The following is a 71,733-nucleotide window of genomic DNA, read 5'->3' on the forward strand; positions in this document are numbered from 1 at the left end:
GTCGTCGGGCATGTTGCCATGGGTGATCTTATTGCCGTCCAAGCGCAGGGTCTTCAGTTTGGAGTAGTTCACAGGGGAGGTGAACTTACAGATGTTAGGCAGGTCAAATTCTACAATAACAACAACAACAACAATCATACAAGGATGGCCAAATAGATGTATACCACAAGCAATAAAAACACACACACACACACACACACATATAAATATATATATATATATATATATATATATATATATATATATATATATATATATATATAGAGAGAGAGAGAGAGAGAGAGAGAGAGAGAGAGAGAGAGAGAGAGAGAGAGAGAGAGAGAAGGAGAATGGAAGCACTCACTGTCAATTTCATTGACTTGAAGATACAGGTGCTCGAGTGCCTCGTTGATCTCAGGAATGGCCTTCAGTTTGTTGAAGGACAGGTCCAGCTCCAGTAGAGAGGACACGTTGAACACACCCGCGGGAATTCCTGAGTCCACCAGCTTGTTATGGGACACGCGCAGGTACTGCAGCACAGGTAGCTTGGCCAGGTATGCGGCGGGGATGCTTTCAATCTCGTTGTTGTCTGCATAGAGCATCAGTAAGGAGGGAGGAACACCTGCTGGAAGCTTCTTCAACTTGTTCTCGCTCACGTCCACCAGCAACAGAGACTTCAGACCTTTAAAAGCCCCTCCAACACTCTCAGTGGTCAGCTGGTTTTTGGCCAAGTAGACCATAGTGAGGTTCTCCATGCCAGACAGTGTGTTTGGTGGGAACGAGTTGAGCTGGTTGCCATTCAGTCGGATTTCATTCAGGGACTTGGAGAGAGGGCCTGGTGGCTTGGTCAGCTTGTTGTTACTAAAGAACAGCTTCTCCAGGCTGGTCAGCTTGTCGATGGTCCCAGCCTGGATTTTGTCACTGGTGATGTTGTTATTGTCAAGGACCAGCCAGCGCATGTCAGTGACGTTGTCAAACACACCTGCCTTAATCTCCTCGATCAGATTGTTCTGCAGGTAAAGGTATTTGATCCCAGTGGGGATGACGGGCACGTACTTCAGGTTGCGGTTGTCACAGTACATGGCCGATGGGAGGGGACAGTAGCACTCTTGGAGACAGTTGGTCACAGACTCAGATGCATATGGCTCAGGGGCGGGGTAGTCATAGTCATAATACTGACAGACACACAGACCCAGCAGGCTGGTCAGGAGAACAGAGCGTAGAGGCAACATAGCTGCACAGTAAGGGCAAATCCCGTCTGAGGGAACGCGAGTCAGCAAAACAGTAAAAGAGAGAGAGACAGGGGTTACTAAATGAATGTCAACAACCCTAATCCTGACAACACTTGCTCTACTTAGACCTAAACATTACAAGAAGGATTTCATAGTACCTATAAACACAAGATGTTTCTGTTAAGTAACGTAGGTACTGCATATCCTCCGTGGATGATGTATGCAGACACTTTGTAGGGTTTTTGGGACAGATGTCTGCCCTGTCAGCCAGCCAGGCCCTAACTGCTGTTTGTCACTGGTCTGATATTATGACATTGTGTTGATGTCATCCGTGTATGACTCCCACTCTATCTCGCGTTAGGGGCTGTTTACTACAAATACCATCATCCTCTCTGTCTTTGTTCCCCCAGCCTGGACCCTGATGCTTACAGTGCATTCTATTTACATGTGTGTACCCCCTCTCCCATCTGTTACACACTCACACTGGTGTGACACAAACCACAGGGCCAAAGTAGGGAACACAAATGACGTTCCTCAAATGACACTCTCTTGGCTAACAAACAAAGAAATACTTAAAGTGTACTTTAAAGGGGCAGATTTTAGAAATTTGCACCATGCAAATATGAATTCTGCGACATATTTGGACAGACAAAAAACAAGTTTGATGCAACAAAGTATAAACAAACAACAACTCAGTACAGAGGTTTTAAGAACAGAAACGGTAAATAAAAATAGCGGACTGCATCCAGTGCTACACGACTCCTGCAGCACAAGCAGAGAGGAGTAATTTACAGCATCTTACAGTTATGCAGCCGGGACTAGGGTCTCCTCCTTATAATCTTATGCTGTATTAAAACACAACGTGCTATGACGTTAAACTAAAAGCGCCCGTGAAAATGAAGCTGCTTACCTCACTCTTCACATTCACAGTGTAATACATGCAGTTCTTTTAGTTTTAGTTACACCTTATACCGAAACACCTCCAGTTCAGGCGGCAACGCAAAGCAGATTAGACGAGATGCCCAGACAGGCAGACAAGCCCATCTGGGGCTCTCTAAAGCCCAGCAGAAGCCCCTGTGGGGCAGGTAGGAGCTGACTTACCTTCCTGTCTCTCCCTCTGTTTCAGGCAGCAGGATGAGATGTGTGCGGCCCGAGGTCTCTGGAGAGGACGAGAGAGGGAGGGAGAGAGTGAGGGAGGAAAAGAGAGGAGGGAAAGAGAGAGAGAGAGACAGAGAGAGAGGTTCGCTTAGCTAAACCACTGTAGCTCCAGAATAATGGAAAACAGGAGTCAGTGGGACAGCTGGACAGAACAGCAGCAGGAGAGGCTCTGTGGTGCATGGTCTGTGCAGTCTAATGAGATTCAGGTGGAGCAAAAGAAAGTATGGTAGGGTTTGCAAAATATGTGTACCTGTGTGGTTTAACACACACACACACACACACACACACACACACACACACACACACACACACACACACACACACAATCATTATGAACTTTTCCCTGGTTTCCCCTGATAAAACCATTGCCAACACTGCACATTTAGCCAGTAAAAGATAAATGGTTACAAGAATATATCTAATAATGGCTGCAAAATGGTGTGGAAAGTTGAGGAAGGAAAAAAGCTCTTTGGCTGCGTCCGATGCCAACTGCCCACCATTATATTACCCGGTCTGCAGAAGTGCTCCTGCTGTAAATAAGCCTTGGAAAAACTGACAGTAGGCGGAGGCCAGAGTGGGCCAGACCTGACTTATATAAGCCTCTGTTCTGCTCCTGCTCCTGTATGTCTGCAGATCAGGGCATCTGAGAAGACCTCAGCCATCTGCCCACAGATATGGAGGTGTAAATCACCATCAACTCTTCTTTTATCTTCCTGCCCGAGCACGTCTGTTCCAGCATGTGGAGGGCCTGGAGGGCATGTTCTCCAGGGCCCATGGTAGACGTCTAGACATCCAACACTAAGACCTTCTCACCTCCTTGGCCCTTGTATCTTAAACTGTGGCAAGATGGGATTATGCTGCTTAAATCTTAAACTAGTGGGCTTATCTTCAAGTGGGGATTTTTTTCTAATCTTATTGTAATACAAGGACATTTGTGATATTGTGTGGCAGCCATTGAAACCTGTACTGAAACACTTTATATTCATTTATCATTTTGCCATCATACTGTTATTCTCACAGCTGAAATGTGGTGGTAATACTTAGATTCTTGGGCCCTCAGAAGGGCACAGATTGGGCACAGACAGGCACAGCTTGGGACAAATCTGTGATCGATTAACTACGTTTCAACTTATGTAGAAATCTGTGTGGTGTTGAGAATTCTCCCAAAGCTCTCTCTATGACATTCTTTAGGGCAGTGATCACACAGATGACTGGAGCTACAAGAAAGGTATGAAGAATGCTGAAAAAAGGAAGTTTAACTCTTACCAGATGGCATTTAAAAGACGCACTCACATACACACACACACACACACACACACACACACACACACACACACACACACACACACACACACACACACACACATGCATGCATGCACACACACACACATGCACGCACACACACACACACACACACACACAAATAAATACGCCAACATACACTCACACACATATAAACACACAAACAAATGAACACACATGTAATCTGTTGATTTGCAGGATGGCGAATACCACACTATTTTACCACATTTTTAAATTAAGTTTGGTGATGCAATACATTCAGTGCAGTAGACTGAAGAAACAACTAACCTCCCACATTCAAAGCCATCATCAGACTGCCCACAACAAAGGACTTCAGAAGGAGTGTGTCAACAAAGATTTTCTGTGTGTTCATAAGCAGATTGAGTTCCATATGATAATTAGCAGAGAGATCTCTCTTTCTCTATCTCTCTCCCATTCTCTCCTGTTTCTTTCCATCTCTTTCCCTCTAACTGTCTCTTTCTCTCGGCGTGTCTCAGAGTGGAAAATGAGTCTCAACAGAATTCAGGGACTTCGGGGTGGAAAGTTCCTCACATGTGTTCTATTGGCAGGGCCAGGCTCTGTCCACTTGTATACATTTGGCCTTAGACTGACTGGCCTGTTTGACATTTTTGATTAAGTACTCTGTTTTCTGTCTCAGCCTGGTGTTTATAAATGGTGGTGTGATGCTACTGCCCTTACTACTAATAATAAGAACAAATAAGAGATGGAAATAACGAAAGTAATATTACAAACAATAATATATTTATATAAAATAATAAAATAATTTACTAGGTTTTGTATTTAGGTTGTGAGGAACTTTGTTGATATAGCATAACTTAGTCCTGAATGGGTGTAGCTTCTGGGTGGAGAGTCATGGGTGGGACAGGAAAGTGCCTAAAATGCTGTAGGTGTGTTGGAGAACCTTCAACCTTAACACAAGAATTTTAAAAGTGTTTCTGAAGCTACAATGAAGCCAGGGAGACATAGCAGAACTAATTTGTATTTTCTGAACATTCACAGCAAAGATCATTTTCAATGAATGTTAATTGGGGACATAAATGCATACATTTGTCGACTCCCCCACAAATTCACGTTCCCTTTATGAAGTCACATCGTCTGACATGTAAAGAAGCACAAGAAGCACAAATAACCAGACAGATAAACATACAATTTAAGAATGAGGACAAGTACTATCTGCTGTGTTAGTGCTCATTTAAGTACTCAACAAACAGGTGAGTCTTCAATCTACGCTTGAAGATGGAGACTCTGCAGTCCAAGCAGTGAGTGGAAAACCATTCCACTGTCTTGGAGCCAGGACAGAAAATAGTCCTGAGTTTTGTCTTCTGTGAAACTTTAAGCATGGTGTTTCAAGTCGAGACATGCTCGTGGTACGGATCCGGCTTTGACCATGGACATCATGTAGAGAGGAGCTAGTCCATTTTTGGCTTTTTTGGCTGATATCTAATGCGTACAGCTACTGGAAGCCAGTGAAGAGAGTGCAGCAGAGGAGTCACATGTGAGAACTTGGAGAGATTGAAGACCAGTTGTGCTGCTGCATTCTGAATCAGTTCTAGAGATTTGATGACCCATAGAGGAACACCCGCAAGTAGGGAGTTATAGTTCAGCTTTGAGATAACTAGAGACTGTACAAGCACCTGGGTAGCTTCCTGAGAAAGAGAAGGTTGTATTCTCCATATGTTGAAAAGGAGAAATCTGCAGGATCTAGTCATCTTTGAAACATATGTTGAGAAGGACAACTGGTTGCCCAATTTTATACCCAGGCTTCGAGTATGTTAAAAGGGTGTTAAAAGGGTGTTCTCGAAAGAAACTGTGAGGTCATTGTGTGGGTTTGGGGTTCCTGAAAAGTGCAGAAGCTTGGTTTTGCTAGGGTTGAACTTCAAGTGGTGAGCGGTCATCCATGAAACAATATCCGCCAAGCATGCTGAAATACGCTCAGACACCTGGGTGTCAGAATGTGGGAAGGAAAGATTTAGCTGGGTGTCATCAGCATAGCAATGATAGGAGAAATCATGAGAAGAAAAAATGTCACTGTCAGGGCTGGCTCGGATGCCGTGCCATCTACGTCCACTAGGGGCACCCGAGCCAGTCCTAGACTCCAGCAACGCAATCAGCAATGATCCGTCTCACCTGTTGCCATGGTTTCTTAAGGAAGCCCGTGGAGACGGATCATTGCTGATTCGTTGTGGTTATGCCGTTACGCTCTCAGCCTCTTGTCTCTTTCTCTGTTGCAGCGTTTGCCTCTGTTGATGTCTCGTCACCTGTCTCCCGTCTATCTTCTCTGTCTTTTTTCGAGTCCTCTCCTGCGTCGCTTACTGACCTCCCTCAAGTTTTCCTCACCTGTTTACCTTCCTATCCTGTTGCCGTTTGTATGGGAAGGGTTTTTTGTTTTAATAGCCTTTTTGCTATTAGCCAGCTACTTCCCCTGGCGTCCTTGTTTTGCCTTATTTCTTTTGTACGTGTTGAGCAGTCCGCGGTTACTCAGGCGCTCCTTTTAGTTCTGTTATTTATTGTGGCACTTGGTTCCACCTCTCTCTTGCTCTCTCTAACGCGGTGTGTGCGTCCCTACCACCGTCGTTACAGAACGAATCAGCCTGTGACATGGAACCAGCCGCTTCTAACGAAACATGAGTAGCGTGAGGACGCTGGCGCTACTGGCTGCCGCTTCTCGCTGCTCCAACCTGTTCCAACCTGTTCCTTTTTTACCTGACGAACTGCCATCTGCCTTCGCAAATAAATCTACCACCTACCTGGATTACTCGCCGAAAAACATCCGGACGGCCCCACACTTCAACGCCGGTTGGGACCGTTACCCTCGGCATGAGCTGGCTAGGCTAGCCAACCAACGCCGCCTCCACTGGGCTAGCCGGATAGCCGCTACATCGCTCCTCAATTTTCACCCCACACAGGTTTTTCCCCTTGTTCTGATCACCCTTCTTCAGCATCTCGACTTTCACCTGCAGAAATTCACCTCCATACATCTCCAGGATCTGCCATTTTTCTCAGCGCCTGCCATGGTTTTCCGTTACACACCTACCGAACTTCACCGGCTCATTCCCACGCTGCCTCCACCCGCCGAGCTACTGGACAGTCTGCGGCACTTCGCACTTTTACACCGACCCCCCTATGTGCATCGTGGATCTCGGCGGGGGTTCATCTACACGACAAGTGGCGTAAACTCCATTCCAGCACTGTGGACCGACAGCTCACACGCCGGCTCAAGTGCTTCCTCCCTGCGTCATCACAACAGCACGCGTCATCAGAACACGTCCTCTGTGAACTTTTTCAACCTCCTGACTATCCAAACCACTCCCTCAACCGCTTTTAAACAAAAGCACCTGAAAATCGCCCTCTTCAACACACGATCCCTCAACAATAAAAGCCTCATCCTAAATGAATTTATTACTGACAACAAACTCGACCTGCTCTGCCTAAACGAAACATGGCAAAAACCACTGGACTATTATTCACTAAATCAAACCACCCCAGCAGGATACTCCTATTTAGACAACCCACGTACCGAGGGCAGGGGGGGTGGCATTGCTGCCATTTTTAATCAAAACCTAAAACCCCGTGCACTGTCCCTCCCCTCAGCCCCATCATTTGAACATCTGGTTTTTAAACTCCCTGGACCTAAACCTCTTATCACTGCTATTATTTACCGACCCCCTAAACCCAACCCATCCTTTTTATCTGACCTTTCAGATTTCACCACCGCACTTTTCTCTATTTCATCATCTATCTTGCTTCTTGGTGACTTCAACCTGCACATTGACTCCCCAGACTGTAAACATGCAATGGACTTTCTGGATTTCCTAACCTGCTCCAGCTTCACCCAACACACAAATTTCCCAACCCACAATCGTGGACACATCTTGGATCTGGTCTGCTCCACTGGCCTTCACATCCATAACATGTCCAGCGTTGACCTCACCATATCTGACCACTTAGCCATTATATTTGACATTGACATCCCCACCCCTGACCCAAAACAAAACCGCAAAATCACTTTTCGCAACCTTAAATCCATCTGCCCAGTAACTCTTTCCACCTGCATATCTAACAGTCTATCCTGCTCCACTCTCCCTGAAAACCCTACCCCCACTGACCTCGTAAACACTTACAACAATATTCTGTCTACATCCCTCAACACACTGGCCCCTTTGAAAACAAAAACAGTCACCTTTTCCCATTCAGCACCCTGGTTCAACCCGGCACTCCATAAACTCAAGAAACATCTCCGACAGCTAGAACGATTATGCAAGAAAACTGGTCTCGCAGTCCACACCCTCGCTTACAAAGATCACATGCAACATTACAAATTAGCCCTAAATAAAGCCCGCTCAAATTATTATTCTGCCATTATTCACTCAGGTTCCTCAAATCCACGTTCCCTGTTTTCTACCATAAATAAACTCCTAAAACCCCACGACAACACTCCATCATCATTCACCCCTGAGAAATGTGACTTGCTCTTGGCATTTTTCAATTCAAAAACAGAAACCATCCACCACCTGCTTGCATCCTCCACTACCCTACAACCGGAACCCACATTTTCCTTTTCTCCACCTGACACTCAGCTATCTACTTTTTCACCCATAACCTCTGCTGACCTATCCAAAATACTCTCCACTATGAAATCTTCTACTTCTCCCCTGGACCCTATGCCATCTCAACTTGTCAAAGGCTGCTTCACTCCCCTTGCTCCATTAATCACAGATATCATAAACTCCTCCCTCACCTCTGGCACAGTACCTTCACCTCTCAAACTTGCAGCCATCACTCCTCTTCTTAAAAAACCCGGCATTGACCCGGAGGACCTCAATAATTACAGACCCATCTCAAACCTCACCTTTCTGTCAAAACTACTGGAAAGAGCCGTTGCAAACCAACTCAAGATCCACCTTCTCTCAAATAACCTGTACGAAACATTCCAGTCCGGTTTCCGCACCCACCATAGCACCGAAACGGCCCTACTGAAAGTTATAAATGACCTTCTGCTTTCCTCTGACTCTGGCTCTCTCACCATCCTCCTCCTCCTTGACCTCAGTGCTGCTTTTGACACAGTAAAACACTCTATCCTTCTGAATCGACTCGAATCGATCGGCATCACCAACACCGCCCTCGCCTGGTTCAAATCCTACCTGTCTGACAGATTCCAATACATCACCATCAACCAACACAAATCCCACACCATCCCTGTCGTACACGGTGTCCCTCAAGGCTCAGTTCTGGGTCCCATCCTCTTCATTCTCTACATACTTCCTCTCGGACTCATCATACGTCGCCATGGCCTCAAATTTCACTGCTATGCTGATGATACTCAACTCTACATCACCACAAAAACCATCTCTCCTGCCATTCTCACCACCCTCACCTGCTGCCTTACAGACATCAAAAACTGGATGACTCATAACTTTCTCAAACTAAACAGTAATAAAACAGAGATCATTATTTTCGGTCCAAAATCCAGCCTCCCCACCTGCCAAAATCTCACTCTCGATATTGACGGCCACTCTGTCACTCCTTCCCCCCTAGTCAGAAACCTTGGGATTTATATGGACCCCACACTTTCTTTCAAATCTCACATCAACCATGTAGTCAAAACATCCTTCTTCCACTTACGCAACATAGCGCGTCTGCGATCCACTCTTCCCACCTCTGCTGCAGAGACATTAGTTCATGCTTTTATCACCTCCAGACTCGACTACTGTAACAGCATTCTGTATGGTCTCCCCTCCTCTGTTCTTCAAAAACTACAATATGTTCAAAACTCTGCTGCCCGACTCCTCACCGGCTCCCCCCCAGACAACACATCACCCCTGTCCTTCGTCAACTTCACTGGCTTGCCATAAAACAACGCATACACTTCAAGATCCTCCTCTTTACCTACAAGGCCCTCAACAACCTTGCCCCTTCATACCTATCAGATCTCCTGCACCGTCACGCCCCCACCCGCAAACTCCGCTCTGCAGATGCCAACCTCCTCACTCCTACTACTTCTACCAAACACAGGTCCATTAGGGACAGGGCTTTTGCCATTGCTGCCCCCACCCTCTGGAACTCTCTACCCCTGACCATCCGAAACTCTGATTCTCTGCACTCCTTCAAACATAACCTCAAGACCCACCTTTTCCAGTCTGCATATAACACTTAAGTCATTACCCTATCTTTCCGTTTTGTTTTTCTTTCTTTTTTTGTGTGTATGATTGTACGTGAATTTCTGTGTGAAATTACTGTAAAGCGACTTTGAGTACTAAGAAAAGCGCTATATAAAACAGATTTATTATTATTATTATTATTATTAACGAAGCAGCAGAACTAAGGGCGGCCCTCTCCCAGCAGGGTCAATTGTTGGGCAGCCATAACCAGGTCCTCCGCCAGATCATGCTCAACAACATGACCACTGCCATTCGGGCTTTAAGTAACCCGTCTCCCGCTCATCGGGATCCGCCTCCCGCAAGCCCAGCCGAACCCACAGCAGTCCCGCGGCACTTCGAGCCTGCTCTCCCCGCCCCGGCTCGCTATTCAGGGGATCCCGAAGGGTGTAGGGGTTTTCTACTACAGTGTTCGCTTGTATTCGAACAACAACCTCTACGCTTCCCTACCGAGCGTGCAAAAATAGCATACGTAATAGCCTTACTCACAGACAAAGCCCTGGCTTGGGCAACCCCCGTATGGGAAAAACAGAGCGAAGTTTGCGCTACTTATGATAGCTTCTCCCGGGCCATGAAAGGAGCCTTCTACCATCCCTCGTCGGGCGGGGTTGTCGATCAGCGGCTTCTGCGTCTCAAGCAGGGAAAGCGGTCCGTAGCAGAGTACTCCATAGAGTTTTGCACGTTGGCGGCTGAAAGCGGTTGGGGTTCGGACTCCCTCATGTCCGTGTTTCTGGAAGGGCTAACGGAGGAGTTGAAAGACGAACTAGCTCTCCGCGACCCTCCGTCTGATCTAGAAGCGCTGATCAGCCTGACATTTACGGCTCGATAACCACCAACGCGAGCGCAAAAACACCAAGAAACATTACAGTCGCGAAACACCCCGCATGCCTGACGTTGTGCAGTCCGGTGAAACCAATGATCCCAGCAGTGAGCCGCAACCCATGCAGCTCGGTCACACACGCCTGTCACGGCAGGAAAGACAGGCGCGTTTACAGGAGGGGCGGTGTCTGTACTGCGGGGGTGGGGGACACCAACGTACCAAATGCCCCGAGCTGCAGGGAAAAGATACGACCCACCACTAGACGGGAAGGCTCTGGCGGGTCGTAACACAAGTCCTCCCATAACCGTTCTGTCCATCCACGTTTCATTGTCGTGGCATAAATCTCAGGAAAAACGCCTTATCGCTTTTGTTGATTCAGGTGCCGCGGCTAATTTCATCGACGGCTCTTTAGCGCAGGAACTAAAAATCCCTCTGGTTCGTCTTGACAAACCCCTCGCTGTCGCCGCGGTGGACGGCCGCACCCTTACCTCCGGCGGTATCGACCACCAAACCATACCGCTGGAGATGCACGTCGGGGAGCACTTTGAGTTAGTCTCCCTGTATGTCATCAGCGCCCCTTACATGCCGCTCATACTAGGGTTTCCATGGCTACAACGACACAACCCTGACATAGACTGGCTCTCGCGCAGTATCGGGTCTTGGGGTGCTATGTGCAAAAACACATGTCGCAAGAGTCTCCCTGCTTCTTCTGCTGAAAAGCCTGTCGAGATCGTTGACCTATCTCCTGTCCCTGCCGATTACCACGACCTCCAGGCAGTGTTCAGCAAAAAGAAGGCCAGTTTTCTTCCGCCTCACAGGTCTTACAACATCGCCATTGACCTACTTCCTGGGTCTAGTCCTCCTAGGGGTCGTCTCTTCTCTTTGGCCGCCCCCGAGCGAAGAGCCATGGAAACATACATCCAGGAGGCATTAGCCGCCGGGTTCATACGGCCCTCCCCGTCTCCAGCCGGTGCTGGGTTTTTCTTTGTCGGCAAGAAAGATGGTGGGTTGAGGCCGTGCATCGATTACAGGGGTCTCAACAAGATCACGGTCAAGGACCGTCACCCCCTGCCGCTTATGTCAATGGCCTTTGAGGCACTCCAACAAGCCACCATCTTCACTAAACTAGACCTTCGGAGTGCCTACAACCTAGTGAGGGTCAGAGAGGGGGATGAGTGGAAGACAGCCTTCATCACACCATCGGGTCACTACGAATACCTTGTGATGCCATTTGGTCTGATGAACGCCCCGGCTGTCTTCCAGAGGCTTATAAATGAGGTGTTGCGTGAGGCTCTCGACCGGTACGCCTTTGTATATCTTGACAACATCCTCATTTATAGCCGTTCACGGTCTGAGCACGTCAAACACTTCAGGAGGGTTCTCCAACTTCTGTTGGAGAATCACCTGTTCGTTAAGTTAGAAAAATCCCTTTTCCACGTCCAGGAAGTGGCCTTTTTGGGCTACAGGATAGCCCAAAACACTCTTGCCATGGATCCCGCTAAGATCAGAGCAGTCGCCGAATGGCCCACTCCCACGTCGCTTCGTTTGGTTCAACGGTTCTTGGGGTTCGCTAATTTTTACCGTCATTTTATAAAGAACTACAGCACTCTGGCTGGTCCCCTCATCGCGCTTACCAAGAAAACCCCGGGTCCCTTTGTCTGGTCTCCTGCTGCCCAGGAGTCTTTTGATAAGCTCAAGGAGCGGTTTACCTCGGCGCCCGTTCTGTGCATGCCTAACCCCGACCTACCGTTTGTGGTGGAAGTTGATGCGTCTGACTACGGGGTTGGGGCCGTCCTGTCCCAGAGAACATTATTACGATGTGCTTATTACTCACATCGTATGTCTCCTGCCGAGCGTAAATACGATGTGGGTGATAAGGAACTCTTGGCCGTAAAGCTAGCCCTGGAAGAATGGCGGCATTGGTTGGAGGGGGCCAAACACCCGTTTCTTGTATGGACCGACCACAAGAACTTGGCCTACCTCCAGCAAGCCAAAAGGCCAGGTGGTCACTTTTCTTTGGGTGCTTCGAGTTCACCCTCTCCTATCGCCCAGGGACTAAAAATATTAAGCCCGATTATCTCTCTCGTCAATGGGAGACACCCCCCGACTCCACCGAGCCCGGTACGGTCATTCCTGTCTCCAAAATTGTTGCGCCCATTCAATGGGAGGTCGAGACCGCCGTTAAACGGGCGTTAGCGGCCGACCCTGGCCCAGGTGGTGAGCCATCGGGTCGTCTTTTTGTCCACCCTAACCTGCGAAAGGTCATGGAATGGGGTCACAACTCGCCCTTTGCTGCGCATCCAGGGTCTCGTCGTACGGCGGAACTCATCCGTAGACGGTTTTGGTGGCCGGGGATTGACAAGGACGTTAGCGGGTTCGTTTCGACCTGTGTCACATGCGTTCAAAATAAAACGACCCACTCTAAGCCCTCGGGTCTTCTTCGCCCCTTGCCTATTCCATCCAGGCCCTGGACTCACGCCTCTTTGGACTTTGTTACGGGGTTGCCCCCCTCACGTGGCAACACGACCATATTAGTTATCGTGGACAGGTTCTCCAAAACAGCTAGGTTCATAGCCCTCCCCAAGCTCCCGTCTGCCAAAGAGACCGCCTCGCTCTTCCTGCACCACATTGTCAGGCATTTTGGGTTCCCCGTCGATGTGGTTTCCGACCGTGCGCCACAATTCACCAGCCGGTTTTGGGGGGCTTTTCTGGGTCTGCTTAGCGCCAAGACCAGTCTGTCCTCGGGTTTCCATCCTCAAACCAACGGTCAGACTGAGAGGACTAATCAGGACCTGGAGCAGACACTCAGGTGCCTGGCGTCCTCCAACCCAGTTTACTCATTGACCAGTTACTCGTTTACTCGTTGACCAGTTACTCATTGACCGGGCGGGTTACGGGCCCGAGGAATGGTCCAGGGTCCCCGCCTCTCGGGTTGTTGACCGCTCACTCATTCGCGACTTCCGTCGTGACATGGCCGTCGCTCTGGGCCCGCGGGGTCTCGAGCCTAGAGGGGGGGGCTCTGTCAGGGCTGGCTCGGATGCCGTGCCATCTACGTCCACTAGGGGCACCCGAGCCAGTCCTAGACTCCAGCAACGCAATCAGCAATGATCCGTCTCACCTGTTGCCATGGCTTCTTAAGGAAGCCCATGGAGACGGATCATTGCTGATTCGTTGTGGTTATGCCGTTACGCTCTCAGCCTCTTGTCTCTTTCTCTGTTGCAGCGCTTGCCTCTGTTGATGTCTCGTCACCTATCTCCCCTGTCTATCTTCTCTGTCTTTTTTCGAGTCCTCTCCTGCGTCGCTTACTGACCTCCCTCAAGTTTTCCTCACCTGTTTACCTTCCTATCCCGTTGCCGTTTGTATGGGAAGGGTTTTTTGTTTTAATAGCCTTTTTGCTATTAGCCAGCTACTTCCCCTGGCGTCCTTGTTTTGCCTTATTTCTTTTGTACGCGTTGAGCAGTCCGCGGTTACTCAGGCGCTCCTTTTAGTTCTGTTATTTATTGTGGCACTTGGTTCCACCTCTCTCTTGCTCTCTCTAACGCGGTGTGTGCGTCCCTACCACCGTCGTTACAGTCACCAAGGGAACAAGTATACAAAGCGAAAAGAAGAGGGCCTAGGACTGAGCCTTGGAGGACTCCAGTGGAGAGTTTACACAGATTGGATGTAGATCTTCTCTATGTTACCTAATAATGTGGTCTTCCAGATATGACTGGTACCATTTCCAAGCAGAGACAGTAACACTGATGCTAGAAAGAATATGCTTTGCATTACATTTGCGTACCAGGACTGTTGAATATACATATGCAGTGTTGAGTGATGGGTAATGCAATGTGATGTGTGATGTGATATTACAGGGCTTCTGGGCTTCTAAAAGTCTTGAAAATTTCATTAGGATAGACTCTCAAGTTGAAGATTTTCTAGAAAGAAACTGTCTGTCTCTTCCCATAGATAAAACTGCATCATCGCTGCCTCTTCCAGCAGGACAAATAAAAAACGGCACAGTAAGCATGGAAATGGAATTCAAAAGGGGATGGCTTTTCCAGTCCCACTGCCTAAACCGCATTTAAAAATCCATGAACTCAGGAGGAGGATACTTAGACAAAGATACATAAAGACAAAGATGTAAACAAGGACAAAGATACATAAACAAGGACAAAGACAAACAAAAAAAGACAAGTAAACAAAGACAATGATAACAAAGGAAACGTACAACAGTAATTACCTATTTTGTTTGTTTTCACCTTAACAAACATCCGAGAAGAAGAGTCAGGACTGTCTGTAAAGGTAAAAATCTCCAACAAGTGACAGATAATCCCCCTGGCCTCATATTGCAGTACTGTGTACTGCAGTATATTTTATTACAGGACACTGCAGTTACACACCTAAAATTATGTGCAATAAAAGAAACATATAAAGAGATATAAGCCTCATTCTTTTATTGTGAAAGGTTTATGGAACAAAATAAAGGCATCTTTTGATAACACAAATTTTCATAACAGAGGGAGAATGAGAGCAGTCATCTCCTGAATTAGTAGTGGGTTCTGTTTAACAGGCTTGGACACACTGTTGAGGGACCTTGGATTCTTTCAGCCATGCCATTTCTAACTCATTTTGAAAACACAAACGTGTTCCCGTCTAGAGAGGTTGACTGTGAGCCTGTGTTCTGATGTGCACGCCCGGGAAGATCTCAACATGGTCTGCTTTGAGCCTCTGCTTTGACAGAGCCAGTCACATTTCAGCTAAAATCTTTTGCTATTGAGAGAAATTCAGCATACCACTGAACTACTCTCTCTCTCTCTCTCTCTCTCTCTCTCTCTCTCTCTCTCTCTCTCTCTCTCTCTCTCTATAGTATATACAGGTAATGTATCCATTCAGTTTGGTTTTCTTGGCAGTAACAGTGATGCAGTGTAGTCTGTCTGAACAGAGGTCTCACCTTTCTGAATTAGGTCAGTCATGGAGAGGGAACAAGGCTTTTGACCCCACAACGCTGAGCTGTTCATTAAAAGCTTGTCACCTCATGAAATACATGGGGATCTGGATATGGTCAGTGGCCATAATGGAACCGGACGTGGGCGACACATGAACAACTGAGCTTTGGCTTTTACACTGTAACGAAATATCTTGTTTACTGGTTGTTTACAAAGTTTGGTTTACAAAATCCTTTTGAGTGTAAACTAATGTCTTTATGTAAATACCTTGGAATATGTTTTCATGTTTTGACAAATGTATACAACACAAATTACAAATAAGTATAATAAAAAATGACTAAAACGCTCATAATATGAACAACATTTTGAAACAGTAGCAGTAATTTCTGAAATCACATGAAGCTGTTTTGTGTTTGACTCCAGCCAATCACAGGCACCAGTGTTCCACTGAGGACCTGCCCACCCTACTTTCAAGAGCAGGCCGCCTGATAATCGTAGGTTGTCTCAGCAACCAACATAACTTTGCAGCTTGTCTGTGACGCATGCTCAGTACAGCCTTCCCACTGAGACGCATCTGTACGCAACCTGTCAATTCACAGAAGTAAACGTTTAGCCTACCGTGTCTTTCTGCAGAACATGGGCTTTATGTTGTATTGCTTTATCAGCCTTTGGAAAACTGTGTGAGATCGATTATGTACTGCTGGACTGCTGTGGTTTGTTTCAGCATTCAAGGAATAATCCTGAATAGCATGACTCAACCTTAAACTGAACAATGCAAACAACATCTTTCCATCATTCATCAAGAACAGTGAGGACACATGTTCGGTTCTCTGGGAGAACACTCTGGATCTGCAGGATGTTCAGATGAAGATTTGGAGTGATCCTGCTCTGAGCAAACACACATGGAGCAGCAGAGCACACACACACACACACACACACACACACACACACACACACACACACACACACACACACATGCATATGCACATATGACCACATGATTGCCCATGTGTTTCAGGGGTGGTGTGTAAGTCAGCAAACATATGCAGGATATTCCCTTATTATTTCATCTTATTAATGACATCCACGAGTGCTCATGCTTCCTGCAGTGCTCCTTCCTCTAGTCATTCTAATGTCCTGCTTGATCAGGGACAGGATCATCTCAGAATGAACATTTTCTGACTTTGCTCTAGGAAGTGCATGAAGTGTGTTTTGTATGAAGTGTGCAAATTTGTCTGTCTGTATGGATGTTCCTTACCAGGTAGAAAGAGCTGATGCTGCAACTGTTATGTTAGACACACACACTGGTTGAACAAACTCGCCCACACACACACACACACACACACACACACACACACACACACACACATAAATGCTCTTTTTCTACAGGCCTAAATGTAAACCCTTGGGAGTATACAGACTATACATACATACATGGGTACACAATGTAGCTCTTTCTATATATCCTTATTTCATACACACACACACACACACACACACACACACACACACACACACAAGGAGGGACTAAACTATAAGGCCTCATATTGCAATGGTAGAAGAAGAAAAAGAGAGAGGTATTTCTACAGGAGAGTTCATCATCAACCACAAGGGGGCACCAGAGAAGAGAGGGACAGAAAGCGAATGGCTATCTACAGTCAGCATAAAGTCATTCTTCATATTATATATATAGAGTTGGATCAGGACATCTTTTTTCTCCTATTGCACTGGTAGCCCTAAATTATGTATTGTTTCTCTGTGTCATTAACTTATAGGAAATCTAGCTGGTGCAAAATGGCTAGGGTTAGGGCTAGGGTTAGAGCTAGGGGAGTAAATACCATTTGTGTAACACACAAACAGTGAACAGAGGACCAGTCTAAGTCAACTTCACAGTGATAATGACAAAAGATCAAAACATCAGTCTATCACCAGACACCTCAGAGGTTTCCTGTATGTTCGTGATGCAGTCATATCGTCATAGCTACAGTCTGTACCATCCACATCACGTGCGCGTGCACACACACACACACACACACACACACACACACACACACACACATACACACACACACACACACACACACACACACAAACACCCATCTTCTCTTCTGCTCACACAAACCCTGTGTGCCACAGAACATGTGTCAAACAGCTGTGTGTGAGTATGTGTGTGTTAGTCCCCAAAGAGTGTTTGCGATTTGTTTCTTTACCTGGTTTACGACATGAACCTCTATTCCAGACAGAGGCCTCCTTTATTGCTGATATATTAAAGTTTGACTACTACGGTAAGTGCTTGTGCTTAAAGCAAGGAGAGGGAGTGTTTTTTTGTACACAGCATTTATATACAGCTTCTATACATGAGACAATTTCTAACACAAAAGAGGGGGACATGTGGGTCCATGTCTCCCTGCTCCCGCCACTGTAAGACAGTAAAGACACATGATCAGGCACACACGCTTATAACACGGTACGCATTACACACCCTCTGGAGAAAGAACTGTGAAAAAGCATGCTTATAAGTCTTTGGAAATTGCTTCCATTAAAAAGACAATAGATTTTATTCTACATCTTAAAGAGCTATGTTCACCTTGGCTGCATTGTCTATCTTATGTTACATGGAAGTGGGGCTTAGGATGAAAAACAAAATAAAAAAGAGAAAAAGAAAAACATCTGAAGCAAAAGGAAGAAGATATTGCAACAAGACAGCTCATGACGTGGTTACTGCAAAGGAGAGAAGACAGTGCGTGGACATAAAGACTGTGTTGTTGATAATACCCGCTGGACATGGCTACTTCTACACGGGTGATAGTGGGTGAGTTCATGGACTATACGATGCTGTGCTCCTCTTCAGGGCAGGCTGGCACAATGCCCCCCTCACCACCCGCTCAGCGGGCTCTGTCTTGGCATCGAGTCGAGTTTATAGAACGCATAAAGTCCCAAAGACCCAGAGAGGCCAGGAGTGGATCTTTTGTATATATGTCAAAAGCATTGTTTTGTCAATCACATTGCGCTGAGTCAGAGAGCATGGTGTATGTGCATTTGGTTATTCTAAGTGGTAAAAATCATTTAAATTCTTCTCCTCCATTTAACACAAGTTTCCAGTAGCGCTATATGGATGTATAAGACAAACCTGATGTGTTCAGCTTGAGCTTGATTATTATTATTTTTTTGTGTACATGCAAGTTATTTGACATTAATTAAGTTTCACTTGAGATTAGCTCCCAGTATTACCAGTACAATTTGGAAAATTACTGAATGACTTAATGTAGCAGACTTTCTGTATGTATGTCATCTTAAAATACTCAAAACACATTTTGTGTTAGTCTGCTGTTAGGACATTCGAATTGAGTTAGACACTTGAGGTGCTGTTGAAAGGGGGCGGGATGACAACAGTGATCAGGCACTTTGATTGGATGCTCTACTTCTTCCTGTAGTTGCCCAGCTGAATGGCAGAGCGATCAAAGACACAGCGGAAGGTGATTGGTTGAACCTCCCAGTAAGGCACAGGGTTACTGAACAGACTGATGCCAGAATACATGGCCTTCTTCGTGTTGTAGCTAGAGGGGCAGAAGTCTTCTGTTCCCACAGTGGCTATTTTGTTGACATGGAGGTAGATCACCTGAAAGTATTGAAACACAACAATGGTTGATAAATAACACACTATCATAACATCCATCATAACAGCTAATCTGAAGAGAGGTCTGGTCTTCTGGGCTCTGAGCAGGAAGACATTACTCACCTGGATGTACTTGTGCTCAGGCAGGCCAGCAGGTATAGTGGTGAGAGCGTTGTTGTCCAGATGGAGTTCCCTCAGGTGTGGTACATTGGCCAGTGAACCGTTCTCCACAACGCTGATCTCATTGTGGCTCAAACCCAGTCTTCACACACACACACACACACACACACACACACACACACACACACACACACACACACACACACACACACACACACACACACGCACGCACGCACGCACGCACGCACGCACGCACACGCACGCATGCATGCGCGCGCACGCACGCACGCACGCACACAAACAAATAAATAAACATTAGAATATTTTGTTTTTACACTGCTAAGCGGGTCAAAGTCATGTGATTAGGTCCTTCATGTAATGGATCAAAGGAGAACCTCTGCTCTGCCAGAGGACTAATGTGTCAAAGGGCAGAAATGACAAATCTGTTTCTGACTATTCAGTTGTATCACTGAGTTTGAAGCCATGTGTGGGTGGGGCATAAGCATTACATCATGGAGCTGGTTCTTGAAGTTCTTACTTGGCTAGGTTCTTGAGACCTTTCAGGCTCTCAGCGGTAACCTTGGAGATTTTGTTCCCATCGAGGTGAAGTTCTGACAGAGAGCTTGGCAGGCCTGACGGTAGTCAAAGCAAGAAATGTGAAGAACATTTGTGACAGCGGATCATTCAGAACCAAATCAAGCACAGACCATGAATATTTGTACAATCGCTGTCTAAGTAGCCTGGTCAGTGGTTTCTTTGATATGGATATCTGGGGTGTTAGAAGGACACACCCACATGAATCGAGTGATTAATCCAAAAATGGTTGTAAAGCTGAAGAACAGACTAAAGTAAATAAATGCCTATACGCACCTCTCAACAATCTCTAAAACCAGATTAAACACAAACCATCTGCAGGCCCATGGCCACCTTGGAGTGCTCTCTCAGCCCCTCCTCTTTTTCTCTCAGCCCCTCCACTTTCTCTATTTGCCCCTCCTCTTTATATCTCAGTCCCTCCCCTTTCTCTATTTGCCCCTCCCCTTTCTCTATCTGCCCCTCCCCTCTCTTTTTCTTTGCCCCTCTCCTCTATCTCTCTCTGCCCCACCCTTTTCTCTCTCTGCCTCTCACCCCTCTCTCTTTGCCCCTTCCCTCTGTCTCCCTCTCTGCCCCTCCCCTCACTCTCTCTGCTCCTCCCCTCTGTCTCTCTGCCCCTCCTCTCTCTGTGTCTGCCCCTCCCCTCTGTCTCGCCTAGCAAGTGGTCCTCCTCTATTATATGTTAAATCAGGGAAAATAACATTGCAAAGAAGCTACTGCTAAAAAAAGGTGTACTGCTGTATTTGTGATATTTACCTTTAGGGATGCTGGTGATGTTGGTGTCAGCGATACGGATATAGGAGACCCTCTTCAGATCTGCAAAAGCTCCTCCATCCACTGCCGAACCCGCCAATGGATTGGAGCCGAGCTCTGAGGAAGGTGAGCATGTAGTTGATAACTAAACATTCAAGGTTATTAACGTGCTAATAGACACCATGGTTGGCTCATTTTTCTGCATTTTCCACCAGATGGTGTGTGGAATGCCCTGAAAGTTTATCTGATTCTGATTCTGTGATTGGCTGGTTTGTGCATGTGCATTCCATACCGTAGGCCCTGGTGCTTTAACACGAGTGGAAAGAGTGTTTAATACACAACTGAACAACTAGAAAACAAGGTTCTTGTGTTTCAGGGTGTATGAACACAAATGAATTAAGGAAATAAATTTACTGAAGTGGAAAACTGTAATGTATGCAGAATAAGGCATGCACATGCCCACACACATATACATGCTTGCACACACACACACACACACACACACACACACACACACACACACACACACACACACACACACACACACACACACACACACACACACACACACACACACACACCTGGTGCAGATGCAGAGAGAACACCTCTTTAATATATATATGACACAAAGTAATCTAGTGTTCAATGCAAAATAGGTTTATTATTATTCATGTAACGTCTTCATATTTACTTGACATCTTTGGCAGGTAAACATGGTAATTCTGACCAATGACTAAAAAACAGGATTACAAATATCATTTGGTATGAATGTGGGGAGATCAGGTAATATGTGCCCTACAAGAATACAAATGTCTGTTAGATAAGAGCCAACATACATCTGTAGTGCAGAGAACCATTTATATAAGTGCTTTGAAATGTCTTGATCTGGTTAGTATATCGTATCAGTATTGGATCAGCCTATTGGAGGAAATGCATTTGACCCCACAGAACCTCTCACACCCTGCTTACCCATGACGAGAATATTGGGCAGTCCAGTGAACGTGGTCTTCTTAAGCTTGGTGATCTTGTTCTCGTGGATACGTAACTCCTGCAGAGTCTTGGGCATGTTGGAGGGAATGTCCTTCAGCATGTTCTTGGACAGGTAGAGCCTCTCCAGGTTGATCAGAGGAGAAAAGGCTTTGGCGTGAATGGTAGTGATCTTATTATTCACCAAGATCAGGGCCTGGAAGACAAGACCAGCAAAGGAATATGGTGATTCTCAGGAGGAACCATGTGGATTGAGATTTAGAGGTTGTCTGCCAATTTAGAGCAGCACATTGCACTTGTGTAAAATGTTAATTACCAATTAGGACCACAACTACTACTACTACTGGCTACTGTTATGGTTATTGTTATATCATGTTGATATCTTTAATAAACATTTTCCAAAGTTTAGATGAGTAAAAGAAAGTAATTCAAGTGTGAATTCTTTTGGAATATGCACGATGAAAAAGTCCTTTTTCAAAAAGTAACATTGCCGATTCTAATAGCAGTCAAAATTGCAGGTATTACAATACATAGAAAATGAGCATTAACTTTCTTAGAGCTAATAAACCAGTCAGGACCAATGTATCGTCATGAATTATTCTCCTTTTCATTAGTATCACATTCCTAGTTCTGGTGAAAATGGGTGGATCCATGCTCTGTGCGGCTGTTAGCGTGGTGGTTCCATCACAGTGTGAAGGATCTCCGTCTGCCCTCTTCTCTTGACAAGCATCCAGACAGGGAGAAATGTGGAGAATGTGTTGTTTCACACAGGGTAAGTAATGCACCCCGGGAGCAGCGTGGAGCAGGCGGTATTTATTGTGCTTCAGGAGGTACTATTTGCTTACAGACATCTCCCTGTCTCCAGCATCTGGAACGGTCTGGTATAAGGCGTTGGGGGGAGTGAGTGAGTGAGGGGGGAGAAGGTCTGAGTTCTCGAGACAGGGCATATGGAGGGCATGCTCTTTATGATTGCTAGGCCGCAGGATATCGACGCTCACCATGCTAAAGCTTCCCACAGATAGGGAGGTGGTTTTGACAACACGGCTGGCCAGTAACCTTCAAACATCTCCATATTTCAGGATTTAATTGTTTTTGGGAAACACGCCCCCACGCCATGCAAAACAGCAGACACGCCGTCTGGTCTGTTTCCTTCAGTAACAGGCCAGGAAGCAAAGCCTTGTCCTCAATTACTCCAAAGAACTTTTGAACAACAGATTAGTTTGAATTCTTTGCAGATTAAATAAGCCAATTTGCATCCAATTTCCAAACACAGAGAAAAGTTTCAGCTAGTTTTTGGACGATGATGCTTTTCTTTCCCTTGTTTTATAGCGCACATAAAACAGTCCACGTAGCAGTCATTCAGGCGGACCTGAAGCACTGCCAGCTGAGCTCATTCTCTAAGGTTAAATAAAGTTAGCCTCATGAAACACACTCAGATGACTGTGTTAGAGAGGGAGATCGAAAGAGACGCAGAGAAAGATGAATGAGAGAGAGACAGAGAGAGGGAGGGATAGATGGAGAGAGAGAGAGAGAGAGAGAGATCTGGCTTACATGAAGCCCTTTGAGTCCTTTGAAGTCATTCTCTCTGATCTCACTGATCTTATTGTTCTGAAGATCCAACAGAGAAGCATCACTTGGAATATCCTCGGGAACATTCTCCAACCCTGGAGAAGACACAAGAGGCATCAGTGACAACAGTGGGATGTCATCAAACTATGTGTAGATGCTACTGCTGGATTTTAGGTTTAGCTGTTGTTAATAAACTGTTAAATTTCATTGTTAATTATTTCTCATTACAAGAAAATTCACATCAGAAAAATGGAACATGTACTAAAATGTCTTCTTTGCCCAGGACCACACTGAAGCACTTCTCTTTAAAAGTTGTTATCTGAATCTTAACTCTTGTAACAAGTAATTACAATGGAAGACACAGAAAGAAGATGAAACATGTTAGATTGTTTGCCTTGGAATTCACTGGGCACACATAGTGTTTCCTGTTGAGAGCATGGGCTGGTGGGAAACTGAGTTTTTAGACAATGGCAGGGGTAAAGCATTGATTCATTGCAAATCAAGCAGAGTCCTGCTGTTCAGGTGCTGAAGGCAAAGATGCAATGATTTCTGGGTACCTCTGCCATGACAGACCACTCAAGGCCTCCCCTGCAATGGTGGCTCAGTGTTGTCGTGTACATGCTCCATACAACACCTCTGGTTTGGAGCAGTACACTGTAAGTGCTAAGAACACACAGCCAATCACACAACACATACATGTTCTTACATCAGTGAGCTTCTCCCTAAAGAGACTTTTAACGCTCATTTGATATTTCCAAAGGTGTCATTGACCGCCTGATGTAAAGTATATACACAGACAGTATGAATAATGTATTAATAATGTATTGATTATGTATTTCAGAGGCGTGCGATCATTGTGATTAAGGGAAGTGGGAAAGTGGGAAATAAGTGGGAAAGTTTCAGAGTGAACATTAAATCATTGAAAGTGTTTTAGGTCATATCCATTAACCTAAAGGACCCCCACCACCACCACCTCTTTCTCTCATTGTGTGTGTGTGTGTGTGTGTGCGTGTGCGTGTGCGTGTGCGTGTGCATGTGTGTGTGTGTGTGTGTGTGTGTGTGTGTGTGCGTGCATGTGCATGTGTGTGTGTGTGTGTGTGTGTGTGTGTGTGTGTGTCTGCATGCACATGTGTATGTCTGTGTAAAAGAATATAAACAGTTTTAGAGAATGCTTTCGTTTGTATGATACAACAGCAGTTGGGACCCAGTTTGAGGCACTAAAACATTTAACATGCCAGAGCTGGTGAAATATGTTTCCTTTGGTCTGTTTTGTTTAGTCTCCCGAGCTGGAGCCCCTCAGCACACACCACTGTCATTAACACAGGGTTAGCCTGATCACTACCACTGAATTAGCATTTCACCAGGTCATGATGACAGTACAGCTTATATAAACAGGATGATACTAGAGAGAAAGCCTGTTTGGCCATGCAAGATAAACAGTTCTGAAATGTTGATCAAATTCATCAGATCAGATTCATCAAATTCATACTATAATTCAATGAAGATATTCATTGTTTATATCAACAATATAATACCAGATTGCAAGATTTCTTGACCATTGGGGATAAATAATTCTGAAATGTATGCAGAGACATGCATGTTAGAATTCCATAACAAACTGTCCTTTTAGGTTAATGCATCGGTGGGTGCTGCAGTGGTTTGAGGCAGAGGTCAGAGATCAAATGGAGGTCAATAGGCCTGGCAATAGAGGGTTGCTCCTCTGTTTTTGCCCCAAGAACAGCAAAAGAGACTGAATCACATGCACACAAACATGTAAAACCACATTTGCCCACACACAAATTGCATCTGAATTTTAAGTGACTGCAGAAGTCTTTGTAAATGCTTGCCTCTAAAAACAGATTATATACAACTACACAAAATCATTTGCTTAGGGAAGCCAAGAGAAGTCTGGACCTCAACATGCAGTTTCCACACCCTCTGCACTCAACAACTGCATATAGCGTTCAGTAACATCACCAAAGCCCCATGTATTTCTCCAGCAAAAATGGCTATGTCCCAGATGGGGACCGCTGCTCGGGTTTCTGTGTTCTTTGCAGCTCTGCAGCTCTGTGTGTATTGCAGGCAGGGTGAGTTTGGACAGAGCGCAGACACGTTGGCCGCTCCTCTCCTCCCCTCATCCCTCTCTCTTTCTTCTCTTTCACTGCCCCCCTCTCTACGACGTCTGCCAGAGGGGCTGTGGAACAGATGGGGCCTATAGACTAGTGAATCCAAGCTTCTCTTCTCTATCTCTTTATCTCTCATTCCTCTCTCCCACTCTCTCCTCTCATTCTCTCATTCCCTCTCTCATCTCTTTCTTCTCTCTTTCATTCTCATTCTCCTCTCTCTCTCCTCCATTTCTCTCTCTCCCTCTCTCTCTCTCTCTCTCTCTCTCTCTCTCTCTCTCTCTCTCTCTCTCCCCTTTCTCAGTTGTCATCCTTCTTGGTCATATTTAAAGGCCTCAGGACTTGTGAGCTTAAACAGATTCTTTTTAGTGTTGTAATGTTAGATAATTATGATTTTTCCCCCACATCATAGTCTTTTTGTAATGGAATCAACACCGTCTGGAATTTGTGTCCAGTGTATAATTAATACAGCTTCTCTGTAAGCAATCAAGTTAGTTTCTGCAACATATCTATATTAAGGGGGGAAAGCAGTTTACACATAATATAAACTAAAATATTGTAGCCTAGATAGATATCTTCATAAACAGACACCAGACCATCTCTCTTTGAGGGGTTTTGTAACAATAATCAAGACTAACCTTGGAAAACAAAAAACAGCAGATTAAATGTTCCTTTTAAAAGGAGAAGACACAGGATCTTAGGAGCCAATAGTTCTGCTTCAGTAAAATAGAACAAAGAAAACCTCCCAGTGAAAACAAGCAGAAATAGTCCCAGACATGCAGGAATAGTCCCAGACATGCAGGAATAGTCCCAGACATGCAGGAATAGTCCCAGACATGCAGGAATAGTCCCAGACATGCAGGAATAGTCCCAGACATGCAGGAATAGTCCCAGACATGCAGGAATAGTCCCAGACATGCAGGAATAGTCCCAGACATGCAGGAATAGTCCCAGACATGCAGGAATAGTCCCAGACATGCAGAAATAGTCCCAGACATGCAGGAATAGTCCCAGACATGCAGGAATAGTCCCAGACATGCAGGAATAGTCCCAGACATGCAGAAATAGTCCCAGACATGCAGGAATAGTCCCAGACATGCAGAAATAGTCCCAGACATGCAGGAATAGTCCCAGACATGCAGGAATAGTCCCAGACATGCAGAAATAGTCCCAGACATGCAGGAATAGTCCCAGACATGCAGGAATAGTCCCAGACATGCAGAAATAGTCCCAGACATGCAGGAATAGTCCCAGACATGCAGGAATAGTCCCAGACATGCAGGAATAGTCCCAGAGAAGCAAAGTAATCTCACAAAATCTTTCCAATTACATGGAAACAATGCATTGAGCAGTTCATGGTTGATGCCGAGTGAAAGTTTGTTTGACTGTGAAGATAGACCACGTTTGCAGCATGAAAAGCCTCTGAAGATGGGGACACACACACACACACACACACACACACACACACACACACACACACACACACACACACACACACACACACACACACACACACACACACACACACACTGCCTGTGGAAGCGATTAAGAACAGAGGCTGCTGTCCTGTGGCCAGAGCTTGGTTTATAAGCGGAAGTGACCCAGTGCTCACAGCATGTGAGAGCATTTACTGTGTGTGATGAAGCAAGCGTGCTATCAAAGCCAGGCGCCGATGACAGTGGCAGGAGAAGATCTGTACTCACACTCACACTTCTGATGGCTACCACACTCACACTTCTGATGGCTACCACACTCACACTTCTGATGGCTACCACACTCACACTTCTGATGGCTACCACACTAACACTTCTGATGGCTACCACACTCACACTTCTGATGGCTACCACACTCACACTTCTGATGGCTACCACACTCACACTTCTGCCTCAGAAAGTACAAACGTCCTGGCGTTCTCAGCCTTAAAGAGCTACTACAGCAAATCCCATCTCAGCTTGGGGAGAAAAGCCTTAGAAAAGCAAATCTGTACAGCAGCAGAAGTACATGAGCCAAACTGCTGTCTTGATAATTATATATATTTTTCTTTTCCTTCTAGCATGGATCATAGTGGCACAGTGGCTTATCCAGTGAAAATTCAATAGGAACGCAGGTCAAATGGATGTATGAGAAAATGTCTTCATCGTTTGAAAATGTTTTTGAGCTTCTATGCATATTTTTTAAAGGATTTCAAGATCAGGGTGCCTGAACAAAATCTCCTTTAGATCAGGAATTTTATAGAGGTACTCAGAGTTTAGTGTTTTATTACTGTAAACTCTAATCTGAGGAAGACCTTGGTCATTAACTAATGAGGTAAAGCAGTGAAACCACTAAATCTGGGTTCTCATATCCCTTACATTAGATTACTATATTACTAGATTATTATGTAATTATATTATTCCCAGGTTAATGTTGATAGACTATTTAGATCAGTGTAAAATGGTGGAATTGTGTAAAAGAAGAAATAAGAAGGTAATCGTGCTATTGAGAGAGCTTACGTAGATCAGAGCACTGCACCACACGGAGGTGACACTGGCACCTGAAGGGGCACATGGGCCCGACGGGCTGTTCAGGTGGAAACTCCTCTTTGGGCGGGGCCAGATCTGGGAAGATAGCTGATCCAGGCTCGTCCTCCATCATGAAGTCCAGGAATCCAGACTGACGGAAGGGCAAGGCCCAGCACACAGACACCAGGAGCAGGATGAGACAGGCCAGCCTCATGATGTCAGTGACCTGGGAGCCACAGGGGGAAAGGGCAAAGGTCAGAGGTTGAGTGGTTTACCTGTCAATGGGAGAGGAAGAAGGGGCAATGTCAGTGAGTAGACTGTTAAGGAATTTAGAAAACAGGGTCAAAGTTCACAATATTTATTGTTCAATAGTGTATACCACCATACTTTAATGGAGTATGTTTAATACAGATTATGAATATCTGAATTATTATGAATATATAAAATATTGGATTAATATTGTAAATGCTTAAAACCATCAATTTCAGGTAGCAAAACCGAATTACACCCTCTCTGTACTGCACAGCTCATCAGCTCATCAGCAGTGTCATGAAGGGGGGTGTTCTCCTGGGAGGGCCAAATACAACTGATCTGAAATGATCACCAATCACCCACAAGACTCTAGGGATCCACGTTTACCCTTGTGTAAGTGAATCTGGTCAGACTTATTCTACTTTTAGTCTAGCAGAGTAAAACTGCACACATACTGCAGAGATATCAGCTACAGATCTCATCTTTATATACACTCTGATCCACATATGTACACACATACACATGTACACATATATGTACACAAATACACACATGTACACACACACACACATGTACACACATATGTACACACATACACATGTACACACATATGTACACACATACACATGTACACATATACACATGCACACACACATATGTACACACACACACGTACAACCCTGTGCAGGGTAGCTTTTGAATGAAAGGAAAATTGCTGGGTAAGTAAGTTCAGGGTCAAGGCATGTCCAAACAATTTCCCGTCTCTCTTTCTCAGACTATCTCCCTCTGTCTCTTTCTCTGTCTCTTTCCCTCTCACTCTCTCTCTCTCTCTCTCTCTTGCCCTCTTTCATGGCATACGGTATAATTAGAGTAAAGTAACCAAACGCTTGGATGGTGACCTCTGTGAAGTTAGAACTTGAACCTGACCACCTCTGTTTCTCTGTTAGACTCACAGTGAAAGGCCTTATCTCTATAACAGAATGAGAGGACCAATTTTTACAAAATAAATAAAAATGTCATTCTTTTCTCACTCTTCATATGTTTTTGCTCACACTCAGGCCCCCAACCGAAGGCCTGGGAGGTTGAGGGTGTGGTGCAGTATATTTGCTGTTTCTGGGACTACGTTCTTCTGGACTGAGATTGATGGTATTGCTGGGATGTGCTGCAGTCCTCCAGCGTCGGGGTCGTCTGGGTCATGGGGGTCGTGGGGGTCATGGGGCTCACAGGTCTGGGGCGCATCTTCACCACTGGGACAACCCTTGTGTTAATCTAATTCTTCTTTCAGTCCCTGGTATTTTTCCACATTGTCATATTCTCTCCTCTTTGAATGTTTCCGTTATGTGAGATTGCCGTGTCTGTTACCACTGCTGTTTTCTGCATCTTATCTACTATCACCATGTCTGGTTGGTTCATCACTACTTGTTAATCTGTCTAGATCTGGAGGTCCCACAGGATCTTTGCTTGTTCTCCAGCACTCTGTGGTTCTTCATGATAAGGTCCAGGACATTAAAGAGCTCTGTCCTCTGAGAATGGGTGTTAATCAGATTCCCACACATATCAAAGGTTTTAAACCTTTGATGGTTTAAAACACACATAAAACATTAAGGTGAAAAAGTGGACAAGGCCCCAGACAATGTGACACTTTGACCCCTGATTTCTGCATCTCGTCACTGGTGATTTACACCATAGGGATATGTACTAGTAAACACAGTATGAAACCACTGCTTGATGAGCACATCTTCCACATGCTGCTACCAGTCCCTTCAGTTCCGTCCTCACCCTGACCTGTCCTGTGTAGAAGGGGGAAACTTAGCTTCAAAGTTCCTAGGCTAAAGAATCAGAGGGAAGTCTGTTCAGTTATGTCCCTTGAGACGTTACAGTCAAGCAAGTGGACACAGGAGAGGCAGTGTCTGCAGGACTGACCCTCCCTCATTATTACAAGGACTACTGGATTCCTTCCATGACAGTCTGCTATCTGATCACCACCTCCCCACGCACACAGGTCAGTGTGGAAACTCCAGGTGTTGTTTTGCTGTTGTCGAAAAGGAAAATAGGAGTTTTTGCATTTTGTTTGTATATAAAAAGGAATCTCCTGGTGCAGGTGTGATGCAGGCATGCTGTGACATAGCTGGTCTGAACATGTGCGTAATCAGCATAACCTAGATTAGGAGGCTATACCAACACCTGGGCGCCACGTGGCAAGCAGGTGTTCTTGCCTGTTAATGTCTTACCACAGAGACTGAGCCCTGTTTGTCTCTGAGGGTTTATTGTGGTCTGGGAACAACATGCATTCTGATAGGTGACAACATGAAGCAGTAGAGCCTCTGTGTCTCTCACCTCTGTTTTCATCACTACAGTAGGAAAAATGTTTTGCTTGAATATTTAAAAACAAACCTTGAAAATCACACCCTGTCACATCAAAGGTCTTGATATTCTGATTGGGTATTCAGTGTCTACTGTGTGTGTGACTGCTTTGTGTATCAATATTGTATTTTGTATTTTCTTTGTATATTTGCATTGTATTTTCTGTGTGACGATTTTGTCTGATCAATCTATGTTTGGAGTGTTTAGAATCTTTATGTCTGGACATTGAGTGCATGTTGTGAGTATTTTGTCATTATTCTGCATCTGAGTATTTGTATCTGAGTGTCCTGCATCTGAGTATTTGTATCTGAGTGTCCTGCATCTGAGTCTTTTGTCTGGATGTTCTGTTTTCTCTGTTTAATTTTGTCCCTAAATGCTGTCACCATATTATACAGCATCATGCTCATGTTCTATTGTCCTGTCATTACTAATTATATACAAACCATCTAGTGTTGTGTCCACGTTGATGGGCAAAGTAGATATCTGAGTGACTCAATATGCTTGTGATCCGCCGGTCTGGGTTACGGGAAGTGCAGGAAGATGACGTTGGCCAGAGCGTGAAGGCGCACCGCTAGCATTTCACTCTTCTGTGCCCCACTGCGTTAACCATCAAAACCAGACTGATCATCATAGCCCCTCCGCCCCTAATGGGAACCGTCCCTGCGCAAATCAGGACCATGTGTGCTATTCCCAGCAAAGGTCTCCTGGTGCCCATTTCCTGCCTTGTTTTGTACTGGACATTTAACCAAGAACATCACCCTCAGACCTCTGAAGTGGGAGAAGAAGGGATATAAGAGTCTTCAAACAAACAGCTTACCCTCGCAATCATGTTTTCCTTTCTTTCTTTCTTTTCTTAATTTCCTCTCTGTTTCTCCTCTTGAGCTTTCAAGACTCAGAACTCTAGGTTGTGTTAGAGCAGGTTGGAATCAACTCCCCCAGGACACAAGCAGGGGGTAGCTGAGCAGAATGGGGGGGGGGGGGGGGTGTTACTGAGCAGGGGGGGTTGCATCCTGTCCACCTTCCCAACTTTTGTCCACTAAAAACGGCAACCAGCACTGAGTGCCAAAGTATTGCCAGTAAGATTGATGCATGGTGCTCCAGACTGGGAACATATTACCTCAGCCAGTCTGACTCAGCGCTCTGACTCACATATAGGCAGCAGGCCTGTATAGTGTTGGTGTCTTTCACACATTAACCTCTGCATATATCACTAACATATAATGTTAGATAACTGGTATGTTGCTGTGTTGTAGCCAATGTAGTCATTAAGTTTATATTTATGCTTCTTAAAAGAAAGGATGACTAATTTCACCTTCTAGTCCAGTGCTATTTAACCGAGGGTGTAATATCTACAGGTTTAGAGACCGACCCTGCAGAGAAGGATCTTCCCCTGACTGAAGAAGTGATGAATGTCACTCATAATATAAAATGATTAGCAAGACCAGAAGAATGATGTTTGAAGTCCAGTTGTTATTTATTGTACTGTACTGTGCTGATAGAGTCATAATGTCATCATTTTTAGAGCTATTATCAGTACTGCCTTTTTGGAAACTGACCAGCATAATAAAATATAATCTATATATGAAAGTACTGTATAACAAAACAAACCTTTGAACAAAAATCTATCTTTGGTAAACAGAGGGTCTCCAATCAGTAGCACTTCAGTAGGACACACATCAGTGTGAAGGCATGTGACAGTCCATTAGCTCTTCTGCTCACATTTACACTACAATGAGTCACCTGGTTAGAACGGTCTACGGTCAACTTAACAGCCTTCAGAAATGTTTTGTGGCTTAGTATTGCCAACATGCATCCTTAAGGTTCTGATAATGAGGCTCACTTTCGTGAGTGCATGGTGTGTGCTCAGATTTGTTATAATGACCAATATCTCTGCTCACACCCACTTTTCCACTGGACTCTTCAGAGGTCACGCTCCACAGGGGATGGCAGCCATGAAGCTGTGTAAGGTATTTATAAGGCTGTAGGACATTTTGGACACCATTACCAGCTTAATGACCGCTTCTAAAACAAAGAACAGCTGTAGAATGACCCCTCCAGCAGTTCTACAGTAATCTCTCCCTCCATCCGTTCTAGAAAAACAGCAATATTCAGCTATACTTCTCCAATATTCCTCCAAGAGTTCTATAATGACGTGTCCAGCTTTTCTTGAATAACTATAAAAAATATTTCACTTTAAATATTCATCTGTGACTGCCATTGACAACTAGAAGCCAGTAGAGACCATTTAGCATTTATGTTTTAAAACTCTACTGGTAAATGTTAGCATAGTCAAGGTTCAGTCATACAGTCTTTCGGTCCATAAATGGAGGGAAACTATCGTAAATATCACCTCAAAACGGAAATATAATCAGCTAAATAAACAGCACTCTTGAACCATGCTAACATGGATTATACTGTATTTAAGTCCTGAAAGCATTTCAGACCACTAACCCAATGTTTATGCTACTGCCAATATACAATTAAGACTTTCTCACAAAGCTTTGGGTAATTCTCATGTCTCTTGGGATCCACACCAAAAAGACCACAGAATGGTGTTTGAGCAGTGAAAGCAAGCAGGGTGTATAAGGTCCGTTTGCGAGGTGGGACATGACTGGTTCAGACACATGGGAATTACTCCAGCGAGGTCAGTGCCATTTACCACTGTAACAGTATTTATGGTGTAAAATAGGCCGATTTAACTTTCACCACACCATGCCTCTCCTCACACCTCTATTCCCTTTCTGTTAAGGATTTGTTTTTTTTATTTTTCTGTGTCCCCATTACATTACGTGGACTGTTTCTGTCTGGGTCCAGTAGTGAATTCTAGTTATTCTAGAAGTCTTCAGCAATTCTGGTTACTCTAGATCAGAAGGGCGGGACTCATGGGAGGGGCCGGTGGGCGGGGCTAGTGGAAGTGGAAAACCCTGTCCTCGGAAGCACCTTCGTGGCTCAGGCCAGTCACATGATTTTCCACTGGAGAGGACTGACAGGGCACTGGAACAACCTGCTGAGACACAAAGCGTTCCCAGTGCTGTAGCTTCTAGAGCCTCATCTGTTTCACTCTCACTGACCCTTAGACTTCACCTGGAGCTCCTCTCCCTGTTTGGGGCCTGGAGCTCCTCTCCCTGTTTGGGGCCTGGAGCCCCTCTACTGTTTGGGGTCTGGAGCCCCTCTACTGTTTGGGGTCTGGAGCCCCTCTACTGTTTGGGGCCTGGAGGCCTTCTACTGTTTGGGGTCTGGAGCCCCTCTACTGTTTGGGGCCTGGAGCCCCTCTACTGTTTGGGGCCTGGAGGCCTTCTACTGTTTGGGGCCTGGAGCCCCTCTCCCTGTTTGGGGCCTGGAGCCCCTCTACTGTTTGGGGCCTGGAGGCCCTCTACTGTTTGGGGCCTAGAGCTCCTCTCCCTGTTTGGGGCCTGGAGCCCCTCTACTGTTTGGGGCCTGGAGGCCCTCTACTGTTTGGGGTCTGGAGCCCCTCTACTGTTTGGGGCCTGGAGCCCCTCTACTGTTTGGGGCCTAGAGCTCCTCTCCCTGTTTGGGGTCTGGAGCCCCTCTACTGTTTGGGGTCTGGAGGCCCTCTACTGTTTGGGGCCTGGAGCCCCTCTACTGTTTGGGGCCTGGAGGCCCTCTACTGTTTGGGGTCTGGAGGCCCTCTACTGTTTGGGGTCTGGAGGCCCTCTACTGTTTGGGGCCTGGAGCCCCTCTACTGTTTGGGGCCTGGAGGCCCTCTACTGTTTGGGGTCTGGAGCCCCTCTACTGTTTGGGGTCTGGAGGCCCTCTACTGTTTGGGGCCTGGAGCCCCTCTACTGTTTGGGGCCTGGAGCCCCTCTACTGTTTGGGGTCTGGAGCCCTTCTCCCTGTTTGGGGCCTTCCCACTCTCCACTTGTGTTTTGAGTTAGTTGGGAATTTTGTGGTGGGCTGATAGGAAGTGCTCTGTCAGATCTGCCCATGGTCGGAAGGAAGCGTAATCATTACAGGATTAATGGGATGTGGGTGTCAAATACACATCTCTCTCTCTTTCTCTCTTTCTCTCTCTCTCATTGTCTGTCTATCTCTCTATTCCCTGTCTCTCTCTTTCTCTCTCCACCAATCAGCATCAGACCAGCAACAGGCTCCATCAGTACGTGTAGCTTGAGGCGAGCAGACGGTAGAGGCATCACTGTGGGGCCAGACTCAGGTAATGAGAAGCAGAGACACTGAGACCACACGAGCAGCACACGGTGCTCACGAGGCACAGTGAGATCACATGAGCAGCACACAGAGCTCACGAGACACAGTGAGACCACAGGAGCAGTACCCAGAGCTCCAGACCAGACCTCTCTGGCCTCCACCAGTTCTCCTTCATTCTGCATAGCATCCACAGAGAGAAAATAGAACAAGGACAAGAAAAAGGAAAAAAGTATTTCTTTTCAATTCCCCATCCACACACACACACTTACACACACCAGGAGATTATTAAAGACCAAGTTAAAGCCACTAAAATAATCTTTGTGTTAAAAGAAACAAGTGAACTCAGTCAAAAGTTCCTCCCAGGCTGGTGGTGATGAGGAAGAGGCGAAGAAGAGAGAAGCTGAAGCCGTTTTTCAACTTCAGGGACTCTGTCGTCTCTCAGATGTCCTACCTCCCTCTAGCACAGACAGGCATGTGAGGCATGGTGACTGGTCCTGGGTGGACAAATCGCCTGGTCCACCAGTGAAACTCACGACACATACTGAGCCCAGGGAGGAGGAAGAGTGGAGGAGGAGGAGGGGGAGCAAGGAGGAGGAAGGAGGAGGAAGGAGGAGGAAGGAGGAGGAAGAAGCAAGTCTGAATTCTCAGAATCATTCTCACGTTCAAACCATGAGTTGTGCATGAAGGGCTGGAAGAGGAAGACAGTAGAAAAAAATGCATCACACACACACACACACACACACACACACACACACACACACACACACACACACACACACACACACATGCAAGAGTAGCATCACCTGGTCCCTATTGCACCACACCCCCTAATAAAATGACACGCAGATACACACACGCACGCATGCATGCACACACACACACACACACCCACACACACACACTATGGTTTCTCTCATCAGAATGCTAACAGCAGTCACATGGCAGGCAAGATACCTGTGGCTTTGAACTGAGAACATGCACAAACATCACTGAATCTATAATATTCACTTGTTATTTTTTGTAAGCTCTGCCATTTCAGTCATATCATGCACCTTACTGTCGGAGAACAAACATTATCTCTCACAGCAGGGAAGGTGCACAGACCAAGCAGACCGAACACAGCGCTTCAAAAATGCTCTTAAGGCAAGAAGCACAATCTCAGATGAAACCTTAAAAGTGCAGTCCCAGTTTTTCAACTGTCATGCAACATGCAGACGCCCCATGTCTTGAAGCAGGACTTAGCAGGACGGCAAGACAAGGTTTCGGGGATGTGTGGCGTGAGTGGAAAGGCGCCTACCTGTGCTGTGTTGGCAGAAAGTGGCAAGAGTTGCACACGAATGCCCCCAAATCCAGAAAGTGATGTGTGCAGCTGTGTAGCAGGCCAAACGCTGATCACTGTGTGAACGCACACAGCCAAGAGCAGGTGTGTTCTAGTATGGGAGGAAGGAGAGAGAGAGGGAGAGAGAGAGAGAGAGGAGAGAGAGAGAGAGAGAGAGAGAGAGAGAGAGAGAGAGAGAGAGAGGGAGGTGGAGGGAGAGAGAGCTGAAAAAGAGGGAGGGGTCGGTTTCTTGGAGGAGTCCCTCTTGAATTAGATAATTGGTGGAGAACTTCCCCCCACATGCAACATTCTGAAAAGCAGTTGGAAGACAAGAAAAAAGGAACACAGTTGGATAGAGTGAAAAAGAGAAAAAAAGGGTAGAATGAGGAAGAAATGGGGTTAGATTTAGTGCAGAGAGAGAGAGAGAGAGAGAGAGAGAGAGAAAGACAGAGAGAGAGTCAAAGGAAAATACTGAAGACTGTAGTCAATGAATAGTGTCTCCACTGGCTATCTTTCACACTGTGACATCTTGTAATGACAGCTCTCTCTATCTCTCTCTCTCTCTCTCTCTCTCTCTCACTCTCTCTCTATATATCTCCCTCCCTTTTTTGTGTAGTGGAAACATTCCCCCTTTCTCCTCACCATGCCTTTGTTTCTTAGACAGTCATTCAGAGAACCACAGGCTGTAAATGTAAATGACCATAGACTACCGCAACACACACACACACACACACACACACACACACACTACTGCAACACGTACACATATGTAAACACACACACACACACACACACACACACACACACACACACACACACACACACACACACACACACACACACACACACTTGTAAGCTTTAAGGAACAGACTCAGAGACCTATTCAGTGTGAGGATGGAGTAGCAGGAGATGAAGAGGAAGGATCTACTGCCTTTCACTCCAGGTGGTTAACCCAGTGGTTCTCTTTGAGAAGCGCCCCACACTTTGAGAAGCGCTGGGTTAACCAAAGCCTCCATCCAAACCACCATCCAAAGCCTCCACCCAAAGCCTCCATCCAAAGCCTCCACCCAAAGCCTCCACCCAAAGCCTCCATCCAAAGCCTCCACCCAAAGCCATGGTTCACTAAGCTGCTTTACCTTTTCTCCTCTTGTCTTTTCTTTGTCACTCTCCATTTTTTCTCTCCAATTTGCTTTTTGTATCCACTTAGTAAGATTAAGTTAACAGATTAAACTTAATCGCTTTGAAATATCAGGTCAAGCAGTGATGAGTGTTACCCATTAGAGCAGAAAGTTGAGCAGCGTTGGGTCATTCTGGCATTACACACTCTCATTACGTCTGTGTATTTTTCCTGAGTTTTAAAATGTGAATCCATCCTAATTTGTGACTTTACATGACCTAACAATGGTTAGCTAATACCTGGGGATCTACTCTGCCTACAGTAAAATGAGCATATACTTATTTGATTACTGCTATCAATCCCATGTTAGCATCACCATTAGTGAAGTCAATAACACATGCTAATGCTAGCTTTAGTTCAACTTTAGTAATGTTAGTTTTGTGAGGAAAGTTACAGTCTACAGGTAACAGCTCGGGGAAGCTGAAGGCTGTTTGCGTTAGCTCAAGGGAGGTTACAGATGGTCACCTGCTTATTCGCTGCTATACCCCCCCCCCCCCTTCCCCAGGCTTTCTGTATTCCCTACAGAGTTCTGCTATGCTATGGATCTTGCACAGAACATGTGGAACTCCGTTCAGAAAGATGTCCTCTCTGTGCAACAGTCTGGGTCAATTCCACCTCTACATTTCAAACTATTAGCTTGCATCTTTCTAATGTCCTTTACAGGAATTGAATTTACAATTCAACATCATTAATTCAGCTCCAGCATAGCTTTGGAAACAGATGCGGAGAACATTAATTTATCTCAAAGGCTGATTTTCCTGCATCCTGGCCAAACTGTATGAACCATAAATGATGACCAAATATTCATGAAAAAGGACAACAAAGAGCACACAAACAAACAGAGTTTTAACAGACCTTCTTGGTAACATCATACTCTGCTGAGAAGAACCAGCTGTTCATCAATAACTCATCTGATATGCATCAGGATGGAGAACGCATTGACATGCACTAAAGTAGATTATAGTACTCCATGGCTGTGTTCGAAATAGCCTACTACATACTACTGGCGTACTGATCGAGCCCCAAATCAGTATGCCGTATGCAGTATGTGACCAAAATGAAAATTTCCAGTACGCAAAACATACCCGGATGACCTACTACTTCCGCAAAATATTCCAGTACGCGAACAGAGCTATCTTCGTGGTGTACTGCATCCCATCATGCAACGCTACGTTCACGTGACCCCGTAGTGTGCTTTGCTTTTGTCGCATACTGGAAACTGTACTGCATACTACTACAAGGACCAGTATGCAGTATCCAGTATATACTGAGTCCAGTATGCAGTATCCAGTATGTAGTAGTTTTTTGGGCTGGACAATCTCGGGGTCAAATCCAGGCAGAGGGTCACAAATTACAACAGGTAGAACAAACCAAAACAGAGATCCATATGGCTAAAATCAAGGAGACGACAGGAAGCTCCTCTTCAGAACACCCCTGGGTCTCCAAGGTGTTACTGGGATTCCGATGCTGTGAAATAAAAGATGACAACACTAAAACCAGTTATTTTACTTTTTTGTCCAAATGTCCATTGGTTAAGGGTATTCAATGAACTAAATAATTATTTGTTTTAAATAAAAAGTTACAAAGATCATATTGACAGGGGCGGTTTATTTTCTTTTGAGTTGAGCTGAGTAACTAAACAGATTACTAACAGAGAATTACCTATGCAGCAGTTTCTATGCTTACATTTCTGCAATTCACAAGTCAAAATATGCTAAAAGTAAGTTTACACAGTTGTTTAGCAATGGAACATGTGTGTGCATTATCCACCATCAGTAACCCTCTAAAGTGGTTACTCTGTTAGCAATCCATGACTCACTGAGCTGAACCTAACAGTGGCATAACACTTTCAACATGTTTGGGTTGATCTCAGATTGTGTTCGTAGCCTTGCTTTGGACAGAATTGAGCTGCTGTTAGATTTGCCTTTCAGCAGCAGTTCGGGTTAAATGTGTGAAACCATTTACAGTCTACGGGTTTGTCTCTGTTTTCATAAGTAGTTTTTCTGTGTTTGTAAACATCCACAAACGTTTGTAAGGAGACTCTAAGCTTTGCTTAAATTCACTGTACCAGTCCAGATTGGTGGTGATGAGAATTTAGGAGCAGCGTCAGATCAAACAGACCACATGACGATGGAGACTCAGAACCAATCCAAGCCCTGCACCCATTACGGTAAACAAAGACTCATCTCCAAAGAGCCTTTCAAAGCTCTCTTCTATAAACCGTATAAATGCAGAAATGCACTCTGCCAACAGATCAAACACAATTCACCTAAATCAAACACATTCACCATTCACAGGGTTGTATTTATACACAGTACACACGAACACAGGAACTTAGGCAGGTAGGTTCTTGTCACTGCTAACATGTGAACCAGCCCCTCAAACAGCCCCTCCGTGCTCCCACAAGTTCAGTCCAACACCTTTTTTTGTTATTCTGCGCTCATCTGGGAGCCCATGATTCTGATCTGGAAACTTAGTTAAAATAGGACAATAAAAAACTTAGTTAAAATAGGACAATAAAATTAATGACTTTTGATTGTAACATTTATACTTGTAAATCTGTTTTCATTAAGTGATCAGGGATACTCTACAACAAACAGAACAGAGGAGTGAACAACATGATTTGATTGAATTTTATTTTTTTTGTTTCCCACACACACAAACACTGAAAAATTCTGCATTGGAATCATTTAAATAGACTCTTATGGTTGAACTACACTCAAAATTATTTTGTAGTATGTGATATTTCTTAAGAAACCGAATGGTTCAGAATAAGGTCCTTCATTCTCAGGGCAAGCAATGTGCTTTGCTCTCTCTCTCTCTCTCTCTCTCTCTCTCTCCTCTCTCATTATACTGTAAATATCCTTGAATAACTGAACAGCACATCCTTAATAAGCAGTGATATATGTGTTATAGTGTAGTACAACATGCCTTGAATTAGCTCATATAGTACTAGTGAGTAATTTCCTGGAAACAATGTGGAGTAGGGGCTCCTGTCTGGAGAAGCATGAACAAAGCCATGAACGTGTGTGTGTGTGTGTGTGTGTGTGTGTGTGTGTGTGTGTGTGTGTGTGTGTGTGTGTGTGTGTGTGTGTGTGTGTGTGTGTGTGTGTGTAAACAAAGCTATGAACTCAGGTCAAAGACCAACAAAGGTTACAAAAGAGACAGAGACAAAGTAATACAACCAAAAAAGCACCTCTGCAATTAAGTTTATTTTTATGTGTTAATTTACTAGAATAATCTGACTTTAAATATAAAATGTGTCCATTTATAACATGCTAGTTAATAACATGCTTCCTGTGAAATATCAGGAGAAAGAAATCTGACAAAGCATTATGCCCAGGAAAGCCTGAATTGCTGATAATGCCTGCAAACAATCTGGATTTAATCTGGATTTAATGAGAATAAATGTAAACGAAGTCCAAGCATGCACTCAGTGAGCAGGTCTTGCCAACACAGATCCTGCTGGATCTATCAGGACCTTGCTGATGAATTGCCTGCCATTTTATTCTCTGGGGACAAAGGATCTGACATCTGATTTTTTACCTTAATAAGTACAAAAGAAGTGGGAGAATTAAAGAAATACTCAAAAAAGACTGAGAAATGTGAGCACATAGCTAGCATTCAAATGAAACGTAAGAGCTTGAAAAGTATGACTGGAGTGACGAGCACGGTGGGAAGAGCATTGTGGGAAATAAGGGATCCATTGCTGTCTCTGTTTCTTTCATTATTTGCAGATTCTGGCAGATTCCTGGTCTGTTCAGTGGTCTCTTCCCGCTCTCCCAGAACCACACAGCGGCCTGATAAAACCTCGTGGCAACGACGGCATTAGCGGCACATTGAAACCAGACTTCTTTTGAAAGGCTGTTGTGGTCACACGGAAAAAATTCAGTCTGTGCTTATACTTATAAAAGAGTGGTGGTGTTAGCTGAGTCAGAAACCCCAACTTTGAACCGAGTCCCGGTGGTGCAGCCATCATCTGACGTGGGGCTGTGGGAGCAGAGCTGACACTGCTGTCTTGGTGGGAGGGACTTGCATTAATATATCCCCTGTCAATCACAGCAACATTAGCCAATCACGTGATCACGCTTGCTGATGGGTGTTTAGTGCTGTGCAGCAGCATGGAGATGTGGTGCTCAGCTTCATATGTCTCCATGGAAACACGTCCCAACCCCATCAGTCACGGTTGGTGGCTGTTGTACAGTGTGGGGATCTGACCGACTAAAGCTGGAAAATATGATAAACACAACATTGCTCTGTTACTTTATACTTTAATAAAAATCATTTAAAATAACCAGACCAGTTACTGTAGTGCAGTAGGCTATTTACTGTAGTGCTGTACTGTAGAGCATACACACAGTTAGGATTTGGCCTGATCATGGACCACATTGAAATGGTTGCTTTTTTCATACTGTTTTGAAATACACACATTCTTATGCCTGACCACACAAACAAAACCTGTAGAGTTGTGGCCACGTGTCTCATGAGCACCATCAGGAACCATCAGGAACTCTGGCTCACGGATTGTTCCACAAGCACAGCACCCTTCTTCAGTTAGACCAGTGAATATCATCAAGAGTGGTGTGTGTGTGTGTGTGTGTGTGTGTGTGTGTGTGTGTGTGTGTGTGTGTGTGTGTGTGTGTGTGTGTGTGTGTGTGTGTGTGTGTGTGTGTGTGTGTGTATGTGTTTGATCTTCAAATTCTTCCACAGAAGGACAGGTTATGTGACCACACCGTTCAGCCCGAGAGCCATGCTCAGGTCATGTGACCACACCGTTCAGCCCCTGACCCATGCTCAGGTCATGTGACCACACCTTTCAGCCCCTGACCTATTCTCATGTCATGTGACCACACCTTTCAGCCCTGACCCATGCTCAGGTCATATGACCACACCATTCAGCCCGAGACCCATGCTCATGTCATGTGACCACACCGTTCAGCCCCTGACCCATGCTCAGGTCATGTGACCACACCGCTCAGCCCCTGACCCATGCTCAGGTCATGTGACCACACCATTAGGTAGCACCACAGCCATTCGCTCCACTGGCTGATTCACAAGCAGCTTGCAAGGCTCAAGGAATTTCCAAACTGTATAAACAAGTGGGTTTAATGGTGGGGAGTTCCTCCTGCCCTGAGCATGTGAGTCTTAAAAGCACTCAGGTCTGCAAACTGCCTGCCAGGTTTCTGTTATTGTCAGTCCAGGATTCTGAACACCTTGTGTTCATGTGCGTGAGTCACTTAGCCAAACGAGGACCTCAGCTGTAACAAACAGACAACTCATTTTGTTGTCCTGACTGCTACACCCGTTTTGTTGTCCTGACTGTTGCACTCATTTGGTTGTCCTGACTACTACACTCGTTTGGTTGTCCTGACTGCTACACCCATTTGGTTTGTCATTGGGTCAACCCTAGTCTCCATTTAGTAAATCTTCACCTTTTAAATTCACTAATTCATTAAATTTTATGCTGTCCATAAATAGTTACTGCACATTCGTTTTATACTGTCAAGTTTGGTCCATTTGGAGTTATGGATAAACCAGCCTAGCATGTTTGGTGGTTATGTTTGAGACAAATGTATTTTTTTATTGACTGATGATTGGATCAAGTCTTTGGTTCACCCTGGGTTGGATTCACTGCCCTCGTCACACACAGGCAGCTCTCCACGTTCCAGCTCCTCACTTGAGCTCTGCTAGAGGGACTTACATCACCAACCTTTCCAGACCCTAGCAAACGAAACTAGCGATTCAGATCTCAAAGATTCATATATAATGCAAGCTTTTCAAAATGCTTGAAGTGTGATCCTCAGGAGCGTTTGGACACAGGAGACAGTCCATACTCACATCACACACACGTCATAATCTTCATCTGTTCATGAGCACAAAACACAGAACAAAAGAATGAACACCAACACCCAGCACATGTTTAACAGATATCTGTGCAATATCAAGGCAGTATTTGTGTGTGTGTGTGTGTGTGTGTGTGTGTGTGTGTGTGTGTGTGTGTGTGTGTGAGAGAGAGAGAGAGAGAGAGAGAGAGAAAGAGTTTACTGTCAAATTTTTCCAGTGAAAACTGAAATGAACCAAATGTAACACGGAGTGAACTAAGTCAAGAGGCAAGTGTGATAGTGAGCAGCACCTATCTGAAGGAACTCCAAAAGAGCAGACCAGAGACAACGAGACCAGAATCACCAAGACCAGAGACAACGAGACCAGAATCAACAAGACCAGAGACAACGAGACCAGCGACAAGTCCCACAGCAGCCCAAGAAGAATAGAAATCAATACACAACAATGAAAACAGGAGCATGCAGGGGACAGGTAAATACACAGGTAAATTATGGGAAAAAGAGACACAGGTGAAAACAAGAGGCGGAGTTGACAAAAGCAAAAACACGTGATGCTGTCGCCATGGGAACTGTGAAGCCAGTGCTGACAAACACCCAATACATATTTCTTAGACAGCAAGCTAAGTGTCCACAATAAAACAGTGATAACACAGAGCAGATCAGACTTCATGTCATCAAAAGGTGCTGCTTTCATTTATGAGAAACAGCATGTTGCTCTTGTGTCTGTATGTTAAACTCAGTGCCAGTGCATAAGCGAGTCCAGCTGAGGTTCCTCAGACATCACCCTCTCAACTAAACACACTCTTGGGGAATTTGTTATGAAGGTCGACAAAGTTTGCGGATGGTTTCCTTAAGGCGGGTTTAAGGCTGTTTTATTCTTTGATTCTGGCGGTTAGTACAGACTCTTTTCGCGGGGTCTGCGGGACACATTTTGCAGGAGTGCATGTGCAGTTGAGCTGGTTCTTCTGACTCTGGGCCTGTCATGCATACGTAGCTGTTTGTGTTGGACTCGGTCCCTCTGCCACTGCCAGCTTTGCAAGATCATGTCTCGAGTGCCCTTGAGAGGTTCTTACATTAGTTTCTATTCAAACTCCAGATTCTGTATGAAGTTAAGTCTTGCCTGTTTCTACGTGGGATTCACCAGAGGACATATAGCAGCTCACTGCCTAAGTGTGTTGTGTTGTCTCTGAATTTTCTTCTGTAATCCATTCTAAACATAGTTCTCTAAGTAATTACCTTATTTTTCAAAGTATCTCTAATAGTATTTGCTGGCACAAATACTATGACAATGTTTCTGTATTTCTGTATGTATTCTTCATCCTAATGATAACTTCACCTAAAGAGTCTATCATCCCACTCTTCTGTCTCCCTTCATGAAGCCAGACTTTGGTGTAGCCCGGCTACAGTAGCACCCCCAGCTACAGTACTACCCCAGCTATAGTAGCACCTCCAGCTACAGTAGCACCCCCAGCCACAGTAGTAGCCTCAGCCACAGTACACCCCAGCCACAGTAGCACCCCCCAGCCACAGTAGCACCCCCAGACACAGTAGCACCCCCAGCCACAGTAGTACCCCCCCAGCTACAGTAGCCCCCCAAGCCACAGTAGTACCCTCAGCCACAGTACCCCCCAGCCACAGTAGCACCCCAGCCACAGTAGCACCCCCAGACACAGTAGCACCCCCAGCCACAGTAGTACCCCCCAGCCACAGTAGCCCCCTCAGCTACAGTAGCACCCTCAGCCACAGTAGCCCCCCCAGTTACAGTAGCACCCTCAGCTACAGTAGCACCCCCAGCTACAGTAGTACCCCCAGCCACAGTAGTACCCCCAGCCACAGTAGCACCCCCCAGCCACAGTAGCACCCCAAGCCACAGTAGCACCCCCAGCCACAGTAGTACCCCCAGCCACAGTAGCCCCCTCAGCTACAGTAGCACCCTCAGCCACAGTATTACCCTCAGCCACAGTAGTACCCCCAGCCACAGTAGCACCCCCAGCCACAGTACTACCCCCAGCCACAGTAGTACCCCAGCTACAGTAGCACCCCCAGCCACAGTAGTACCCCCAGCCACAGTAGCACCCTCAGCCACAGTACTACCCCCAGCTACAGTAGCACCCTCAGCCTCAGTAGTACCCCCCAGCCACAGTAGTACCCCCAGCCACAGTAGTACCCTCAGCCACAGTGCCCCCAGCCACAGTAGTACCCTCAGCCACAGTAGTACCCCCCCAGCCACAGTAGCACCCCCAGACACAGTAGCACCCCCAGCCATAGTAGTACCCCCCCAGCCACAGTAGCCCCCTCAGCTACAGTAGCACACTCAGCCACAGTAGTACCCTCAGCCACAGTAGTACCCCCCAGCCACAGTAGTACCCCCAGCCACAGTAGCACCCCCAGCCACAGTACTATCCTCAGCCACAGTAGTACCCCCAGCCACAGTAGCACCCTCAGCCACAGTACTACCCCCAGCTACAGTAGCACCCCCAGCCACAGTAGCACCCTCAGCCACAGTACTACCCCCAGCTACAGTAGCACCCCCAGCCACAGTAGTACCCCCCAGCCACAGTAGTACCCCCAGCCACAGTAGTACCCTCAGCCACAGTGCCCCCAGCCACAGTAGTACCCTCAGCCACAGTAGTACCCCCCCCAGCCACAGTAGCACCCCCAGACACGGTAGCACCCCCAGCCATAGTAGTACCCCCCCAGCCACAGTAGCCCCCTCAGCTACAGTAGCACACTCAGCCACAGTAGTACCCTCAGCCACAGTAGTACCCCCCCAGCCACAGTAGCCCCCTCAGCTACAGTAGCACACTCAGCCACAGTAGTACCCTCAGCCACAGTAGTACCCCCCAGCCACAGTAGTACCCCCGGCCACAGTAGTACCCCCAGCCACAGTAGCACCCCCAGCCACAGTACTATCCTCAGCCACAGTAGTACCCCCAGCCACAGTAGTACCTCTCCCACCAGGTAATCACACCCAGCTGTGTCAACACCACAGTGCCGCTACACTACAGCTCCAGCACGGCTGCAGTGTGCGACCCAACAAACGAGTGACAGAAAGTGTGTAGCTCATCGTGCAGTAATGTGTGTGCCCACCAGGACACAGCGTAGGTGGTAGAGATGCATGGGATATGATTCCAAAGAAAATGACCAAATTCTCCATGATTTCAAGCATTTTCAGTAATTGGGCAGAAAAAAAGAAAGTTCCAATCTGACGGATCTGACGAGAAAATTTGGGAAATTGTGGAAACTTTGTATGTGTGGGTGCATGAGAGAGAGTGAGAGAGAATGAGAGAGTTTTCTTTTGAAAGTACCTGTCAGGCTGTGAAATATTTATTTCTACTAGTCTCCAGGCTCACAAGTATAGTATGGTATGTCTGGAGCTGTATGTGTGTGTATGTAAAACTCATCAATAGTACACCTATGCCAGGAGGTGGAGCCTCGGCAGATAAAGGTACCAAACACATAAGAAGTGCCTGATTCCTTAGGGGGCTGAGTGGTTAAGCCATATCACCCCCCTCCCCCCAAGTGCTGGTAACGTAACACACGTGCATGTGTAGGACGACCCAGGCCTGCTCTCTGAGAAGATACACTTGGCCTTGTGGGGATGCATCAGGGAGACTTCTCAGCTGTCTCTGTGCTGTCCTGCAGGACTCATCAGACATCAGCCAAACAAACGAATCCCCCACAGTTTCTGGCATTGTCCTGTGAGAGCTTCTCTGGAAAAACAGTGATGACAATGTTAGTGCATCGTCCCACACCCACACATCTGATTGTGTAACATACATACATCTACTCACTGTTTTACTCTTTCTCTCTCTCTCTCACACACACACACACACACACACACACACACCAGTTAGACAGTGTCCGTCCCTCAAACCTGAGTCTCATGTCCAGCCATGTCCCTCACTTTAGTCCTGACACACAGCCCTCAAACACAGCATATGTTTCTGTTCGTTCTCTCTCTCTCTCTCTCTCTCTCTCTCTCTCTCTCTCTCTCTCTCTCTCTCTCTCTCTCTCTCTCTCTCTCTCTCTCTCTCTCTCTGACATAACCCTAAAGCGCCTCACCTGTTCCCAGTATCTTGGATTAACTTGCGAGTGTTACGTATGACCAGTCTGGGACACTGCTGTGAAAGTGAGCTCATGATTCCATTTGAAACCTAAAACAAACATTAAATTCAACACCTTCTGAATGGTGTGGTCTTCTGTCTCTTCACTTTTACAGACCTCCTCCTTCATGTTGTGATCTCTATACTTCTTCTTTCTCTGAATCATCCCCATTGCTGTAAATGAGCATTCCTGCCATTTCATTGTTAGCAGACCTTGTCAAAGCCCTTCCCATGTTTATACAACTCCTAAGTCCACAGCCTGGCCCTGCTATGGAGGAGCTGACCCTTTCCCCTCTGAAATGCCCAGTCTAGTCCTGCATCTGCAGGACCCATAACTCTGCGTTTTCTCCATGACTGAGGCCCAGACACTGCATGCTGCCAAGCTCGGGCGGACCGGTGGAACGCAGTGGCGTCTGCGAGATGGTCCCGTCATGGCTGGGCTCATGCTCTGCTGACGAAAGATCCATTTGAAAGCTCATTTCACCCCAAAAATGCAAAAATGCAGCAGGACTCTGTAAACAGGAGACGGCGGGACATCCTGCTCTCTGATTCCCGTCAGCTGTGAGTCACTGCACTGCTATGAACTGCACGATGCCGTCGATATGGAAGCTGTTCTCCCGAATACTGACAGCCTCAACCTACACACCTCACCACCAATGTTACTAGCCCACTTGGGAAGATTTATGTGTGGAGCAATAAATTGGCAACCACTTCATCCTGCTGAAATAACCTCCACTCACACCAGGCTGACACTAGTCCTGAACAAACTATAGAACTTGGGAGGGTAGCTGAACAGCAAAGAAATAAATATATAAAATAAATAAATCTACATCTCAAATGTCTTTCATTTGAAACAACAACAAAGGTGGCACCTTTCAAAAGAGGCAGTTGGGGGGATAATTTATCAAGTTTATTATTGCAAAGACACAAAGCTTGACAGCATCTGGGTAGCTAATGTCTGTGTGTGTTTTGAAACTCCACCCAGTGAAAGTATGGTTCTGCCTCTCCATCTCCACCCAGTGAAAGTATGGTTCTCCTTCTCCATCTCCACCCAGTGAAAGTGTGGTTCTCCTTCTCCATCTCCACCCAGCGTGTGCAGGTGCAGAGTCCCAGCGCTGAACCAAAGGTCATGTGCTCCACCCGCTCCATGTGTTTCACTGTAATGGCTGCTCAGCCAAAGCACAGACGACAAAGCACTTCCTGTGTACGTGTGAAACTGGGGAATTCTGCCATCATTCTACTTTAAAAGTGTGTGTGTGTGTGTGTGTGTGTGTGTGTGTGTGTGTGTGTGTGTGTGTGTGTGTGTGTGTGTGTGTGTGTGTGTTGTTGCTGCCTGAAATCCACAGCTGACAAACTTTAGTTTGACAGAAGCGGGATATGTCCAGGACTGTTGACTGTCTGATTGCCGGGGTATGTCCAGTGGTATGTCCAGTGGTATGTCCAGGGGTATGTCCAGTGGTATGTCCAGGGGTATGTCCAGTGGTATGTCCAGGGGTATGTCCAGTGGTATGTCCAGTGGTATGTCCAGGGGTATGTCCAGTGGTATGTCCAGGGGTATGTCCAGGGGTATGTCCAGTGGTATGTCCAGGGGTATGTCCAGGGGTATGTCCAGGGGTATGTCCAGGGGTATGTCGGAGGTGTGTTGGCAGAACACAGAACACGCAGAGCTAATATCTTATCTCCTCTCCAACATTTGTTTCATGTCTCAAAAGCAAAATGGAGACAGAGTCGGACTGCTTGTTGCATTGGATCCAAGTGTATAGGACAACGTTCCAATCTTATCATTTTCACCAACACACATTTTTTCTGACATCTGGTCTAACCCACCTGACAATACAGTAATTCCACAGTGTTGCATGACATAACTCCCCCCCACGCACACATACACCCCCCTTCAGGGGGTTCTAGCACTTTCCTGGAATGTAAGAGGCCCGTGGGGGCTGAGGTAGGACAGGAAAGGGGCTTGATTAATACCCCAGAAGCAGCACTGGACGTTCTGCTCTACACAAACCTCCCTTCACAAAGAGCTGAAAGTCCATGTAGAGCTGCTAACTGTGCAAAGGGCAGAATGCAGCCAGACCTGCCCACATGCGACTCTTTAGTGTTATGGATTGATTCAGGATTTACAGGAACACTGACAATTCAGGGAACCTAAGAAACTCAATGTGTGTGTACTGTATGAATGGCAAGAAACACTTTAAATTCAATAAAAAATGACTTCAAGTTGTACAATGCAGCCAACTATCTATTTATAATAAGAATGCTCTCCTAGCAAACAACCAAAATGTTTCTTTTATTTATACTGTAAAGCACTTTGAGTTACATGTATGTATGAAAGGTGCTATACAAATAAAGATTATTATTATTATTATTATAAAACTCCAACAACAATGACTAGACCAGGCAAGAATTGTTTCTCCAACTGTCTTCTCTTTATATAACCACTTGAAGAACAGGGGGGAAAGTCTCCTTGTTTAATTAGCACTGAGCTCAGTTAGCAATGAGTTTAATTAGTACTGAGTTCAATTAGTGCTAAGTTCAATTAACATTGAGTTAAATTAGTATTGGGTCACTCTGGCACCTCCCTTACGCCTTGTCGAGAGGGCTTGAAACAAATAGGGCGTGGTTGCCAAGAAACCCGCTCTGTTGCCATTGAACATCCTGCTGTTTATTCTGCAGACTGTTCCCATTCTTGCCTAGATTTATCTCACACTGTCCAGGGAGGGGAGGCGTGTGTGCTGGAAACACACCAGCAAAGTGGAGAACACACTCTCAGTCTCGTAGCGCTCTCAAACCTGCACGTCTTACAAAGGACAAAATGACACGTTTCTGAGAAGAGACAGGCAGAGAATGATAGAGAACCACTCTGAGATCATAATTAGATCCATTCTGTCTGTGTGAAATACAGACATACAACACAGACCATGACACAGCATGGAAGTGACCCATTCCTCCTCTTCCCCAAACATGCTCACAGAAACACACTGAAACTATCACTTGGCAATGAAAGCGAAGCACAGGGTGTGTTTTATTGAACACTGCCTGCAATAAACCATAATTCCCTGCATTTCATCTGTCATGGTTTCCAACTGTACGTTTTGTGTGTGTGTGTGTGTGTGTGTGTGTGTGTGTGTGTGTGTGTGTGTGTGTGTGTGTGTGTGTGTGTGTGTGACTCTGCTTCTCAACCCAGTTTGGCATTTCCATCTGTTATGTTACATGAATGTGCTGACTGAATTATTCTTGTTTCCATTCAGACCCCCAGATCATTGGGTCTGCACAGGTAATAGAGCTGTGTACACTGTAGCTTTACACAGGTACACATGGACATACTCACTGTAGTTAATGATGGGGTTTACACAGGTAGATGTGGACATACTCACTGTAGTTAATGATGGGGTTTACACAGGTACACGTGGACATACTGGGATTTACACAGGTACATGTGGACATACTCACTGTAGTTAATGATAGGGTTTACACAGGTACACGTGGACATACTCACTGTAGTTAATGATGGGGTTTACACAGGTAGATGTGGACATACTCACTGTAGTTAATGATGGGGTTTACACAGGTACACGTGGACATACTCACTGTAGTTAATGATGGGGTTTACACAGGTACACGTGGACATACTCACTGTAGTTAATGATGGGGTTTACACAGGTACACGTGGACATACTCACTGTAGTTAATGATGGGGTTTACACAGGTAGATGTGGACATACTCACTGTAGTTAATGATGGGGTTTACACAGGTACACGTGCACATACTCACTGTAGTTAATGATGGGGTTTACACAGGTACACGTGGACATACTCACTGTAGTTAATGATGGGGTTTACACAGGTAGATGTGGACATACTCACTGTAGTTAATGATGGGGTTTACACAGGTAGATGTGGACATACTCACTGTAGTTAATGATGGGGTTTACACAGGTAGATGTGGACATACTCACTGTAGTTAATGATGGGGTTTACACAGGTACAAGTGGACATACTCACTGTAGTTAATGATGGGGTTTACACAGGTACACGTGGACATACTCACTGTAGTTAATGATGGGGTTTACACAGGTACACGTGGACATACTCACTGTAGTTAATGATGGGGTTTACACAGGTAGATGTGGACATACTCACTGTAGTTAATGATGGGGTTTACACAGGTAGATGTGGACATACTCACTGTAGTTAATGATGGGGTTTACACAGGTAGATGTGGACATACTCACTGTAGTTAATGATGGTGTTTACACAGGTACACGTGGACATACTCACTGTAGTTAATGATGGGGTTTACACAGGTACACGTGGACATACTCACTGTAGTTAATGATGGGGTTTACACAGGTACACGTGGACATACTCACTGTAGTTAATGATGGGGTTTACACAGGTACACGTGCACATACTCACTGTAGTTAATGATGGGGTTTACACAGGTACATGTGGACATACTCACTGTAGTTAATGATGGAGTTTACACAGGTACATGTGGACATACTCACTGTAGTTAATGATGGGGTTTACACAGGTACACGTGGACATACTCACTGTAGCTAACGATGGGGTTTACACAGGTACACGTGGACATACTCACTATAGTTAATGATAGGGTTTACATAGGTACACATGGACATACTCACTGGGGTTTACACAGGTACATGTGGACATACTGTAGTTAATGATGGGGTTTACACAGGCACATGTGGACATACTGGGATTTACACAGGTACACAGGTACATATGGACATACTCACTGTAGTTAATGATAGGGTTTACACAGGTAGATGTGGACATACTCAGTGTAGTAAATGATGGGGTTTACACAGGTAGATGTAGACATACTGTAGTTAATGATGGGGTTTACACAGGTACACGTGGACATACTCACTGTAGTTAATGATGGAGTTTACACAGGTAGATGTGGACATACTCACTGTAGTTAATGATGGGGTTTACACAGGTACACGTGCACATACTCACTGTAGTTAATGATGGGGTTTACACAGGTACACGTGGACATACTCACTGTAGTTAATGATGGGGTTTACACAGGTAGATGTGGACATACTCACTGTAGTTAATGATGGGGTTTACACAGGTAGATGTGGACATACTCACTGTAGTTAATGATGGGGTTTACACAGGTAGATGTGGACATACTCACTGTATTTAATGATGGGGTTTACACAGGTACAAGTGGACATACTCACTGTAGTTAATGATGGGGTTTACACAGGTACACGTGGACATACTCACTGTAGTTAATGATGGGGTTTACACAGGTACACGTGGACATACTCACTGTAGTTAATGATGGGGTTTACACAGGTAGATGTGGACATACTCACTGTAGTTAATGATGGGGTTTACACAGGTAGATGTGGACATACTCACTGTAGTTAATGATGGGGTTTACACAGGTAGATGTGGACATACTCACTGTAGTTAATGATGGTGTTTACACAGGTACACGTGGACATACTCACTGTAGTTAATGATGGGGTTTACACAGGTACACGTGGACATACTCACTGTAGTTAATGATGGGGTTTACACAGGTACATGTGGACATACTCACTGTAGTTAATGATGGAGTTTACACAGGTACATGTGGACATACTCACTGTAGTTAATGATGGGGTTTACACAGGTACACGTGGACATACTCACTGTAGCTAACGATGGGGTTTACACAGGTACACGTGGACATACTCACTATAGTTAATGATAGGGTTTACATAGGTACACATGGACATACTCACTGGGGTTTACACAGGTACATGTGGACATACTGTAGTTAATGATGGGGTTTACACAGGCACATGTGGACATACTGGGATTTACACAGGTACACAGGTACATATGGACATACTCACTGTAGTTAATGATAGGGTTTACACAGGTAGATGTGGACATACTCAGTGTAGTAAATGATGGGGTTTACACAGGTAGATGTAGACATACTCACTGTAGTTAATGATGGGGTTTACACAGGTACACGTGGACATACTCACTGTAGTTAATGATGGAGTTTACACAGGTACACGTGGACATATTCACTGTAGTTAATGATGGGGTTTACACAGGTACACGTGCGCATACTCACTGTAGTTAATGATGGGGTTTACACAGGTACACGTGGACATACTCACTGTAGTTAATGATGGAGTTTACACAGGTACACGTGGACATATTCACTGTAGTTAATGATGGGGTTTATACAGGTACACGTGGACATACTCACTGTAGTTAATGATGGGGTTTATACAGGTACACGTGGACATACTCACTGTAGTTAATGATGGAGTTTACACAGGTATACGTGGACATACTCAATGTAGTTAATGATGGGGTTTATACAGGTACACGTGGACATACTCACTGTAGTTAATGATGGAGTTTACACAGGTACACGTGGACATACTCACTGTAGTTAATGATGGAGTTTACACAGGTATACGTGGACATACTCAATGTAGTTCATTCTTAGGGTTCTCCTATATTCACATATCTTTCTCTTTGTAGCTCTGCACTGCTGGTCAGACTCAGGCGAGACTACCGTGATGTTCTAAGGATGATAAAGCCTCAGTGATTGACTGCAACCTTTCCCCCTGTTGGCAGCTGATCTACACACATTCTGGAATGTACTGGTGTGGTTTCAGCACACCAGCTAAAAGAGAGGGGAGTGCTGGAATATTCTGTTCAAACGCATTAATGAAATAGTAACGTCAGAGAGAGAGAGAGAGACAGACAGACAGACAGACAAGAAAGAGAGAGGAAGACACAGAGAGAAAGACATGGCAGTATGGCAGGAGGATATGTAGGCCAACAACATAATCACATGTCTGTATGCCAGAATCACCATCAAAGACCAGACATAGCAAAACACCTACACCAGAGAGATGCATGTGCCCATCCACACACACACACACACACACACACACGGAAATCTCTCTGGAGTCTTTGGCTTACTTTAAAAGGATAATTATATCAGAACTAGTCCTAGCTTCTCTTCAAAAGAACAAAAGAACAAGAACACACACACACTCTCTCTCTCCCACTTTATCTCGCACACTCAAAAAGACAGGCAAACACATCTTCATGTTATATATCATAACATGTAGTGAGACGACCAATCTTCTTTCTTCATGTTCTCCAGTTATACAGGTGACGTGGGCAGTGTGTGTGCTACACACTGTGTGTGTGCAATGCTAGAAAGAGTGGTGATTGGCACCTGGGTTGACCACTCAGCTAGTGAAGTTAGGTCCTCATCCCACCCCCCAAACCCAATTAAATTAAACCTTGACTGACAATAAGGCTCAGGGTGCCTTATTGAATAAAATTAAATTAAACCTTGACAAGAGGCCGTCTCAGGGTGCTTAGGTAACGTCTGCTCCAGAGGAAACGCTGTATCCAGGAGAATATTTCCCCCAACACGCAAAGAAAAGAAAATGGGCATAAGAGACAGAGCAGTTTCCTAATGGCAACACCAGCACCTCCTGGCAGGGCCTAAAACCAAACCAAACCAAAGGGGACCATGGTAACAGGAAGTCAAGCAGTGAATACTTCCTGGGGAGAGGAGAGCACAGATAGAGAGATGGAGAGAGAGAAAGAGAGAGCAGAAGATAGAGAGAGAGAGACAGGTGAGATAGAAAGAGAGGAGAGGGAGATCAGAAATTACCCCTACTTTCATTTGGTGAACACTTTCTTTTTAATGCCAGTTTTTTTTTATTTGATCAACTTTTCCATGAGAGAGAGAGAGAGAGAGAGAGACGGAGAGAAAGAGAGAGACAGAGATATTTTTCCATTGGCTTTTATTCTGTGAGATGATTATAATAAATAAATGTCATGATTCCCCAGTTAACTGTGGACCTCACACCCTTGTATTGTGTGGAATGTGCCTGGCGCTAACCTTTAAGAGAGCACACCTGAACGCTCAGGGCTGTTCAGTCCTGCACCCAAGATATTTGGAGATAAAACCTGTCAGTTAAGCGTAAGAGCAAGATCACCTTTGACCTCTCAGTTTTAACAGCTTTAGCTTTACCCAAACCATATGAGCCCAAATAGCAGAGTGACTCCTGCTCATCATGTTGTCACGCTGTTTAGAGCTGATGAAACACTTTTGAAACGAGGGCTTAGATTAACAGCGCATGGGACTAACAGTGCAAGAGGACTTCAACTTAGCCATGACAGGAAAATGTTATAAAGAGACAAAAAGGTGCAACTGAGAGAAAATATTTCTACATACAGGAGGGTGGAGGACTCAGAGACGGTTCCTGGACAAGGGAAGTATTGTTACAGAAACATATGAAGCTGAAATGATGTAATCTGGGTAGTAGCTGTTTAAAACAGCAACTCACAGGCAGAGGAGGAGATCAATGAAGGCTGAATAGCACAATGTGTGTGATTTCACTGAGACAAATCTGCACTGTATTTGCACTGATGGACATATGAGGTAAACAGTGACTGTGGTGAACTGTGTGTCTGCAGGGTGGAGAGATCCCCTCCTCTGCTGAAAAGCAACCTCAGTGGCCCCCTTGTGGAGCCCCTGACTGTGTGTGTCTGTGTGTGTGTGTGTGTGTGTTCGGAGTAAACATGCAAGAGGGAGCAAATCACACACATTTATACATGTGCTTTCACGGCGTGCATTCACGCACGATGGCGATGCCGTGTGTCTTAACCCCAAAAGAAAGACAGACAGAGGCAGGGAGTGTGTGTGCATGTGTGTGTGGCAGAGTGTGCATATGCATGTGTACCTATGCAAATGTGTGTGTCCAGAAGAGAGAGTGTGTGAACACAGAGGTCCGTCGGGCTCCCATGGTTCTATGTCGAACTCCCTCCACTGCTCTGTCTCCTCCCCTTGCCTCTTTCTCCGTGTGTGTGTGTGTGTGTGTGTGTGTGTGTGTATGTGTGTGTCTCATCTTATCTGCCTCAGGCGCCCTCTAACTCTTGCTGCTGGGATTGCACCACCTCACACTGCTTTGGCCGTCTCTAGATCTCACATTTGATTTTCTGCTCATCGTTCTTCTGCCCTGATGTTTATGCTGCAGAACGTTGCCCCAGAACCTCGACCAAGCAAAGCATCTTACAGTGGCCCCTGATCCTAATATAGATCCTAATATAGTGGCCCTGATCTTAATATAGACAGAAACATTACTTTCATAAATACTCTCTCTGAGTATAGGAGCTACAGTATTAGACTGGGTTTTAATGCTTTGCTGTAATTCTGTTAGTGTGTCTGTGTCCTTTTCTAGGGTGTGGTTTAATTTCCTCATTTTTCCCCTCAGACATTCTTTATTCATGACAAGCATGTTTAGCCACGGTGCTACCTCTCACAGCTGCTACACAGTCTTCAAAATCATGAGACAGCAGACCACAATAGGAGAGCATGGATCAATCACAGTTGTCTTAAGATCAAGACCTGTGGAAGCAGCCTGCAGATGGAGGTCCAGGAGCAGGACCTGCAGGTTGAAGGGTTGAAGCCCCATGTGCTGATCTGATCTTCCTCCCACTTCTTAATCATCTTAGTCTATGGATCCATTGCTCACATGTGGCTGTTAACTGCACACACTCAGCCACATACACACACACACACACACACACACACACACACACACACACACACACTGGAATGCCATCAATAGACTCCATTTTTGCAGAAAAAAAAATTCTCCGGTTAGAATAAAAGGAGAAAGAAAGAGAGACATAGACAGAGAGAGAAACAGAGAAAGGGGGGAGAGAAGGAGAGCAAGGCAGAGGGAGAGAGAGCAGGAAGAGAGGGAGAGAGAGGGAGAGAGGGAGAGAGGGAGAGAGAGGGAGCGAGAGAGCAGGGGTCAGGGTCCTGCTGGACTAGAGGGAGGTAATGGAGGCTGGAAGACCTGTGCACCTTCTACCCACATTTCTTCCCCCATCTCTTCTTTCCCTCTGTCTGTTTCCCCCCATCTCCTCTTTCCCTCCGTCTCCTCTTCTCCTCCTGTATTTCACTCCCATCCCCCTCCTTACGCTGTGTAGCTGTCTCGCAATGCCACGTAGCTCTGTAGTGTTATTAGACACATGGAATTCACCAGCCCCACAAGTGGACCTGTTGTTTGCACACTCTCTCTCTCTCTCCTCTCCTCCACCCTTGTCTAACCTCCTATTCCCCAATAATTTCCTGCTGCCCCTCTCTTTCTTGTGATATGTAGTTTAATAAGACAAATTTGGATGGTCCTTTAACACAGTTTAATAAGAGAATCTCATTTGGATGGTCCTTTAACACAGTTTAATAAGAGAATCTCATTTGGATGGTCCTTTAACACAGTTTAATAAGAGAATCTCATTTGGATGGTCCTTTAACACAGTTTAATAAGAGAATCTCATTTGGATGGTCCTTTAACACAGTTTAATAAGAGAATCTCATTTGGATGGTCCTTTAACACAGTTTTGGCTCTCTGAGTATGTTTGCTCAAGTTCTGTAGTCTGGCTGAAGTACACTGTGGGTAAATTAAATTAGAGGATAATTTGACAAGTTTGTTCTGCAAACTCTCTACCTCTATTTATTTACAAATGTATCCATCTTTACATGTGCTGCACACAAGACGTCAGTAGTCATTAACATATATATTACACAGCTAACAAAATTTTGTTTTCAATAAAGATGTTGCCATCTAGTGGTGCATTTGTGTAATTGCAACATCACGTTACTTCTGTTGTTAGTGCTGTCTACAATAAAAAATGGCCAAGATTTTCCAGTCAGAATGCTTTGTTGTCTACGCAGGAAGAGTGTTGTCTTGTGAAGGGTTTGTAAAGGTCAGTTCTCTCTCTCCGTCATTGTTGAGCTGCCTGCTGTTCAGTACAAGCTGTCATTCTGTCACTTAGCAAACTAAAGGCTTATCCCTCACATATGTGGCAGTCTGCTTGCCATAGATGCTTCATCCAACCCTCTCCTCCTCTTCCTGAAACAGAGGCACCATTATTTATTTACACCGGTCCAAATGATCAACAGCTCCATGCTCTGGAGGTCAAGCACCTCAGAAGATTTAGTGCAGTTTGCCCTCAAAAAACTTGAACTACAGTAACTCAAACAAGCACTGGCCATGTGTGTTTCAGACCCTCTCCGAATGTGTATTCTCTTCATTTCAATCCTGACGCCCAGACATCTGTATCACAACAGTGTGTTACATAAAAAAACCCAACAACCAATCAGTGTCCAGGGACTGAGCAATGGTTCCTACCCTACACCCCCGGACTCTGCCAGATTCTCGCTAATGTGCGTTTCTTCACTTTTATAGACTGCAACGATGATCAGAAGCCAAGCACAGACTTATGCCAAGAAAAAACAAACTATGTGATTTTGGGGAGAAGACATTTCCAATATTGATGATGAGGAACAGATTCACAGTGTTTAAGTTTCATCACATGATGAACCTTTTATAGATCCTGGCACAAAAAAGCACTTTCCTGAAACCATAATGACCGTGTACTGATTGACAGCAAGCCTAACTTCATACTCACACTGCTGTTTAAGAACACAAAATAAAAATAGAAAGTTTGCATTTATTTTAATACCTGATGCACTTTAAAAAGGAAGTTAATCAACAAGATCAACAGAAACAAACATGAATATGGATTAGTAACATGTTACTTCCACACAGGAAACTTTAGGCCACATGTGTCACTGCAGCAAAACATCTTGGATCACAGAATAGTTTCAAAAGCCATTATTTTCCCAGTTTCTATATGGCATGTGTCCATGGAAGAGAGGGACTGAGTGTGCTACAGTAGAGTGAGCACACTCCTATAAAGTGAGTGCACTCCAGTGGTCTGAGTTTGTTCTAGTGGTCTGAATGCACAACATTCATTTGAGTGCACTACAGTGATCTGAGTGTGTACCATTTGTCTGAGTGCACTACAGTGATTAGTGTGTACCAGTTGTCTGAGTGCACTACAGTGATTAGTGTGTACCAGAGGTCTGAGTGCACTACAGTGATCTGAGTGTGTACCATTTGTCTGAGTGCACTACAGTGATTAGTGTGTACCAGTTGTCTGAGTGCACTACAGTGATTAGTGTGTATCAGAGGTCTGAGTGCACTACAGTGACTAGTGTGTACCAGTGGTCTGAGTGCACTACAGTAACTAGTGTGTACCAGGGGTCTGAGTGCACTACAGTGACTAGTGTATATCAGTGGTCTGAGTGCACTACAGTGACTAGTGTATATCAGTGGTCTGAGTGCACTACAGTGACTAGTGTATATCAGTGGTCTGAGTGCACTACAGTGACTAGTGTATATCAGTGGTCTGAGTGCACTACAGTGACTAGTGTGTATCAGAGGTCTGAGTGCACTACAGTGACTAGTGTATATCAGTGGTCTGAGTGCACTACAGTGACTAGTGTATATCAGTGGTCTGAGTGCACTACAGTGACTAGTGTATATCAGTGGTCTGAGTGCACTACAGTGACTAGTGTATATCAGTAATCTGAGTGCACTACAGTGACTAGTGTATATCAGTGGTCTGAGTGCACTACAGTGACTAGTGTATATCAGTGGTCTGAGTGCACTACAGTGACTAGTGTATATCAGTGGTCTGAGTGCACTACAGTGACTAGTGTATACCAGTGGTCTGAGTTCACTACAGTGACTAGTGTGTACCTGTGGTCTGAGTGCACTACAGTAACTAGTTTGTACCAGTGGTCTGAGTGCACTACTGTGACTAGTGTATATCAGTGGTCTGAGTGCACTACAGTGATTAGTGTGTACCAGTGGTCTGAGTGCACTTCAAGCACACAGCTTTGGAGTGTGTGAACATTCCCACACAGCACCTCACACGATCTTCCCACCCTAGCTGACCTTTCTACCCCCCCCCCCCCCCCCCAGTCCATTAGTCTATTCAGCTAAAACACAACATGCCTGCAGCGTGTCTGTAAATTCAACGTGTGTGTTTCAACCATGTGACTGACGTTCATCTGATCCCCCACCCCCCAAAATCACAGGATGACCACACTGCTGCAGGCACAGGCTGCTCAGTGGAAGTGCACCACCTGGGGACCCCTCAGGCAGCTGAAGGCCTCACTGTCCAGGTGCCCCATGTCCACCAGGTTGTTCTCCAGCTGAACCCTCACCAGCCGACTGCGGGGAGCGTCGGCGCGGCCGATCGAGCAGAACGCGTCGCGCGGGACCTTCCGGATCTTGTTGTGGGTGAGCGTGACGGACACGAGCCAGTGCGGGAGGTGGCGCGGGACGTGCTTCAGTGCATTGTGGTCCAGGTCCAGGTGATGCAACAATGGGAGCGTCCGGAAGGTTCCGGGAGAAATCCTGACCAGCTTGTTGTGGGCAAGACCCAGGTGCTCCAGGCGGGGCATGGAGAGGAGGGCCATCTTACTGATGATGGAGATGGAGTTCCCCTCCAGGTTCAGGGTCTTCAGGGAGCGCGGGAGGTGTGGAGGGATCTGTTTCAAGAAGTTCCCCTCCAGGTTGAGGCTCTCGAGGTGAGTGGCATTGACAAATGCATTCTTACCCAGGCCCTTGTTGGTCAGCCTGTTGACGCTGAGGTCCAAAACCTGGAGCTCAGCTTCCCCCTGGAAAACCCCACCTTGGAAGCGCTGAATGCGGTTTCCACGAAGATACAGCTCCTGCAGGCTGAGGGGGAGGTGCAGGGGCACCGAGGTCAACCAATTGTGGGACAGGCTGAGGACACGCAGGCTGCCCAGCGGGGACAGCACCCCACCGGGGAGAGGGGACGACCCGTTACCCAGGCTGTTGTTGCTCAGACTGAGGATCAGCAGGCCGGGGCAGCGGGCCCAGGCCGCCTCCGTCATCACCGTCACCCCGTTTCCGTCGAGGCGGAGTTCTTCCAGTGAGGCAGGAAGGTCTGTGGGGATGCTCTGCAAGAGATTCTGCTCAAGGTAGAGCCTCTTCAGGGCCTGGATGCCCCCGAAGGCCCCCTCTATGGAACTGTCTCTCAGACGGTTGTGGTTGAGCACCAGGAACTCCAGGGAGAGGTACTCTGAGAGTAGGCCCATGGAGACAGCATCAATCTGGTTGTTCATGAGGAGGATATAGCGGGAATTGTAGGGAATGCCGTAAGGAATCTTGTCCAGCTCTTTATCCGAACATTGGACCACCCTGCCAAAACAGAGCAACACACAGACTCATTAAGCGCATATCCAGCTTTACATATTGTACACTAACATATTGCTTAAATGCTTTCATTGGGTTTATGAGAAGTATAACCATGAGGTAAGTCATGCAACGATAGCAATCAGCTGTTTCCAGAAGGGTATGTTAGATTCGCACCTTCCATAGCAGGCACAGTCTGGTGGACAGTAGTCATCTTTAAAATATGGAAAATATGGAGCCGTGGTTGTTGTCATGCCATCTTTTTCCTGTTTTAACTTGTTCACTTCCTTCCTTTTCTTCATAAGCTTGTTCGTTGTCTTTTTGGCCGTATGTTGGTGTTTAATCTTTGCCTCAGTAACTCTGCTCTGTGACTTGGTTCTAACAGAACTGGGCATGCTCGTGACAGTAGGACCCGCCTTTGCTGCCATCGCTGTGACACTGGCATGACCTTTGACCTTGGAGCTGGACTTGGCACTGCCACTCTCGGTCCGAGTCATATTTTCACTACCACCATTGGTCAGTAAAGTGGTCGCATTTGTTACAGGTGAAGGGTGACTTGCCTGGAGACCGGAGAGGGGTGTGGGCTTCTCCCCAGTACCAGTGGTAAGCTGGAGGATCTCTGGGGGGCTCCGCGCTGTGGTGGACGCAAGTGAAATAACGGGTGGGCCGTACTGTGGAGGTGAAGGAGTGGTATGTTGGCTGACAGTCTGGTGGACTGTTGTTGGAAGCACAGACTGATCTAGATTCTCACTTTGTACAAGTGCAGGTACCTTGCTCTCATTAGCATATTTCTCAGGATCATTAAAGGTTTCCTGACCACCTTCTGCATCTCCTGCCTTGTCCTCCTCTCTCTCTCCGAGTTCTCCAGGAGTTTCCTCATCTGCTCCATCCTGTTGGTCCTTATTTTCTACATGACTTCCTCCTTTATCAGTTATAAGCCTCCAATCTTCTTCTGTCTGACCTTCCTCCAACATTCGCTCACCATGTAGACCGTTGGTGTCCGTCACGCTGACCGGAGTCCGAGGTTCTGACTCCTCTCCCTGTTCCTCTTTTGCAGGATGCTGTTGGAGGGGAACTGACCCCTGCGTAACCCAGGACTCGCCCACCACAGACACATTCTGCAGCGCCCACACATTCTGACCTGCTGAAGACAATACACTCAACAAAATGTCTACGCATGAACAAATAAAAAATTATACTTGAATCTTACAGCTGACTGTTAAGTGCTATGAATATGATTAGACAGCACAAAACAAAATGCACAGTGCAGAACCCAGATGTCTTGTAGAAAGTAGGGTCCTTAGTCAGGGTGGTAGTATGGTATATAATTCAGTCCTTAGCCATAACCACATTCAACTTAAGAATATTTTCAAGTCTATATAGGAACAAACCAGGATTAGTTAAGTGTCACATAGGTAAGTCAAACATACTTCAGCACAGCATCATAGTCCATTGTTCTGGTATGACTCTTGCTGAGCTGTTCTCAGTACTCACTTGGCTGAAGTGATGCTCTCTCGGCAGTTCCAGCAAGAACCCAGAAAATTACGATCAGCACTCTCATTTTTCACTGGCAGCGCTAAAAAGACAACACTCCATAAATAAACCAGACAGACAGGCCAAACAGCTACGGAGCCACGAGAACCATGCAGAAGTTGAAACCATCTTAACCTCGAAGTGGCAGAAATAAAGCGTTGGCACACTCCACCCATGAATCGATGCTCAGATTAAAAGATCAAGACTGGTCCAGCATCGGAGAGTGTGGGTAATCATTTTCAGAGTCATAGACATCTTAACACAAGGGCTTACCTCATTTATGTGAGTTGTCCTTTAAATACTACGGCCTGAGCCCGATCTCTGATCTCTTGGTTTTATGGACATGCTGAGCTCTCTAACTACACACACTGTCCTATAACACTGTTTATCATGACACAAAGGGATTCAAAGAGTAACTCAGGAGCAGATATAGCCTCTCTTACTCACTCACAGGCTCTTTGGCCAGTGGCAGCTTGGTTAAAACTCCACAGACAGGATTCTGCCCTTTGTAATAGTTCTTTATCATTACAGGAATTTTCTCACACACACAACAAACTCTGGAGAATCTATAGGATCAATAGAGGGAAAAGAAAACTGTAAAGAAAGAAGTCAAAGGTCATTTATTGAGGTCACTGCTGTTTGCCATTTCTCAGTAATGTCTGGTGTCTGTCCAGTGACACGGGAGTGTTAAGAAGTTTCCAGACCACAAGATTTTCCATGACCTCTGACCTTATAGTAGGATCCGTCTCAGAGTGAGCAGTTAACTCAAAATTCCAAAGCCATTGTGTCATGGAGCTGAAGGAACAATCCAACCCTGCCATGACCCCCCAGCATCCCCGATAAACTCTCTGATGGACAGATCTAATTCTACTGTTCCTCCCACACAACACACTGAGGAGCATTCCAGTGCCTGACCATTCTCAGAACCAACAGTGTGTGCTTAAGAGAGTCCAGCTGCAGAAAGTTGACATTTTACTCTGAGCAATGGAATAAAAACACAGGCATTGGCATGGATGGTCTCACACAGCTGCCCGAGCGGCCCTGAGGGGAGCCAGAACCAAGACACGTGGACACACCAACGTGCCTTCCCACTGCTCACAAATACGTGAGGACATGTCCATCACTTACTGCTTCCTTTCACGATTATTAGAGCACGTATTGCAGCATGGCACACAAGAGAGATGGCATGTTACACACATGGAACTTGCCACTTGGAGCACTTGCCACTTGAGAATCTCAGGGTTAAAGTCCATAATGGTGGGCTGCTGGGTAGATGAAGAACGTGAGATGTAACAAGAAGGCTCAGATCTGATAGATGAAAATGGAGAACTGAAACTCCCAAACACTGTGAATGGGCACAGCGTGGCTATTCATTTGATGCTGCTTCACCTAAATAGTGAACTGTCTATATTGATGTAGCCACCTAGTGGTGTTTCTGAGTACTACATAGATTCCACTTGTAAAAATGAAGACCAAGGGTTTCATGAAAATTACATACAAAGTAGCCTAATTTATATAAACCATTCTTTGTACTATACTGTATTTATGCTTTAAAGAACTCAAGCAGTTATTTTGCATCAAGAATCTTGTAGTCAAGTCTTTTGCAGCTACATGGGAACTACTGTACATTTAAAAAATATCTAGTAAGGCATGAATTATCTGAATTCAGTGTAGAGATTCATATTTATACAGAGAAATATAGAATAATGTGATCGCAATGTTTCTTCTTTTAATAGTGCTTTCATGGTTTTACAGAAAATCTCCAGTCCTACTACTTTCATGTTTGTATTTGATCTTTCCAAACACGTTTTCTTTCAATCTTAACCATGACAAACTGCAACCTAGACAAATGTCTGCCTGTTTCTGAATTCCGGGAGATTATATGTGACTCGCGGATATCAGGGAGACACTACCGAAATGCAGGAGATGGGATGGGATGTCTGTTACTACAAAGTGTTCTGTATAAAATTGTAGGCACAATTGGGACACATCTCTTTATTCACCAGTTTATTGTTGTGTGCTACCAGTACTAGCTAATAAGCTAAAATCTCTTGTAAAACTAAGAATACTGATCAGCATAAGAGAAACAAACAAAAATCACATCAAATATATCAACACATTTATTTATTTATATATATATATATATATTATATATATATATATATATTGTACAGTTCTTCCAACTTCAAGTATCCCCGAAAAGAGGAATTTCACATGGTCAAGGTTTTCAGAAACATAACCACTTAAGTTCCATATATGATAGAAAAGCTATATTTTAACAAATGTTATTCAAAAAGCACATTCATCTCTGAATGAGTTTTCTCCTCATACTGACGCGTGTCCATAGACTTCGGGCACTTTTGGCTATTGTACTAGTTGGGAGTCGAAGACTTCTCAGTGGCTCTCTAATACAGGTCAACATTCCTGAACTGGAGTCCTGCAAGTGCTCTTGGGAAATGTAGTTAATCCGGCTTAACTGTTTATTGTAGTAACTCCGAAGGTCAGAGAGCTCTTCGAGGGCTGCTGCAGAAATGACAGAGGCCTCTGATGGAGAGCTGACCAGAGCCGATTTTGGATTCTGCCTGGGTTTGCAAATACAGTCCGAACTGGGATGTGAAAAGCGTTGCCGTCTTTGAGACTTCCGCTTCCTGTTGAATTCAAGTCCTCCATCACACTGTGATTGTCCATCACATCCAGTGATGCAGGTCTTTTCCTGAACACGGACCTCCACGTCAACCTCAATTACAGAAGGCTGTCCACACTCAGATGAGCTTAAAGACACATTCTCTTCCAGCTTCTGGACAAGCTTCCTCTCCAGGTTCTGCTGGTCTTTGTCCATTTTAATTAATTTGGTATTTCCGTGCAAGTCAGTGTTGAGAACATTCAGGTGAGCATCTACCGTCTCTACAGCATTGACCTGCACCTCCTGAAAGAGAAGAACCCAGACATCTTCAGTCTGGTAAAGGATTAGAAGGGCATCTGCTCTCTACTGCTGCGAAATGTAGTTAGTGAACCATGCAAAGGATTAAATGTTAGAAACACCCCTGTGTGAGTGAAACCACAATCTACAATAACATGAAGAGCCATGGCAAAATAAAAACCCCAAAGATCTTGAAGCACTTATAGCCATGTTAAAAAATATGCAGTATGATATACGGTACAGGAAGCAGACATGGATCAAGCAAAGGAGACAACAAGGGTTGGGGAATGTTTTCTGAACACACATGTGCTTGTGCGTCAACATTCAAACAATGTCCACATGCTGACTGGAAAACACAGAGGAGGGGAACAGTACTTTGGGGGGCTCTTTTCCTCATGGCCTAGGCAACAGTCTTGACTTTCTTGGCCACAGGGATTTTCCCAGAACTCTCAGCGGGTCTTTTTCCGTCTTTGGGTTTTACTTTGGCACTAGTCCTATCACCACTGCCTCCTCTCTCAGTAACCTGTGGGCAGCACAAAAGCTTTTTACCCCATGAGAGTTTGGGGCAAGGGGCACCAGGAGTTGCACCCATGTACTGCAGAGACACATGGGATATAAACGGAATTACAGTACACGAAAGCCCAGCTTGGACCCTTAACAATGGACAACACAGATGTGGAGACTTAGATGTGTGAACATAGTTACCTCAGCATCATTAGGGACTAGTTTACCCGTTACAGAAACAGCCCAGGAAATCTTTTGATTCAATTTAACAGTACAAGAAGGGTCCATTACGCACCACTGGTCTACAAACCCACTCCACTGAAGTAGTCATGGTGTCATGACCATTAAAGTTTCACTCTAGATGAAGCAACACAGCAATAACAGTCCATGGGGTCTCCATGTGCATCAAAGGAAGAGAGAATACTGCCTGCAGCCACACCTACACACTTCTCTGAGCAGCGTCCTAAACATCGTTAGCACTCCGGCTTTTCTCAAAGATCAGCTGAGCCATATACACATGTGAGAGGAAACAGGACATCCTGTTTATCCTACTGAGGACTGTTAAAGGGTTCTAAAAACGCTCTAAATTTGTATCTTAATTGCAGCTTTCTCCAAGAATGACCTATTGACATTCTGGCTTTTGATGACTAAACCAGACTAAGGCTGTGATTAGTGTGATTAGACACTGATGAGTGCTGCTAGCTACAACGAACTTGAGAAAGAAATTAGTTAGATATTCTATTAGTAATTAACATCAATTTCCAGACACTTTTCAAAGATTTTAACAATAATAACAGCACTGAGGTAATGAGTAGTTTACTCAAGACTGTCAGAAGGTTTTGTGTGTTCCACAACCAGTCACCCTCACCGGGCCGTTCAACAGACCCAACGGCGAGTGTTTACTTGAAATCTTGATTGGATTATAGCACGTTTGGTCAAATGTGAAATACCTAGAAAACTTACTCTACAAAAGAATAGTCAAATACAAGTTAAGACAGTTGAAGCAGCGTTGAGTCCAATAAAGACTTCACTGTTGAGCAAAGTATTTAATAGACCTAACAAGTCATCAGCTGTAGTCGGTCCAGGGCTAGACTGGCCTTCTGGCTGCTGGGAAAGTTCACGGTCTCAGTGAGTCCACCACAGCCAGATCTGTGGTAGCCACGAAAAGATGTGATGGGGTCTCCGATTAAACAACGTGGAACACCGGTGCACCAATAAAAGAGAAAGAGTGTAAGAAACAACTAAGCAGAAAACGAAGTGAAACGTGATGAAGAGTGCGGTATTTACACTGGCAGCTGCAGGGGGACTCGTTGGGCCACACACCCTCCTCCTCATCTTCACCGTCACGCTGTGGCTTTCGGTCTTAAGCAGGGCTGCTTTGCGTCCCGCCTTCAGGTAGAAGTAGGTAGTGTACGGCGTGAAACTGAAGTCTTCGCTTTGGAAGGAAATGCAGAGAAAGTTTTAAAAAAAAAAAACACGCTTCATCAGAAGACAAAGTTCAAAGACTGAATTACACAAACACACTTCAAAATGCTTCTCATCGTATCCAGTGTGTGTGTTCTCAGGACCGTCAGAGGTACCTCAAGTAGCCATGCAGTAGGAGATGTACAACGATGGCCTCCACCTCCAGGCGGGACAGGTCCGTCACCGTGATCATTTTGCGGAGCTTGGCGTTCCCTTTGCCCATCCAGGTGTCACACACCTTCAGAGGAGTCATCTTCTCGCCCAGAGCCGCCGCCTGCTCCACCAGGCCCACCACGTCACGCGCATGCTTGCTGACATCCATGGTGATGTAGTCTGGCAGGGACGGGTGGACCAGTCACTCAGGTGCTCAGCGGATTATTTTTTACGGATGATTTAATGCTTGTTGTATCCAAGCTGCTTCACTGTCCTTAAGGTTGGAACATACTTGCTGTTTGCCCATGCGTTCGCGTACACAACCGGCTGCGTTGTGAACGTTACTGAGAACATACTAGCCTATGTGCAACGCGTGAAACTGGAGGCATCCACTAGAGGGCAGAACGTAGAAAGGGCTTCGGTATTTTAACGATGCAAACATGGCAACACTCGAGGAGATTAGCCTTTGGGTAATTTTACGGTCACGGCAGAAAAAACGACGACAGCGATCCCTTCGTAGGTGGTATGTAAGGCCGTTAAATCAAAGACGTGGTGAGAATGGCGAATTTGTGTCGTTGGATATCGTTGTGTCCATTTTGATGCTGGTTAGCGGCTACACTGCCCCTAGCGGTTTTGTGTGTATTGCACCTCGCGTACGCGTCGCGTTAACTTTTGGAGGACGTGCAAGACCTACGCGCCAAATCGACGCAGGATACGCGAAGCAGCCATGATGCGTACGCGTAGTTAACAGCAAGTATGTTTTAGCCTTTAGTGGTGCCTGTTCAACTCACCGTTGCCATGTCGACAGACGTCACACATTTGGTTGCACTCTTCATCATCCCAAACTTCGTCGAAATGAACCGCCATCATGGCACGACGACACCTGTGTGCAAACCACAGAGCCCAGCGTGAGTCTGTAATGTTAACAGCAGCAACACAGGATGGAGCCCTGAAACCAGACGGTGTACAACGCACAGTACACGCCAGTGAGGGGAAATGGATCCAGTGGGCGAGGAGATCAGGATCAGGCCAGCTCATTCAGAGAGGGGCGGAGTCTCGGCCCAGTCGAGAGCATGCTCACACTCTACCTGTCCACGTTCTGACAGTACGCCACCATGTTCTGAAGCTTCTGCTGGCCAGTGTTCTCCATTACAACCATGGTACTGATCCGGAAGATGTCTGCAAATCCATAGAACACAATGCAGTCTGCTGGACTGTCGTCCCTCCCTGAAACACACACACACACACACACACACACACACACACACACACACACACACACACACACGAGTCACCGCTACGTACGATTCTTTCATCTTGAGTTTCTTCTGTTGTGAACCAAATCAAGAGAAACTGCACGCCAGGGGCGGTACTGAAAGACAGACCACATGTCACGAGGCAGGTGCGAGTCCCTACGTTAACGAGCCCTGCAGGGTGAGCGCTACCCTACCTGCACGCCCGCTCTCCTGATAGTAGTTCTCAATGGACTTGCTGATGGTGTGGTGGATCACAAACCGCACGTCTGCTTTGTCAATGCCCATCCCAAACGCCACAGTTGCAACAACCACCTGCAAAGACAGCACACATTCAGATGCATGACCTCAGGATGTAAACATGCATGACCTCAGGATGTACCGTAAACAGGCATGACCTCAGGATATAAACATGCGTGACCTCCTGATGACCGAGAAAAGCTAAAGCATTTCAGGGTTCATGAACTGTGGTCAGTCCCACAATTCTCAGGCCTATGCAACATTCCACACTCCCTTTCAGGTTTTAGAGGATATTTACACAAATTAACATTCCTCTTTATTATTAACATTATTTTGCAGAACTAAGCCAATTTTCCCCACTCACAGATGTCCTCCAAAACGCTCAAGCAGAAAGCGGTTCTGTAAATGGCTACCTCCACAAAAACATCGGAATCAAAATGACTCGGACATTATAATGTTCATAAACCATCACCAAAAAACAAGTACCATTCAATCCTAGTTTTGTTTCAGCAACGTTGTTTTTTAAGGCATAAACCATGTACGCCCTTGTACTCTCCTCCTCCTCCACACCGTACGTGTTGATCTACTGCTCCTCCAGAGCTCTGGGCAGGTCAGCAGCAGCTGGCTGGAGGTGTTCAGGGAGCTGGTGTACCTGGATCTCCCTGCAGGACCAGCGCTGATGAACCAGGCTCTTCTCTCCGGGCTCCATGTTGGCATGGTACGGCCGTGCCAGGATGCCCCTGTGCTGCAGGTCTGTGGCCACAGCGTCGGCGTCCTTCTGAGAGAAGACGTACACGATGCCTGCACGGAGAAAAACGCCGTCTCACCAGCACGTCTCACCACACAACACGCATTTAAGAACTAGTGCGTTTCTTAGTGATGTGGAGAAGAGATTCCAGGTGGTTTGTAAGCATCATTCTTCAGTACCTGACTGGTCCTTGTATCGTCCTTTTATCAGTGCTGCTATTTCTTTGGTCGAGCGGTCATTATCTTTAAATCGAACCTGCAGAAGTAAATAAGATCATTAATAGCAATGGAAAACAAACAAACTAAATAAAAGGAAGGGAAGATAGGACTATTCTTGATCTTTTATGCTACACTTTTGAATGCATTCTTGATCTTACAGGCAGGCTGCATGTTTGTAATGTTCTTGTAGCATGCGTCATGTAGTAGAGGTTGGGTGTGTTGAACGGCGTGTGAGAGAGAGCGTACCTCGTAGTAGAGGTTGGGTGTGTTGAACGGCGTGTGAGAGAGAGCGTACCTCGTAGTAGAGGTTGAGTGTGTTGAACGGCATGTGAGAGAGAGCGTACCTCGTAGTAGAGGTTGGGTGTGTTGAACGGCGTGTGAGAGAGAGCGTACCTCATAGTAGAGGTTGGGTGTGTTGAACGGCGTACGAGAGAGAGCGTACCTCATAGTAGAGGTTGGGTGTGTTGAACGGCGTGTGAGAGAGCGTACCTCATAGTAGAGATGGGGGTTTTGAAGGGCGTGTGAGAGAGCGTACCTCGTAGTAGAGGTTGGGTGTGTTGAACGGCGTGTGAGAGAGCGTACCTCGTAGTAGAGGTTGGGTGTGTTGAACGGCGTGTGAGAGAGCGTACCTCGTAGTAGAGGTTGGGTGTGTTGAACGGCGTGCGAGAGAGAGCGTACCTCGTAGTAGAGGTTGGGTGTGTTGAACGGCGTGCGAGAGAGAGCGTACCTCGTAGTAGAGGTTGGGTGTGTTGAACGGCGTGTGAGAGAGCGTACCTCGTAGTAGAGGTTGGGTGTGTTGAACGGCGTGTGAGAGAGCGTACCTCGTAGTAGAGGTTGGGTGTGTTGAACGGCGTGTGAGAGAGAGCGTACCTCATAGTAGAGGTTGGGTGTGTTGAACGCCGTACGAGAGAGAGCGTAGCTCGTAGTAGAGGTTGGGTGTGTTGAACGCCGTACGAGAGAGAGCGTAGCTCGTAGTAGAGGTTGGGTGTGTTGAACGGCGTGTGAGAGAGCATACCTCGTAGTAGAGGTTGGGTGTGTTGAACGGCGTGTGAGAGAGAGCGTACCTCGTAGTAGAGGTTGGGTGTGTTGAACGGCGTGTGAGAGAGCGTACCTCGTAGTAGAGGTTGGGTGTGTTGAACGGCGTGTGAGAGAGAGCGTACCTCGTAGTAGAGGTTGGGTGTGTTGAACGGCGTGTGAGAGAGCGTACCTCGTAGTAGAGGTTGGGTGTGTTGAACGGTGTGTGTGAGAGAGCGTACCTCGTAGTAGAGGTTGGGTGTGTTGAATGCCGTACGAGAGAGAGCGTACCTCGTAGTAGAGGTTGGGTGTGTTGAATGCCGTACGAGAGAGAGCGTACCTCGTAGTAGAGGTTGGGTCTGTTGAATGGCGCGGTGAGGGTGACTGGTTGTGGAACACACAGAATCTTCTGACAGTCTTTCAGGATGTTGCTGGTTGCCGTGGCAGTCAGACCCACCAGGGGCACCGTGGGGAACTGACGCTTAAGAATACCCAG

At 45.7% G+C, this 71,733-nt stretch overlaps 5 protein-coding genes across 9 annotated transcripts in view; 1 reads left to right on the top strand and 4 right to left on the bottom strand.

Moving 5' to 3' along the window:
- The window catches only part of lum (lumican), a 3,892-nt gene extending 1,340 nt beyond the window's left edge, over window positions 1-2,552 (bottom strand). The window contains exons 1-3 of one of the 2 annotated variants that reach the window (XM_077005368.1): window positions 2,313-2,552; window positions 344-1,237; window positions 1-110 (exon numbers count right to left, since the gene is read on the bottom strand). The exon at window positions 1-110 is cut by the window's left edge and continues 1,340 nt beyond it. In XM_077005368.1, coding sequence (XP_076861483.1) covers window positions 1-110; window positions 344-1,211 — 978 coding nt within the window. In that variant the 5' untranslated portion in view covers window positions 1,212-1,237; window positions 2,313-2,552. Of the gene's footprint in view, window positions 111-343; window positions 1,238-2,121; window positions 2,261-2,312 lie in introns of those variants that run through there. The other variant, XM_077005370.1, reaches the window with a different exon arrangement.
- Window positions 2,553-6,316: 3,764 nt separating this feature from the next.
- On the top strand, window positions 6,317-9,982 carry LOC143513767 (uncharacterized). Its single transcript, XM_077004498.1, is given in 2 exon segments — window positions 6,317-9,485; window positions 9,488-9,982. Coding segments are annotated over 2 exon segments (3,528 nt in total). The 3' UTR covers window positions 9,847-9,982.
- Window positions 9,983-18,125: 8,143 nt separating this feature from the next.
- On the bottom strand, window positions 18,126-36,094 carry dcn (decorin). 2 transcript variants are annotated; one of them, XM_077005371.1, is made up of 8 exons: window positions 35,936-36,094; window positions 27,847-28,081; window positions 23,214-23,326; window positions 21,645-21,858; window positions 20,679-20,792; window positions 19,870-19,963; window positions 19,335-19,473; window positions 18,126-19,214 (listed from the first exon to the last, which is right to left on the bottom strand). In XM_077005371.1, the coding sequence occupies exons 2-8, from the start codon at window positions 28,067-28,069 to the stop codon at window positions 19,014-19,016; spliced, it is 1,098 nt and encodes a 365-aa protein (XP_076861486.1). In that variant the 5' UTR covers window positions 28,070-28,081; window positions 35,936-36,094; the 3' UTR covers window positions 18,126-19,013. The 2 variants fall into 2 exon arrangements, with proteins under 2 accessions (XP_076861486.1, XP_076861487.1); XM_077005372.1 differs by having other exon boundaries at window positions 27,847-28,130; window positions 35,936-36,081.
- Window positions 36,095-59,971: 23,877 nt separating this feature from the next.
- LOC143513800 (podocan) lies at window positions 59,972-62,799 on the bottom strand. The gene is made up of 3 exons (XM_077004516.1): window positions 62,685-62,799; window positions 61,368-62,331; window positions 59,972-61,196 (listed from the first exon to the last, which is right to left on the bottom strand). The coding sequence occupies exons 1-3, from the start codon at window positions 62,749-62,751 to the stop codon at window positions 60,095-60,097; spliced, it is 2,133 nt and encodes a 710-aa protein (XP_076860631.1). The 5' UTR covers window positions 62,752-62,799; the 3' UTR covers window positions 59,972-60,094.
- Window positions 62,800-64,876: 2,077 nt separating this feature from the next.
- The window catches only part of recql (RecQ helicase-like), a 10,459-nt gene continuing 3,602 nt past the window's right edge, over window positions 64,877-71,733 (bottom strand). For 2 of the 3 annotated variants that reach the window (XM_077005373.1, XM_077005374.1), the window contains exons 7-15: window positions 71,578-71,733; window positions 70,185-70,260; window positions 69,910-70,058; window positions 69,215-69,332; window positions 68,853-68,991; window positions 68,556-68,647; window positions 67,728-67,944; window positions 67,435-67,582; window positions 64,877-65,649 (exon numbers count right to left, since the gene is read on the bottom strand). The exon at window positions 71,578-71,733 is cut by the window's right edge and continues 11 nt beyond it. In XM_077005373.1, coding sequence (XP_076861488.1) covers window positions 65,026-65,649; window positions 67,435-67,582; window positions 67,728-67,944; window positions 68,556-68,647; window positions 68,853-68,991; window positions 69,215-69,332; window positions 69,910-70,058; window positions 70,185-70,260; window positions 71,578-71,733 — 1,719 coding nt within the window. In that variant the 3' untranslated portion in view covers window positions 64,877-65,025. Of the gene's footprint in view, window positions 65,650-66,018; window positions 66,167-67,434; window positions 67,583-67,727; window positions 67,945-68,555; window positions 68,648-68,852; window positions 68,992-69,214; window positions 69,333-69,909; window positions 70,059-70,184; window positions 70,261-71,577 lie in introns of all 3 variants that reach the window. The other variant, XM_077005375.1, reaches the window with a different exon arrangement.

This window comes from Brachyhypopomus gauderio, chromosome 5, assembly GCF_052324685.1.
Source record: "Brachyhypopomus gauderio isolate BG-103 chromosome 5, BGAUD_0.2, whole genome shotgun sequence".
NCBI classification, from domain to species: Eukaryota; Metazoa; Chordata; class Actinopteri; order Gymnotiformes; family Hypopomidae; genus Brachyhypopomus; species Brachyhypopomus gauderio.

Bases quoted from the DNA above. Each gene is read 5' to 3' on its own strand.
- dcn (XM_077005371.1), bottom strand. From the start codon at position 28,069: ATGAGGCTGGCCTGTCTCATCCTGCTCCTGGTGTCTGTGTGCTGGGCC. The intron at 21,859-23,213 runs GTAAGCCAGATC...CTTGTCTTCCAG, and splicing joins AAGGACTCAAAGGGCTTCAT to GCCCTGATCTTGGTGAATAA. The intron at 19,215-19,334 runs GTGAGTAATGTC...CAATACTTTCAG, and splicing joins CTGAGCACAAGTACATCCAG to GTGATCTACCTCCATGTCAA.
- LOC143513800 (XM_077004516.1), bottom strand. From the start codon at position 62,751: ATGAGAGTGCTGATCGTAATTTTCTGGGTTCTTGCTGGAACTGCCGAG. The intron at 62,332-62,684 runs GTGAGTACTGAG...TGTCTTCAGCAG, and splicing joins GAGAGCATCACTTCAGCCAA to GTCAGAATGTGTGGGCGCTG. The intron at 61,197-61,367 runs GTGCGAATCTAA...CTGTTTTGGCAG, and splicing joins GACTGTGCCTGCTATGGAAG to GGTGGTCCAATGTTCGGATA.